This window comes from Pinus tabuliformis, chromosome 1_1, assembly GCF_031772625.1.
Source record: "Pinus tabuliformis cultivar Carrire ecotype Pingquan chromosome 1_1, CPIR1, whole genome shotgun sequence".
NCBI lineage: Eukaryota > Viridiplantae > Streptophyta > Pinopsida > Pinales > Pinaceae > Pinus > Pinus tabuliformis.
This window is the reverse complement of record NC_142297.1, coordinates 694,541,287-694,613,375: the sequence shown is the minus strand read 5'-3', so window position 1 is coordinate 694,613,375 and position 72,089 is coordinate 694,541,287. Positions and strand designations below refer to the sequence as shown.

Here is a 72,089-nt window from a genome sequence, read left to right as displayed (position 1 = left end):
TTCTTTCTCAGGTTTACCAATGGCAGGCTTGATGGGAGGTCTTATGGGAAGTGTAGAATGGATCAGGTTCTGAGCCAACTTTTGCAAAATTCTGGGAGTCAGTCAACTGTCTCATTTATAGAATTGCATAGAGTAGGTTGTCTGGAGGACAACCTCAAGCTCTGTGAAGTTTTGGGCAACAGTGAAAGGTCACTAAGATCGGGTTTGGTTAACGGAGGGTTGTCCGGTTGACAGATTTTCAGGAAAATTGACTAAGTGTGAAAGAAAGTGTACATGTTCATACATGACAATGTGATCACACACTTAGCATGAATCGACAATAAGACACCTCAAACTAACAAGAGAACATGTGCTAAGTGAGACTGACTAGACAAGCATGACAGTTGAAATATGTCTTTGAACGACCGTAACGATACTTGCGCGACAAAGTTTACAACTTTGTGTGTGAGTGTGATCAATGTTGAGAGAACGTAAACAACTCATACACACAAGGACAATAATTCAAAATTGCCAGAACAAAATCACAAGCATGACATAGCGATCAACATGCCAAAAGACTATTGATGATTGATCAAGCGAAGAGGGTGTGAAAACTCGACAAGAGCTCATGGGATGAGCCTGAGTGTTTGTGACCATCAAGGAGAAAAACCAAGGAAGGCTCCCAAATTTGGATGCAGGCCAAAATTTTGGAGGGCTTTACAGTCGCTGCAACATAAATGAAAACTGTTTTGCAGTACCAATTGAATACATGAAACTGCTTTCCAGTGCCAGATGAAAATAGGAGACTACCTTCCAGTATCGGATGGATAGTCTTCAAATTGGAATCCTGTAGGATTCTCCCTATATCTTAGCATGTTTTTCGGGTCAAGATGGAGTAGATGTTATTGATTACTGATTTTGCATGTGAATTTGTTCTGCTGGAAAAAATACAAACAACACACTGGTACAGGAACGTTGAGATTGTAGTGGAAGTGTCAAAAAATGAGGCAAAGTAAAGCTGATGATATGGAGGAGCTGGAGTTGATGAGTGCCAATCTGATATGCTAAAGGAAGCTGAAGAGAATGAAATGAAGATGTTGAAAACGGTCCCAACAACCACTCCGCCATGCTTGAGTTTTTGCATGTTCTTGTGCAAGCAAGGTAAGGTACTAAAGAAGTGAGGAGGATTTTTGAGATGAATCAGTAGAAGAGACCCTGAGAAAAAAAAGCAATGGAACTAATGAGATGAATATTGAACAAAAATAATTCATCTTAGATTTATTAAAATTATTCTAAATTAACCTCAAGCATAGAAGAAATTTCAAATCACTCATTACATAATATTTCATCAATCTTTAACAATTTTATGCTAAAAAGAGGAACCTTTTATAAATTTGAGGGGCTCTCCTTCTTTATAGGTAGGAGTATTTTTATGATGATAGAAAATGATGAACCAATGAAGAATTAGTTATTACTGACCAAATCCCAAAGTCTTATAGTCATCTAAGTATTACAGATAAGTTTTGCAGTTGAATTTTATAAGTTCTTTGTCATCATAGGTCCCACTTCGAAGATAATTAAATCTTAGATATAGTAGGAAAATATAATGATAGAGGACTCAAGGTTACCTTAAGGCCACTCTTCAAAAAAAAAATTGTGGAGTTGTTTTTTATCCTTGACTTCATTCACATGCTTCCTTTTTATTGTAACCCTATAGAGTAACCATCATACGTGTAGACCTATTAAACCTATTTTACACTGAAGGCTCTAGTCCCATGTTTCCTACCATTTTAGGTTTAACTTATGTATATTGATTTTTCAATTGGTAGATGGGGAAGCAGCTTCAGAAATCCCATTAAAGGCATAGGATGATACCTTTCTGAGTGACTTAGATTGCCTGTAGACGCATAAGGTACTTATAGGAACTCAAAGGAGATAGCCTGAATGAGCCATTGTTAATTTGATATGGATGAGGATAACCAAATAATAACCAAAAGACACCTAAAGTCCTACTAATCATAGTTTTCATGTATTCTTTCACTTTGAAAGTAGTGTTCCAATATGAACAAAGACTTCATTAACTCTCTTGCAAGGCTTAATAAAAATGCTTAGAGATCATGCTTTGATGTTATGGTTATAGTATTCAAGTTTTTTTTCATCGGTATCACTGTATGGACCTATTTACTTAGTTTTAATCCCCTTTGTATACATTGGTAACTATATTTTGAGTGATCGTTTTGTATTGATAGTCAAAAATCTATATGAATAAGAAAAATGAAATTCAAAATAGAAATAGAAACTATGAATAGTTTGGAATTATCCTTCAATTCAATTTTTATGAAAATGATTTCCTATATCATCTTTGTGAAATAGCAATCTTAAAACAGAGAAATCATGAATGCATCATTTTTAATAAATTAATGAAAAAGGAAATATGTGATTAAATACTTCCTTAAGTGTTCCATTCCATTGATGAAGATGGGTTTGCCACTTTTAACAACATTCTTCCAATATTTAAGCATCCCAAATGAACAACACCCTTGGATCCTGCTTTTTCTTGCAAAATAGCAAATTAACTTACCAGGGTTCTCGATACTTGGTTAGATGAAACATGGTACTAAACAATTGGTATGCAATACTAGATGATGTTGTTATATAATCATTTCCAACTTTCCCTACAATTCCAAACATAATGGTCATAGTTTTCTTTATTGAAAAGAAAAACAAGAAGTGAATCAAACTGAAAAGAAACAATAACTGGGAAAGCAAAGTAGTTGAACCAAATCAAACTATTTGGCAATCCTTATTCAAATAATATGCAGTTGAAAGAGACCCTAACAAAAATATGCAATGGGAACATAGATATCACATTTTCAACTAAGTACTTTTTAGTTATTAACATCCCTACTTATTGAAAACAAATGAGAAATATGTTTCACTCTATGTTATAACTAAACTAACTACTATATGCAACATTTATTTATTTATTTATTACCCTACTCTACTTGAGAAAAAGAAATTCCTCTCCTCAAGTATAGGAGTATTTCCAATGTAACCATGTGCGTAATAGGTGTAAAAATGCATTCATACTCAAGTTTAAAATATAATATTCAATGCATACCTGAGTATGAAGAACCAATTGTCTTAATGATGATGTCAAGAAGTAAGGAAGAATGAAGGAGTGGTATGGCCTTATAGTTGCTTGAAACAAATTTTCAATAAAATGAAAATGCTCTCGGTTTACCTCATTATTTGGGTCATTTAGCATATCCTCCTTTACCTCGTCACGCAGATCTTCTGGCATTAGATAATTATCCTCTTCTCTGCTTTGAGGATCTGTAGAAGGCATGTCGAAAATTCTTCAATCTCAGGTTCTAATGGTTACTCTCCATTGGATGTGGTCCATGATTCTTTAGTTTCTTCCAAAATTTTGTAAGGGTGGATATCTTCCCATGATTCATGGATTTGTTGTTCTTCTATCACTTCTAGAGAGGCAAATAAGTTCTTAGCTTCTGTCAAGATTTTTTTCTTCTTGAGAAGGAGATATCCCGGCTGCTGCTAGAATTTGAGAGAGTTCTTCCAAAATCTTGATCATCCATGAATATTGATTTGTTGGTTGCTAATACCTATCATGCACATGGATTAGTGTATGGATTTCTTATTAAAAATCCTAAGTAAATAAGAAGAAAACACACTTATAAGAAATGCAAGCAAACCAATCATGTACTTGAAGCCCCACTGTGCTACGAAGACCCTGTTGTCACCAAGTTATCTGTTCACACAAGTTAGGCTTCTATTCTTTTCATGAATCAATCTAAAGGAAAACATACTTGCAAAGAAAAATAAAAAATGAAGCTTTAGATCCTCCCTTTAATTCTATGCATATGAAAAAGAAACTAGAGAGTCAATTAGAGACAACCAGAATTTGGAGCAACCCCACCATAGTGGATGCATGGATCTTCACACATGTCTTACCGCTTTCTCTCCACCCTTACTTAGGTCATCCCCAAAACCAATAAAAAACCATAAATAAAAAACAAATCATTACCTATTACCTTTTATAGCTCCCCGACAACAACGCAAAAAATGTTGGGACAATTATATGAATGATATATTGCCACAAATTAAATTGTCAACTAGAGAGTCGTAATCAGTAAAGATGATGCACTATATGTGTCGATAACAGGTGAGTTCCTATGTCTGATGAGTATATTCTAAATAAGAAGCATTCAAAACCAATATTCCATTCTTACAATTTTCAATCTATCCTCCTCACACAACTTAAAGATTAGAAATAAAAATTCATAAATAAAATCTCAACAAGCATGTGATATAAAGGTTTTTTCCCAAGAAATAAGTTTGTCCATTTACAGGCTCATGAAATAGAAATATGGATTCAACTTTGTTTTCCTGTAGCGATTGGCTAAAATCAATTTACTGCAATCAAGCAAAGCAATCATTCCTAATTTAACTAGTTCTGAAGAAAGCTATACATTCGTATATCGGAAATGTTAGGTACAAAAAGAGTCTTCACTTAATAGAACATGTAGGTGAATGGTGAGATCTCTTATCTTAACATATCCTGTTCTTCAAAAGAGGAATTGACAATTAAACATACAACCTAAGAAATCAAACAGATTACTTGCATAGAACATAATTGTAATCACACCAAATGTTTTGAAGTTAAACCATAAAACCAACATATATTCACAAGAACTATAATAAAAACTTGCCTTGATGGCTTCGGTGGGCCCTTGTCGAGCTACCAAGGAAAGCTAAAGAAACTTACAAAACTAAAGAATCTATTAACACATCAAATTCATCAATCGCTGCTCATACCATTGATTTTAGAAAAAGTTTAAAAAGCTTAATTGTTCAGTTAGATTTCCAACATAATAGTACTAAAGGTCTGCATCTTTGTTTCTTTTACTAACTTCTGTCTCCCTTTCTAACTAACTCCTATCATCTACGAGCCTTCTCTTATAGAGGAATGGTTGTTACATACAAATTTTAAGAGATATGATCAAATCATCATGAAAATATTACACATCATTTTCCTTTACGTATTTGGTTTCATCCTCATGACACGCAATGCATGAGGATAAATCGTATTTGGAGTTTCCATAAAAAGGTAAGGCTTTGACCATCAATTCCCTTGGTCTCATCGAAGGAAGCTCACTCAAACCATCAAAGCTAAAGAGTCGGATTTGGTACCGGATGAACATAGTTAGTCCAGGACCGAAGCATGTATCAGATGAGCACCAGCACTAGATGAATGTAGGTACCGGACAAGCACAGTTGGTACCGTAGGAGCACAGGTACCAGATGATCGCATGATTGGTACCATATGAACATAGGATTGGTCTCAAATGAGTAGGAAAAGGATCTTAATATCTATTTGAGTCAATCCAAATAATTAGAGAGTATAAAGAATCACTTATTTCATTCCTACTAACAAGAAATCATAAAAACCATGCTTTAAAATATAAATTACCTTATATATACACAAGGAGGCTAAAAGTCACGTTTTTGAAGAAGGTAGGAAAATGGTGAGTAGATTTCGACGTAAAGTTGGTCAAAAATAGAGGACACTATGGGGTATGAAAGGCATAAAAAAGGAGACTCAATAGTTGAGGATATAAAAAAGGAAGCCTTTAGAAATTTCATAAATCAATTCAACGAAATAGAAGGAGTTCATATGGAAGAAAAATTGGACATGGTCAATTTATTCCCACATAAGGTCAACGAAGAGAATGTAGTCATGATGGATGAGCCTATCATGATCGAGGAGCTGTATCTAACTCTTAAGGTAATGGCCAAGGACAAAAGTCAAGGGCTAGATGGATGACATGCTGATATATTCCTATTCTTTTTCGAGCTGGTCAGAATGGTGGAAGCTTATTTTTCCGATAGGAAAATCTAGGTAGATCAACCCCGAAGGGAATCTTTTGAAGCTCGTCAGCTAGACTAGCAGGGCCTAACCCCAAGGGAGTTGAGGAGAATTGACCCTGTGACCTCCCGATCAGCGAGGTACTTAACAACGTGGAATCGACTAGTTGAGCTAACCCTTGGGGCTAGAATGGTGGAAGCTATTAGAATTTCTAGGCATTTTCCAGGTGCCATAAACTCTAATTTTCTTACATTAATTCCCAAAATGCCTAACTGTCTTTTGTTTCAAGAATATAGACCCATATATTTATGTAATTCAATTTATAAAATGATATCAAATCTCCTTGCAAACATAATCAAATAGATAATATATCTTGACATTACGTTGGAGAAATTTGGCTTTTCGTTTAACAAGAGAATTCAGGATGTTGTAGAAATTACCCAAGAGTGCATGCACTCAATCAAAACTAGAAAATTAAAATCATGGCTGATGAAAATTGACCTCAACCGCGGAAACGATTGCATGGACTGGGAGTTTCTCATCATGATCTTATATAAAATTGGATTTGCACACATACACGTTCAATTGATTAAGGCTTTCTTCTCCACTGCTTTTATGGTGGTTCTTACCAATAATGAACCGACACATTTCTTCATGATCCATCAGGGGCTTCATCAAGGTTGTGTGTTGTCACCCCTTCTCTTTATACTAGTTATGGATGCTTTCACTAGAGGAATAAAAGCCAAGATGGATGTTGGTTTAATAATTGGTTGTAAGGTTGCTAGAAATTGCATAATGTCTCACATATTGTTTGTGGATGATGTCCTCTATGTGGGGGAATAAAAATACGTGGAATGGGCATCATTCCACAAGGTTTTTGACAATTTTGGAAAATCTTCAGGTCTATGTATCAACAAAAGAAAGACTAAGATAATCACAGATGATTTTTACTCAGAGAAAATTCAAGAAATAACTTCGTTATTTGGAGTGAAAACCTACCCCATGTATGTTGGCTTCTAGTATTTGGGATGCAATATAAAACCAAACAAGCACAAAAATCAAGATTGGGAATGGTTGTTAACAAAATTCGAAAAAAAACTGACCTGTTAGGACCATAAGTGTCTTTCACTTGGCGGTAGGGTTATTATGAATAAGGTTATATTGCAAGGCATTCCAGGTTTTCAGATGCACCTTTTTCATATCCCAAATGCTATCATCCACAAGGCTGACACTCTCATCTCAAAATTTTTGTGGTATGGCATCGGTCCCATTAACAAGATTCATCTAATATGACTAAATGTGATCACTAGGCATGTAAAATTTGAAGGATGGGGCATACTTGATGCCAAAAGGTTTAATGTATCTCTCTTGGCAACAAACTTGTGGCGGGTGTTCAATGTAGGTGGCTTTTGGCAAAGAATTATGTTTGGAAAATATATCCATCAACACGGCCCGGAGGAATGGGTTGTTGAAAGGGCACCTTTGAATACTTTCTCATCTATCATATGGCGAAACCTCATACAAGCAATCCCATGGTTCTATAGTAACCTTCTTTGGTTGATTGGAAATGGACAAAATATATATATTGGGAAGGGCATAATTAAGGGACTAACATGTTGTCATATGCTCTCTACCCCTATGTTCTATTTTCTAAATCTGTAGGGGATAAATACCGTTTCCAGTATGTGGATGGGGAGTCATTTACCATTTTCGTCCATTTCCTAGACATATGCATGGTAAATCAACATACCACAACACTTAGAAGGGGAGTGGGAAGCCTACCGAAAACTCCTTTGTCAAGTGGTCATCACACTTTCTTAGTGTAGGGATCAATTTGTTTGGGGTGGACACAACATGAACGAGAGGATATGTACCAAGGAAGCATATGCTTTCATCTCATCAAACATTCAACCTTTACCTCTTGCTGATTGTTCATCATGGATGTGGGGATGGGACATCCCTTTGAAGTTGAAATGTTTTGTTTGGTTAACTATCCACAATCACATATTAACATGGGATAGACTGATGAGGTTGGGATTTATAGAACCAGACATATGCATTCTCTATAAATCAAGTTTGGAGGACTGCACTCACTTATTTCTAAATTGTCCCTTTGCTACAACTGTTTGGGAAGAGGTACCCCTACTATTAGGGGTCAATGTCACCTGAGATGTATCTTCTATCACTACTTGTCTCATTTCTTGGGCTCATTGTGCCATAACTTTTCGGGCAATCCCATTATATATTATATGGGGGATTTGGCGTGCCAGAAATGATTTAATATTTGATGGCAAAGTTCTAGATGTAAAGGTTGTCGCCCTGAAGATTGTTGCATACTTTCAAGAAATCAAACCTTGGCTTCCCAAAGTAAATTCATGTTCTATTACTTTTGTTGATTTGGAAGGCATCTTCCCCATACGTTACTTTGATGTGGCATCCTCAAGGGGTCGATGCAACTATGGAGTATTTCTACACTTTGAACCCTCTTCACTATATCACTTTTGTTGGTTTGGCGGATTTGGGGACAACTGAAAGGACAAAATGATTGCATTATGGGATGCTGTTTAATGAACAAAATGATCACATTATGGGGTGCTCTTCAATGTATTTCATGTCTCGACATAGAGAGGATCAAGACCATTTGGGCTTCTCTCACTTTGATTCAATGGATACATGGTAGGAAAGTGTTGGAGGTCCCTTCTCTAAGCAATTGGATGCAACAAACTAAGGACTTAAAGGCCTCCTTTTTTGATGTTTCCTTTCAACATGTTTATTAGGAACAAAATCTTGATGCAATGCTCTCTCCAAGCATGGTTTGGCCCTCTCTCTTAGGCACATGTCATCTAAATTTTGTGTTGATGGTAAGGTCTGTGGCTAGGGATTTTTTGAGGTTTGATTAATGGACTCTGTGGTTACTTTTTTCCTCCTCCTAGAGGAATTTTGTTTTGTTTTGTTTTGTTTGTTTGTTTGTTTTTTTTTTTTTTTTTTTTTTCCTCTGATATGCATCATTGTCTGCTAATGACACTTTCCTCTTTTTACATTTATTTCTCAATGGTAGGCTCTTATTGCTACATTGATTCCATATATGTGTGGTCATTGTTCAGATTCTGGTAATATTCTTGTACTACACGCCCTCAGCAGCCAAGTAGTATGAACAAGAAGAAACAAATCTATGTAAATCTAAAACAAGCATTATTTAATGAAGACATGTTCTAGTTTTTTGCTTTTGAAAGGTTAAAATGACGTTTTAGCCCCAAAAACAATAAAATTTTTGGTATGATTAAAAAAAAAAATTGACAGAAATTTTAGAAAAACTAAGTTATAAATGGTGCGTTAAGGTTCTTGATAGTAATAAATCCATTTTTACCATTAAAAAAAACAACGATCCAAGCGCTCTTAAAATCAAATATCTTTGAAAAATCTATAACAAAATTCTAATGACACTTTCGCCATCCTAGCAAAATTGTGCCTACACCTTCTCCCAATAGTACCATTCCCAATGGGTAAAATTAAATAATCATGGGGCAATTACTCGATAAGATTTACAAATTAAGGAAAATTTTAATATATTCACGTAAATAAAAATTTGTTTATGATACCGTGATAGATAGGCTTTAAAATTGACCTCTGTATACATGTTTTGACCTTTTAGAATCATCAAATACAAATCATTTCTAAACATATATGTTATTATTAACTTGTAAATAATTTCTAAAAATATCATAACTGGCATATAATAAAATCACACGATATATATATATATCATAGTACCCATGGTCGACGTCTCTCAAAAAGCACAATCGTTGAACAATTAATGGCCAGATTATCCAACACGTGTTCTTGGATCTTTATTGTGTCCCACTGTCCATATCCATCTTGTCTCGGCGGAAGATCCAATTTTCAATATCATTAAGGCACTTAAGGCACACATAAATATAGTTAAACCGACAGAACTCTCCAATGAAATATTCAACGCATTAATTTTCAACGCATTAATTGAGGAAACATTGACATTGATGCGTTATGGAGTTCAACATTGGAATTTGGAATTAACTCTAATGTTTTCTGAATTCAATAAAAGAGAAATTATAAAAATTCACCATAAGGAATTAAGGGAAGCACCAACTTCATCTAACATTCTTGAAAAGGGACGGATGTATTCTCAAAGATTAATAAAAATTATGGTTTGTGTTAATGGAAATTTTTATTTCCAATTCTATAGAAAAGTTAATGCGTTTTGATATGCGCTTTTAATAGTCAGATATAACGCGCACGCGGTGATGATTAGAGAAAAAAAAATAACGGCGTGTTATATCGGGCTATCAAGGGTGCATGTCAAGGCGCATCAACTTTTCTATAGAGTTGGAAATAGGAGTTTCCGTGTGTTGATGCCTCCTCATATTGTATAACTTTTTAATTTTTTTTCCATCTGATATCGATTTCATGCAAAGTTCGTCCCTTTTTTTTTCATAATCTCAAATTCTAAGTGGTGGAGGATTCGGCAAGATTATGCAGTGAAAGCTTATCATGGAGTTTTTTTTTCTTTTTTTCCCATTGGAAAAAACGTAATTTTCATTGAGATATAAAAATTACATGTTGTATATGCATGAGCATATGCTATATGAGGCTATGCCTGTCATTTTCAAAACAGAGAAGGAATTTTTTTTTTCCATGCAGTGAGGCATTCAGCTCTAGAGTAATCATTATGTTGTTTTTATAAAAAATATTGGCCTAGAGAGGCTACCAGTTTTATAATATTTCCAAAAGTTTCCTGAAGTAGCTAGACAATAAATAGATTAAATGAATATTTACATGCGGAAGACTGTGAAAAAACAAAAATCTAAGCTCCCTGAGAGCTTGTTGTATCATCTATATCCATAAAGGGCCTATGATAGTACTGGTAGAAATTCCCTTCTCTGTGTTCCTGAATCAGCCAAGTGCTGGGTGGCCTGTGTGCAACTTCTTTGGATAATCTGTCAACATCTGCATTTCGCTCCCTGAAAATGTGTTGACATGTAAATGAGTCAAAAGCAGTAATAAGACGATGGGCCTCATCCAGAATATGAAACAAAGAGAAAGCTGAGCATCTGGACTTTTTATTAATCCAATCACAAACAATTTTTGAGTCACCAAAGAGCTGAAGGTCTCAGCAATGAGTTTGTAAAGCATGTTGGATGAGGAATTTTGCAGAGGACAGTTCCGCAAAATTGTTTGTACCACCCCCTAACCCCATTTGAATGTGGAGGGAATGTGAGTCAGAGAGGTTTAAAATGGCTCCTCCCCCACATCCATCCTCTTGGGCAAACCCATCAAAATAAGCCCATGGCTTTGAGTGGTCTATGGATTCCGGAGTGATGGTTCTGGATTGAGTTACATCTTCGTCTTCAGGGATGAGGGAGTAATCATAGATGATTCGAGAAGAGATGGAAGGCCATTGCGGCAGAATTTTGGAAGATGAGATTATTTCGGGCTATCCATAGTCCCCAACAAATCAAAAGAGGCAGGTTCCTGAGTTTTTTTGGGTTGGCACTTGTCCACCATAATGACCAGGCTTCCATTACCGAAGCACCTTGCCACCTTGTCGTGAAGGGGATCACTGTTGAGATTGAAAGCCAAAGATCTCGGGCTGCCTTACATTCAATAAAGAGATGATTTGCAGATTCATTGTTGCATTTACATAGATGGCACCAGAAGGGGCCATGATGAGCTCGCTTAATCAGATTATCTCCTGTGGGGATTTTGTTCTTTAGAATGGTCCACATAAGAAGTTTGCTCCTGGGGGGGATTTTAACTTCCATAGATGCTTCCACCAAGGTTCTAGATCCTGTGGGCGACACTCCTTAGCTAGTACCAGATATACCTCCTTTGGTATGTATCTTCCTACTTTTGAGAGTGCCCAGACAACTTCATCTTCCTCTTCCCTGATATTGATCTGAACCTCAGAGAGACCCCGGATGTAGTCATTCCAATGATGAGTCCATTGATGGGGAATGTTTAGTTCTCAAGCTGTTTTCCAAGCTTGCTGAAAAGGGGTGGAGAATTCTGTATCAACTATTTGACTTATATATGAAATATCGCTGTCCTTAAGGAAGGATCGAAGGTCATCTAGCAACCTGTGAAGGTTTTCGCATCCAATCCAAGGGTCTTGGCCAATTCTTACTCTCATTCCTGACTGGATTTTCCATGTGATGCCTTCCCTGATGATGTTAAGAGATTTAAGTACCGCCTTCCATATAATGGAGACCCCTGGGTGTAATCTTGGCGGTTGAAATATCCAGTCCATCAGATGTGCAGGGGTGATGTATTTTGAGCATGCCACCCTGGTCCATAAACTGTTCGATGAGAGTAATTGCCATCCCAGTTTTGCCACCAAGGCTGAGGAGAAATCTTCTAGCTTCTTTATGCCCCATCCGCCCCATTTCTTGGGTAAAGATATGGCCTCCCACTTTACCCATGCAAAGATTCTTCCTGTTTGTTTCCCTTTCCAGAGAAATCTGCAGCATAAGGCCTGTATTCTGGCTAAAATACCCCTGGGGATCCAAGCCAGTGACATCCAGTAAACCGGGGTGGCTTCTAGGACAACTTTTATAAGCGTGAGTCTGCTTGCCTTGGAAAGGTATTTGTGGTACCAAATGTTTAATCTCTTTTCCAATTTGGAAATTAGCCAGGTCCAGTCTGCAATTTTGTACCCCAGAGGCTTCAGCTTGTAGCCAAGATATTTAAGTCCCTCTTCTAGCCTGAGCAAGGTATATTGGAATCGTTGTAGTGCATAGTGGATTTCATGGGGGGAGCATCCATTCTTTGTGAGGGTCGACTTATTGCAATTAACAGTCATACCTGTAGCTTTTTGGAATAGGGTGAAAATGTTCCTCAAGATGGTTAGGTCTCCAATGCTTCCATTGAGAAAAATGAGCACATCGTCCACAAAAAGAAGATGAGTCAAGATGCAATCTACTGTGATTTTTATTCCTTTTAGTCTACTTCTTCTATGCTCATATTTTATCTGCCTGCTAAGGCCTTCCATTATCAGAAGGAACAATAGAGGAGATAAGGGGCATCCTTGTATGAGTCCTCTTTCAGAGTAAAAAAAGGGGGAGGCAGCGCCGTTGATAAGCACACTGAAAGGAATGTTAATGATACAACACATGATCCATTTAATGAACTCAAAAGGGAAACCCAGGTGGGTTAGGAGCATTCTAATATAAAGCCAATTTTCTCTATCAAAGGCTTTTGAGAGATCTACCTTTAGGATCATACCTTTAATTTTCTTGGAGTGCAGAGAATGAAGCACCTCCTGTGCGGTTCCTACTGCTTCATGAATTTGTCGCTCTTGTAAGAAGGCAAATTGCTCCGGCGAAATGAACTTGGATAAGATGGGCCGCATCCTGTTTGCTATGATCTTGGCTATAATCTTATAGATGCAATTACACAACGAAATGGGCCTGTAGTCATCAAAAGTGGAGGGGTTGTCGGATTTTGGAATGAGAGCGATGAAGGTGGAGGTGAAGGATTCAGGGAGCTTTCCACAGGATCTGGAGTGTTCTATGACATTTAGGAGATCCTCTCCTAGAGTATCAAAAAAAGCTGAATAAAACTCGATCGCCCAACCATCTGGTCCTGGGCTCTTGTCCTTCTTAAAACCTTTGATCGTGGCTTCTAATTCCCCAATTGTGATTTCCCTTGTCAGTTCCATGCCAGCCTCCTGGTCCACATATCGAGGGAAAAGCTGGGCTACTTGCATAATTTCAGCTAGATTAGCATCAGGGGGGGCTTGTAGATCTGCTTAAAATGAGAGTTTGCAAGAGTGGCCAACTGTGGGAAGGTATTAACATAATGACCATGCTCGTTCAAGAGTTGCCAGATGGTGTTGATGTTTTTCCTACCATTTGCAAACTTATGATAAAATTTTGTGTTATCATCTCCCTCTAGAAGCCAGGTCGCCCTGCTCCTCAGCCTCCATGCTTCTTCACGTTCCATTAGAATTTTTCTTCTGGTGGTGTAGAGCTTCGAGAGTCTAATTTTCTGATCATTCATTCTGTAGGCTCATACCAGGTCATTTTCTATCTCAGCTATTTCCTTCTCAACTTTTAGGAGGGTTTGATCATCTTTTAAGCGCTTGTTGTGAGCCCAGATTTTGGATAGTTTCTTCAGCTCCCTAAGGTTTTGGGCAAAGCCCTCTATTATGCTGCCACACTCATTCGGGGGGTGAGCCTTCCAGAACTCCTTGATCATCTGATTGTAAGAGGGGTCTTTGAGCCAGGATGAGCTGAACTTGAATGGACCCTTGGGCTTTCGAGGACCTCCTCTGATTTCCATGAAGATAGGGAGGTGATCAGAGACCCCTCCTGAGCCTACCCATTGTCTGTGGAGGAGGCCCAAAGTTAAGAGCCCTTCCTTAATAGGAAAACGATCTAGTCTTCGCGCAAGGCAATCCTCTCCAGCTCTGTTGTTCCTCTAGGTAGGCATGAGCTTGGCAGAGGGAATGTCTAGAAGGTTATGGGACTCCATCAAATTCTCAAAATAGGCAGATAAGGGGTCCTGCTGAGCATGATACCCCCAAGATTCAGAGAGTCCTAAGGAGAAGTTTAAATCCCCACCCAGAATAAGATAATCTGTCTGGAGAACAATAGAGCCAAGAAGATGGTCCCAGAAAGCAGGTCTTTGTTGGCAAGGCCCATAGACATTAAGAATTCGAAACTCCAATCCCAACTCCGATGAGAATAGGTCAGCTCCTAAGTGTCTGTGGCCTCCCCAACAGTTGCAGAGATTTAAAGTGCGGGTATTGAAGCCCAGAGCAAGACCTCTTGATCTTCCATTAGCATCTAATCCAAAGAATCTCCATCCAGTGAACATGGCCTCAAGGAGGTGAGTGATGGTGTCAGCAGGTCCCAGAGTCTCTTGGAGGAGGATGATATCAACAGGGGAGGCATGAAACAGTCTGCGAAGGGCTAGTTTCTTATCGGGCCTAGCCAGCCCTCTACAGTTAAAGGAGGCTATCTTCATGAGGGGGAGTCAGATGAGGGGTTCAACGCTCTAAGTACCCCATGAATGGTAGATTGCTTTCCCAAGGCAATTTCGCCTCCAGCTCGAAATTGTGCCTTTGAGAGTGAGGAGGGTCGACCCCACGGGAGTTGGGAGGAAAGGGGGTCAAAGAGGGATCCAAACCGATGAGATCCTGAGAGATTGATTTCTATTTTGCCTTGGATCTGGTCTGGTATCGAGGGGAGGGGGGACCAGCTACAGGTTTCAGAGCGCTTTCGGAGGGGAGGGGAAGGGAGGAAGGGGAGGCCCCAGAGGAGGAGGGATTAGGAGGTGGGGGGGACGACCAGGGGGGAGAGGGGGAACAACTAGAGGGGAAGGGTTACCAGAAACCTTCAAAGAATTTTCTATCGGAGATTTAAATAATTCATCAATAGCATGAACGCAAGAGGGAGAAGGAGAGATTTGTTGCTTACCCGAAGAAACCACCGACCCAGCAGCCACTCTTGCCCTGGTGAGAGGAGGGGAGGGAGGCCGAAGCGGAGGTCTGCTGCGTTTCTTCGGGGTCCCCTGCGAGAGAGACATGTCCGTTTGTGGAGGTTCACTTTGATTCCCTTCATCTAATTTGTGGAGCTGCTTCCCCTGATTCTAGTCTGTCTTAGGGGGAATTGTCCTCCCAGCTTCCCCTCTATCCGAGTTCTTGTTGTTCTTGTTGAGGGGGCAATCCTTAAATAGATGCCCAACCTTGTGGCACCTCCTGCATCTGAAAGGAACTGCTTCGTAGTCTAGGTTCTGCTTGCGGGAGGAATTCCTCCATTGAATTGTAATATATTCCTGTAGTCTGCCATTAGTATCAATGTGAACTAGAATTCGAGCATACGCCATTTTCCCTATCGAGAGGTAGGACTTGTCATATTCCAAATAAGTGCCCAGAGAGTTCCCGATATGCCTAAAGATGTCTTTAGACCAGAATTGGAGGGGCAGACCAGGCAATCTAACCCAGAGAGGGCTGGCACCTAGTTGTTCTCTTTCTGGGTCAAAGAGTGGTGTCCATCGCCGAAGGAGGACTGGGGCTTGTTCGATGTGCCAAACCGCTGAAAGGACCTAGTTGGTATGCTCTGCCCTGGCAAACCGAAGTGCAAACCATCCTTTTATGAAAGTCTGAACCACCGGAGGTTTGGCTAGATGGTCGCTCCAAACCTCTGTGGCCCACTGTTTTAGTCTAGAAGCGTTGTAGAAATGGCCTTTGACTCTTCCAACAAGTACCCGCTCGGCTGTATCCATGGCCTCACTCCATTGGAAATCCTCGCCTAGCCTTAGGAAGACCTCCAAATCTTTTGGTCTAAGGATCCTCTGCTTTTTTAATTTTTGGGTTCCTTCATCTAGGGAGGGGTTCTGAAGGGATTCACGGGAAGGGTTTGACTTAGGAGCAGGGTCGCCCAGGGGAGGGTTTGAGGGGAAAACCCCGGTGATGGTGGGAGGCTTCAGTGAAATTACCAGAAAGGGGGGTCGATGAGACCGGCATAGGCAGCCCTAGGGCGGAGGTGGCGAGATCGTTGTTGGACGTTGTAGAGAGGATGCGGGAGCTAATGGAGGAGGGGAGAGATGAAAAATCCTCTGTAGATATGCCCAAACTTGGATCGAGGGATTGATCTACGAATTTTAGGGTAGAAGGGGACAAGGGCTGGGATGTGAGGTCAAGGATGGAAGGAGAGGCCTCAGAGAAAGTAGCAACTGAGCACGAGGGCCCTGAGATCGAGGGAAGCGAGGCTACAATGTCGGTGAGTTCACAACCATAGTGAAAACTGCTTGCCGGGTTAACCTGAGGAGAAGTCCAGATGGAGGTGCCCGCTAGAGGGTCTTCCGAGTAGTCGACTAGGTCCTCCATAACTGTCTCTATATTCCTGCGCTAGCTACCTTCAGAAACCCTAGGTCTCCTGTCGCTGTAGTGACCAGGTGCCAGGCGGGGGTTTGTTGAGGAGTAGGGTAAGGGAAGCAACCCAAGCAGTAGATAGTAAAAAAAGATGGAAACTGCGATAGAGTAATGGGCGCGATGGTAAAAAAACGGGCCGGCGTATGGGAGGGCGGAGGGTACTGCAATAGTGTCAGGCTGCTGCAGGGGAGACATAGGCTGTGAAGAACGGACGAAACCCTAGCCCCATTCGTCGCTTCTCCATCGTCCCTCAAGGACCATCGTTGGAGCCTGGAGCTTACTTGTGTGGTAATAATTCTTATTTCTATGGTTTGCTATTTTCTCAGTATTGTAAAGAGAATATATGATATTGCAGAGACTACAAAAGATAAAAACTCGAGTCGCAAGTTCGCAACTGCTCAAGGTAAGCTCCTCTCATGTACTTTCTTTCTATTATTTTTTTTTATCTGCTACGTTACCACATTTTTTTTTAATACCAGTTTCAATTTTTTTTTTAGTATACATGTTTCAACTATATTATAAATAGTTGTACGCTATCCACTTAATATGATATAGCAGTTCCAAGAGCGATGCAGTTTATAGATAAAACATGTGTATTAGAAGGAATGGTTATATTCTCCTTAAAATGTTATAGGTTATACTTTTTCTTCCTTGAACTAAAATTCAAATTAGTGACAGAATAGCATAATCCATACGATTTCTTGTGCATAGGAGAATATATGCTTATTCATTCCAATAACATTAAACTTTCTCAATCCTATTCCATACTCTCAATTAAATCTACTCTCCACAATTTTCCCATCACTCGTGAGTCTACCCCATGATTCACCATGACAACCTAACCACCAAATACATTTTCACTTGAATCTACTCTCCACAATTTTCCCATCACTCGTGAGTCTACCCCATGATTCACCATGACAACCTAACCACCAAATACATTTTCACTTGAAAATTAAATAGATCCACTTACCACAACAAAAATTTGGAAAAAATAACAAAACAATTTGTTACCATAGATACTTAAACATAAAATGAGGGTGAAATTGAATCAACAGAGTATAGAGAGACCATTGTAAAAAAAAATTAAAACTATTTAAGGAAAACATGAACATGTGTTCACAAATTTAAACATGAAAACTTAAAAGTAAAAGATTTTAGTAATAAAAAAATCCATGTAATCTCGCGTTTCATCTATTTATTAAATAGAAAAAGAAAGATAAATTAAAAACCCTAGAAAGCTATTAAGTTTAAATATGAATTAAAGAAAAGATAAAAAAAATAAAAAAATGAAAATTTTGTTAAATGCAAGATTTTCATAATTAAATAATAACTAAAATATAAAAAAATTTAATATGAAAAATATAAAAAAAAGGATTTAAATTAATTAAATATTTAAAAAATTATAAAATTTAATATAATATTTAAAATTATAAAAAATAAAGTGAGTATATAGATCTAAACTATAATTATATTAATTAATAAAACTTTTATTTTCAGTTTTAAATTTATTTAAAAAATAAATTATTTTAATATAAAAATATATACAATTATTATTCAAAACTTTGTAAATAATATTAATTGAATTTGCTTACACGAATTTTTATTTATTTATTAACTTATTAATATTAATTATTAACCTATTAATCCAAAAATTAAATATAAATTTAAAATATTAATAAAATTTAATTTATAGAAATCTATTAATTCAAAAATTAAATATAAATTTAAAATATGAATAAACTTTAATTTATAAAAGCTTAAAACTGTATCACTTTTTACACAATCATGTGAAGGCATCTTTCCATTCATATATTTTAAAAATTATTAATCTGGATATTTAGGATTACGTTTGAAAATTAATTTTTCAATTTGGGAAATCATTCTTCAGAATATTTATTTTAAAAATTTTGTTTAGTATTAAAGATTAATTTTGAAAAGATAATTTTCAATTTTGGGAAATCATTATTCAAATGTTTTAAATTAATTTTCTGTATTCAAAATTAGTTTTTAAAAGAATAATTTTTATTTTGATGTTTTATTTTAATAAATATTTATTTATATTTTTTAATATATACTAATGTAATTTATGAGGTTTTGGATAGAGTACTTTGTTAAAACATTTCTTGATGTGAAGTCACTGGTTCAATTCCCCATCATGATAAAAGTGATATATTAGACATGATAAAGATGTAGTCCTACCAAACTTACATATAGAAACTATTTTAAAATTAAAATAATATACGCACCAAAAAAAACCTCAACACCTACCTATAATCCTCTATTCTCCAATGTTTTCTTAACTTCCAAAACAACATTGACTCCTGTTTTGTCAATAGTTGTCACAGCTACAACAACATAACATGTTGAATTATGTACTTTATATCTGCCTCCATTAGAACTGGAATTTTTTGTCAGAATAAGTATGAAAGCAAAGGGTGGATTAATAAATGAGTACCTTACCAGTCACGTCCAATATGACATACTGCAAAGTATCTTCATTTTCATTCTCTATTTTTTCCTCCAAAATAGATCTATATGAGGGAAATTTACAGATGGTGTAAAAGAACTGGCAGTATCTACTACTTGTGGATCAATATACATGGATGATGCTTTGCAAGCTAAATCAATTCTTCTGCGATCTATTGTAGATCTTCTAGGAAAGGATACTACAACAGATGATGGTCCTTCTTGTATATCAGCAGAAGTAATCTTTTGCAATGTTGGAGGTTTTGGGTTATCAACAACCCAATGTTCTGGGAAACTTAGGTCCTCCCATTTAATAATCTGATGTTCTATCTTTTGATTCTGGGTATCTGTTAGAACAACCACACTAGATTTGGATTCTTTGCTGGGAGCATGGAGAACTGTAGGATAGAGCGTATTTGTGTGTCTAAAACAACCATGAGTTTGAATGGCAATATTATTTCTCTTTTTCTTCATATCAAACCCTATTGTTTGAATATGTAGTTGTAAAATATCCTTGATGTGCTCATCAAATGTATATATAGAAAAGTTGGGATAACAATCAAAGTATATTGGTCCATTTGATAATGGAGCAACCATTCCTCCTATCAATGAATCTGAATACTTGTTATGTGTCAGATCTCTGACTGTGACAAGAACAAAAGTATTCAGTCCTCTATGGACTAAGGGATTGATCCCTACCCTTATGCACCCTAGATGCAAATATTTGGTTCCCAGTCTTTTGGCTTCAGCCTGAAGTTTCTTAGTGTCAAGAAGAGAAAGTGTTTGTACAAAATTTGAGTTCTCTTGTATTTGACTAATACTTTCTTTGATATATATTCTAGTTACAACTTTAAGATGAAACATAGATAAGTCAGCATATACTTATGACGAGGATATACTAGGCAGACACCACTTAGGTGCAAGTTGACTTTCAAAATATTCAAGTTCTGCGAAATTTATAACCCTTTTAGATGATGAAGAAAACATATCTCTTAATGGGTTTTCTTGAGCTTGTTCTTCAGCTTCAAGCTCTCTAAAAGAGTCTGACCTTCTAGAATTATCATTTTAGAGACTTATAGATTTTGAGTACTAACCGTAATGAACCAGACGTTACAAGCTCTGATACCAAGTTGCTGCAGGGGCTTCATGAAGCTTGCTCTCATTGAGTCTCTTCTCTGTGATTAATACACAAACCTTTACATGAACCTGTACACGAACCTTTGGACTTTCACACTCTAGCGTCCTTCACACGGCCTCCTGCCTTTAATAGACTCGTGTTCCTCAGACCTCGGTGAACCAAGTGAACCTTTTGTCTCACAGATACTACCTCAACAGACAGTTTTAACACATGAAAAAAAATGTACTCAAGCGGAATGTATCATGCTTAGAAAATGGATACTCATATAATTATGCAGAAGCATTTTTACAAATTTTGAGAGAATTTTTGAAGCTCCTTTCCAGAGATAGACTGTTTAGGCATTTATTAGATGTTGCGATTTGAAGGCTTCCTGGCCTTTCACAGACTCTGTCTTAGAACTAGAATTCTTCCCAGAACATACAGACTTCAAAGACCTAAGAATCTGGCCACTTTAGGTTCTCACCAGAGCTCTCACTCTGATGTGTAGGCTTCTCAGATTTGATTCTAAAGAGATGGAAGCAAGAACTTCCTCCTCATACTAGAAAACTCAAAAACATAACCAAAATCACACTCACACTCCGAAAGCCCAGAATGAGCCTTACTCCTTCCTTATATAAGAAAATGAGGGGACAAACATTTGATAGCCAGGCAAACAGATTCAGTATTATCTTTCATCGGTCGAAGAGATGTGGCTCAAAGCTCACCAAAAGTCAGAGAAGTGCTTCGAGTCTCGTGATTGAAGGATCTCCGTACTAAGTTACACTGTGGAAGATTTGAACAAATCCCACGGAAAACAATGTACTGTAAATAACTTTTACATAGTGGATACTTTTAAATAGAAAATCCCACAAGAAAATTGGTCGCATTCAGTCTTCTGACTAGACATCATTATTACACTATTGAAGCTTTAAGGACAAGCCCACGAGAACCATTAGTCCCCCAGGGGTGTGGCCCCTGGAAATCTTAACTGAGAATTTCTACAAGAATCCCAAGCCTTTGAATAAATTCTTCGTACAATCATAGGCTTTCTTAAGATGATTTGTTGTTTAATCTTAGTCATGACTAGCCATTCATGGTGTCTTTTCATAAAATAACCAAGAATTTGATTGTCTTGATAATTATTGACATCTCCAACAGTTTTACATGGAGAATGCCAACATTCAGTTAAAAATCCACAAGTGTCACATTCATATTGAAAGTCACGCTGGAAGAAAAGAGGATCCATAGCAGTCTTTTTGAGGTCGAAATCGTTCCACCATTGTTAAAGCCATTCATCTTGCCATTGTCTTTGTGTGGTCCCTGTGGCCCCAAATTTCACTCTTGTGTAGTTAGTTTCGTTTTTTCGATCTACATTCATGATGTCCCACCACAACTTTTTGTAGTCTGAAAAGTTGTAAATGGTATCTGGGAAGATAATGCTTGGATTACCCTGTGGCCACATTTCTCACATGTCATACCATCTCGACCATTTGGTCCAATTTATGGGAAGATATTTGAGGAAGATTCTCCTCTGGTTGCTTCCTTCTATCCAGATCACAGTGATATCTATATTTTTAGCTTAGGGATTCTTCAGCCAAATGTGCGGCCATCATACTCCTTTGATACACCATGTTGTGTATCCATTTGCTACCTTTGGGGTAGACTTTCCTTTCAGGTACTAAGTGCTAAATATTTGAATGAGGTTGCAAATTTGCATCGAGCACTTTTGTGTTTCTTAGCTGCCATGTTGGTTTCCATTTGGAACAATATTCTTCCCAGTTTTGTGTTTCAGAAATACTTCTTAGAGTCTCTGTATGTTGGGAAGGGTCCCATTCTGTTACTATCACCATGGCAGTGTCTTTTTGATTTAAATATTCTCTGCTTAGGAAGTCAGGCAGACAATTATTTTCGCCTTTGATGTGTTCGACTTCAAAGTCGAAATTTGCAAATAGAGCCTGCCACCTTGCGAACTTAGCTTCTCCTGCTTTCTTTATAGCTTTACTAAGGACTTTCTTTAGTGCAAAGGCATCTGTTCTTAAGAGAAACTTTTTGTGTATCAGGTGGATATCAAATTTATCAATGCAGTTCCATGCTGCTTTGACCTCTTTTTCTATAGTAGAATAGTTTTTCTTAGGTGGGCTCCAAGTCCCTGAGACAAACTGAACTATTTGTTCTTTTCCTTCTTTCTTTTGCTTCAATATTCCTCCCCGCCCTTCATTGTTGGCATCTGTTTCAACAATTTTGAAAGAATCTTCACCAACAATATGAAGAATAGGAAGAGTTTTTACCTTCATTTTAGTTCTTCTGACAGCTTCAGTGTGGGCCTAAGACCAAGGTTCTGGATATTTTTGTAGTCTTCTATTGAGTAATAATCTATCTTTGGCGCAATCTTTGTAAAAGCTGCTTACATAGTTTAAACATCCCAAGAATCTCTGTAATTGAGTTTTGTCAGTGATAATATCTGGAAATTTATCATCAAATTCCAGAGCATGTTTTTGTAGAGTGATCTGTCCATTTTTAATTGTATGGCCAAGAAGCTTGATACTTGCCTGAAATAATTCAATCTTTTTCTTGCTAAGAACCAATCCATTGGTTTTGACAAGTTGTACAAATTTCTGGATATGTTTAAAGTGATCATGGATGTTTTTAGAAAATATAAGTATATCATCAATCTATACTAGTAACCAATCAAAATATGGCTTGAAAATATTATCCATAACCTTCTGGAATTTGGAGGGGGCATGCTTTAGTCCAAAATGCATGTAGTTCCATTTATAGTGTCTTGTTGGGACACTGAAAGTAGTCTTAAATTTATCATCTTCATTAATTTCCCCCTGCCAAAATCCTAATTTCATATCAAATTTAGAAAATACTTTAGCCCCTACTATTCTTGCTAAAAGATTTCCTTTATGAGGAATGGGGTAAGTATCATCTGAGAGGACAATATTTAGAGGTTTATAGTTTATGGCTAGTCTTGGGATACCTCTTAACTGTCCTGAATGTTTATTAACATAAAAACCATAGTAGTTCCAAGGACTGCTGGATTCTCTAATTAATATTCTTTCTAATAGGCTTTGTATCTCTTTTTGACAAAGATCTCTATATTCTTTGTTCATAGGGATTGCTTTGCTCTTGCAGGGTTTCCCTTCATACTTATCTTTGTAGGGCAATTTTACACAGAGTTTTTTCTATGCCAAAACATATTTGGTTCTTCAGCACAACATTCTTTTTCTATCTGTGATCTCAGAGTTGAGATCCTTTGTTTAATTATAGGAGTATGAAGATAGTCTCCTATCTTTATGGTGGTCTTTAGCTCCTTGAGCTCTTCAATTTTATTTTTTGCCTTTTCGATCTGCTACATTTCTTGTACCATAGTAGACACTCTAGGAGTAGAGACAAAGGGTAACTTGATTGTTTGTAATTTTCCATCTGAGCTTGGTACAGATATAAAATAACTAGCCTTGCCATTTTTCAATTTGGCTGATCCATGTGGCTCCATAGCTGCTAAAAATACATTCCCCAAAATACAGTCAACAGGAATGTCTGCAACAACAAATTTTAATTTGATGCAATGCTCTTTAAAGCAAATAGAGGCCTGAGGGACTTCATACAATAGATCTTTATTTCCTAACCCAATCACTTGTCTAAAGGATTTCACCTAGTACTTTGTAGGTACTATTTTTGAATTCATAATATTGACATCTGCCTCGGAGTCAATAAGTGTTCTTAGGGAAAACATTTCACCATTTATACAGATATCTAGCATAACATGATGTTGCTGATACTGGATAGACATTACTCTCATGTCGGTGAATCCTATAGTATCATCCTTTTTTCCTTCAAATATTTCAATATTTGGGTTAGTGTAGTATTCATCATATGCATCCTCAGTTTTCTTCCCTTTTTCTAACTCAGAGACCTGTGCTTTTAGAGAGACAATCTCTTTTTTGAGATGATGAATCTCTTGGCTGACTTCTCCTAATGTGAGGGCTCTGGTCTTAGAGTTCTGTTGGCTTCTTTGGAAAGATCTTGTATTTCTTTCAAATGAGGCATCAATGAATAATTCCTTTGGTTCAGTTTTAGAGGCAGTCTTGCTACTACTCCCTTGATTTTTGTGCATTGTGCTTAGAAAAGTTTCTAGTAACTTTTCCTTCATTTCTCCTTCTCCCAATGTTCTGATCTGGGCAAGTAGCTTTGTTTTTTCATCGTCCATGGTTTGTGCCATGAGAACCTTCTCCTTTGGCTGAGAAACATGGTCTTCATCAGATGAGATTTCTGATTTAGTGCTTAATTCACACTGACAGTTTTCTGAATCAGTGCAGTCACATTCATTCACAACCTCAGTAGCTAGAAAATTCAACGTAATTAATTTCAAGTTTACTGTTCTCAAGACTAGTATCATTAATGTTCACTCTTAGAAGCCTATAAAGCAAACTCAGGCCAACCTTTCTTTTAAGTAGGTCGAGTTGGCAAAGTAAATAGGGGCATTGATTCCAAGAATGAGAAATGTAATGATTATGGTGGCTTCGCTATATTGTTCTAACACCAGGGATGTATGACTAAATTTTCTACTTTATAAACACTCACCTCCACCTTTCACACTAAATGGCATATGTTGATTCAAAACCTTGATTAAACAGTTATTGAAAGTATGCAAGGGCATAGAACCCTGAAATCCATGCCAATGCCTCTGTTAGAAAGACCTTGAAATCCTAAAGTTTGGACACACAACAAAATGCTCTATTTACTACCACTAAAGGTGAAGAATTGAAATGGTTTTTGCATAATATTGAATGAAAATTATATATCATTACATAAAATGAGATTTCAATCCTTAAACTCATCGTTGTATCAATTTTGGTGAAATCAGATAAAACTGTTGACTGGTGTCAAAGCATGATTGAAGAAATCTACCCCCTATTATAAAAGATGAATTCTAAGATATGGGTTATGAAGGAAGCATGCAATATGATGACTTACAATAGCTTCAAAGCCCCTCCATTTTTAGTTTACCACTTTAATTTAACCCCAATTTTTAAAGGTTTTATCTATTTCATAATTTAGAAATTCAAGCAGATTTTTAAAAGCCATGAGATTGACACATTTTCTATAGATATTTTAGTAAATTATTAAGTTTGTGCACTATTAATTTTTTAATATATTTTTAATTGATGAAGTGAAATTCATATATATATCTAATTAATTTATTTTTATTATATATGTACTATATATTAAAAAATGTTTAAAAAAATTAAATTTTCTATTAAAAAGTTCTTTGATGGTCTACTACATCTCAAGTTTCATCACTTGATAAAGGTGATAGTAATTTTGATCTGAATGAAGATTTAGATATCTTGGGGCATAATGAAGAATTTGGTATCTTGGGGCATAATGAAGAATGTCAAGGGGGCGAACTTAGTACCCAAAAGAAAAATAAAATGAAAGCGAAAAGAGAGTTTAATGAGCAATGGAAAATTAAGTATAAGTGGTTGAGAGAGGAAAAACATGAAGAAAAAATAGTTATGAAATACATATATTGTGAAACACATAAGACATGGGTCATGGGGAATTGACACTAGTTTCTCTACTTCGCAACATGATTCTATAGTTGTTCATTCTAGTTCAAGCATGCATAAACTTTCACAAACAAAGTGGATATGTGGAAATGAGAAGTGACGTCTATTACAGAACAAATTGCATGCATTGATGATAGGAGCAAAGAAAGAGTTATCACTACTATGAAATTAGTGTATTGGATGGTGCAAGAGGATCTACTGCTCTCAAAATATGAATCTATTTGTTTGTTTGCAATGTTTTTACAAACACCAAATATGCTAAAGAATAAAGATTATACATACTATATAAATTACATGGTTGCAAAAGAATTAATTTTTGTTATATCTCAATATCTTGAAGAGCTACAAATTTCAAAAATGCTAGATAACCCTTTCTTTCATTGATGCTAGATGAAAGTACAAATTGTATCTTAGAGAAACATCTTGTGTTTTATGCCATATTTTTAAACTCAAAAAGACTGGGGCCTCCAATTTCACAACTTTTTAAGCTCATAAATGTTTGTGATGGAAGAGGGAAAACAACTTATGATGCAATCAAACATTTAATGGAATCAATAGGTATTTGAAAAGAAATATTGATAGGAGTTTCCATAGATGGAATTTATAAATTGCAAGAGACAAAGATTACTCATAACCGGTGAATTAGAAACCAAGTAAACTTTGTAAGAAAGTAAACAAAACTAGACATATTGTGATAAATAAAGTGACAAAATATATCAAATATGAAGTTCAAATAACTTTAAGGGACCGAATATCTATGTTGCAATATGTCTAATTAAGCTAGAAGAAATAGGCATATGAGTGCCAAGACGATTACATAAAATAATTATGACACAATCGTAGAAGTGGGACACAAAGCCTCTTTGAGAACAAAACAAGTTAAATAACATATTCATGACTCAGTACATTAAGCAAATAATTGTACATGGGTTCCCACCTAGACAAAGTGGCGTTGTTAATATTAAAATTCAAGACTACAACTGGGGTTAATAGAATCGTTTGTCTCCCTTATCCATTCTAAATTATGGAACTATAAAGTTTATAACATAAAACTACTCTAAACCTGTTAGGGTTTTTCAAAAAATGTAGGGTTCTCTACATAAATTAGAAAATGTGATATAGATCACACTTGAAATGAAACAGAAAGGCATTGGTCACTTTCTTGACATTCAATCCAAGCAAAAATGGACGAGGCCTAAATATGAAGAGATTACCTATAGCGCAACGCCAAGAGTGAATTAAAACACCAACCCATGTATAAATTATGAAGATTTAAAGAAAAATATTAGGCGAACAATAAGAACAAAAGAGCACCCACCTGGTATATATAGTTCCCCTAAGAAGAAACCCCACCAGGAACATGAACCTGAGAACATAAAACTCTATAATGAGTAGTCAGCTTAGGAGAAGAAAATAATGGAATGGCAACAAAAAAACCCTAGTCGACTAGGTGGAAGGGGATACATGTGTAAGGGTTTCGAGTAACAGTGTAAATCGTTGAAGACGAAGTCGAGAAGTGTACACACCTGCAACTATAACGATCGTAACTGAGGGGATCAATCTAAATAGAAATATACAAAATACAAAGACACATAAAATAACTCAAGAAAACCCACAGCTACATGGTCTCAAAGAGCTTACTAGACAACTTTGAAAAGTTATGCTTTGCTTGAAGGACCTCAGACTGTGGAATACCATGGTATAGGTTTGAATGGGTCATCTTCTTGGTCATGAAACCCTCATTGGTATCAATTAGAAAGAAACTACATTGATAGGCATGCGAATGAGACCAGACAATGAGAGTGGGGTGGGTTAGTTGCTCTCTAACCTCTCTGAACAATTAACACAGCCCATTGACTGCAGGTCTGGTGAGTCGTCGATTGGTGACAGATCTCGGAGTGGAAATCGCCAATTGGATGGAACATATACATCATCTAGAGGGTCCGAGTACCAGCTCGTTAGCAATACCAAGGTGCATTAAACATGGTTTAATGATACACTCACCATAATCCTAAACCATAGCTTGAGTTTATATAAAGTACACAAATTATGGCTTGATATTTAAAACAATAGATTGACCATCGGGTCATATGGTACGCCTAAGGTACAAGGTATTCAATGTAAAACACATGAACTCAATGCATGTTAACTCAGGTATTGTAATAGAAAAATCTAAATTTTTGCTTGTGGTATGTAGCATTAAAAATTAAATTAATTTTTATTTTTTTATGTGACATTTAAATACTGAAGTCTAAGTTAATTGTTGAAGATGTCCTTAGAGGTATGTGACAACCACCATCACTTTTCTCCTTCAACTTTTGGAAACAAATATCATGTAAATCACCATATATTTTTAAATGGTGGAAAAAATTATCATAACTCAGTGGTCAAACGTCTAGAGAATCTAGTCATTCCAAGCATTATTGATATTTCCATGTCCTCTTGTTTCAATTAATTTATGGTTTTTCTACTTCACTTGAAATTTACCAATATTGTGTATATCTTGGTCAATGGACTTTTTTATTATTATAGGTAGTTAATAGTTTTCCTACTTCACTTTGAATTACTAGTATTGTGGCATATCTTGGTTTCTATACTTTTTTGTATGTAGTTAATATATGTGAATACAATGATTCCAGGAACTATTAATATTTCCATGTATTATTGGTGGTTTAAATTAACTTATGGTTTTTCTACTTCACTTGGAATTTATCAGTACTGTGGCATATCATAGTCAACATATATTTTTTCTCTTTTTATGTAACTAGCAATTGCACCAAGAGGTGCAAAGGAATGCCGAAAGGAGGAGTCGAGAATGTGGAAGGAAACTATCTCCTTGTGCTACATGTTAGGGTGCATCATGAATGTCACCTTATGGGGTGCATAATGCCACATTGAATGGGAAAAAATTATAACCTCCAAACCTCAGGAACCACACCAGTCCTTGTAATCAAAAGAGGTTGTGTTAATGGATATGATCTCTACTTGAGTCTTACGTTCTATAGCATCCATGGATGTTATAGATGATACCACATCCAACAAAATTCCATGGATTTTGGGAGTCGACAAGTGGTTTTCCATCTGTATCTCATGAGACCAAGTTATGAAATTGAATAAATAAATAAGGATGACGACTTTTTTGTGCTTTTAAAGATAGAATAAAGTTTGATAGTCAATCTAACTATTGCGACAACACTCTGGACCAATTTATTTCTCAATGGCCATGATTTGATTCTTTTCCCAAAGATTGGATTCAGACCTGAATCATCATAGGCCAGGAGGAGTTTGGTAAAGAGGAAATTAAAAGACCGATATAGTGCAAGTGGGAGAAATGCCTCAACTCCAATCCAAAACAAAGGGGAGAGAGACTTATAACCTAAAAATATATACTTTCAAGTTCCAACCATTTTACCATAACAAAGCACCAACTGTATCAGGGGAAGAGTGGCTCACTTGTTCAAATTGGCTTCGCCGATTCTTTTTTTCCATCTCATTGGATATCAAAACGAAATGTTTGTGATGAGAATACAATATGGTTTCCAAGTTTGAGAAATAAATAGTAAGAACCAAACCTGAGTTGAGAACTATGATAACCAAAAGTTGTCGTGGAAAGTTGATCCATCATCGCGGCCCTCTTGGTTTAAAGTGTTGTACAAGTTATCTATCCACCTAGTAGAATCACCTTCATAACAAGGAAAAATAGGGGCATCCTTGTTTGACCCCAACAATACTCCTTATGAAACCAGGTATCCTGTGGGAGTCGCTCACCAAATGGAAATAGCCTAGATATCATAGTTCAATAGAAACAAGAACTAGATGGCATGAATGTGCATTTCATGGTTATTAATTTGAAGATGCAAGATTAGAAGTCATCCATAGTTCAACTCTTAGTTAAGAATCTCTCCCTCCACAAAAGATCTCCAAGTGAAATGATGAACTAGATGCCCTTTAAGGTCAACTGGAAACTCTTTAGGACCAAATTAACAACCTCAAAGCACGAATCTTGGGACTGAAGAGGTTGTTGGGTCCCATCAAGATGAGAGGGTGGACCTTAATAAACTAGCCACATAATAATCTTTTATCGCCTATGTCTTATACTACCCCATAAATATCATTTCATGTAAGGTCAATTTTGTTGAGTATACTGCTACCAAAATAGCAAACAATTGATATAGTGAGGTGTTACTTTAGCACTAATCGGGCAGTTTGGATTCTACGAAGCAAAAGATATTGTAAATTTCCCATGTGATAGCAGGACAAAAAATTTAATCACATCTTAATCCAATTCTGTGAAAAAATATTATTCTTATTAGTAATTATAAAAAAAAAAAAATGTAAGTTAAACTTATATATTTAAAAAATAAACATGTAATAATATTAATAATAGAGATTTTTAATTTGCAAATAGGCTTTGTAGCGTACAATGGCCCAATATCATATGCCCAAAAAACATCAACACATTTTATATGCCATTGTTAACACCACACTTTTGTTATTAATGATTTTAATTAAAATAGTAAAAAGGGCATCACTGCTTTAGACTTAAAACTCAGGTTTTAATCTTTGATTACTACTAATGATATTATGGAAGATCCAATGGAGGGCAAATCTTGCTATCCACCTAATAATTGTTGATAATTATATTAAAATTTTAGAACATGTCTATCATATTAAATGAACTTAGTCAATAATATATGTAAGGCATTGCTTAATTAGGGAAGAATGACTGAGAAAGAAAATAGATGACACAGAGGTCTCTGTGGTTCATCTGAGTATTAAATTCAGAATTTGGGATTGCCTTGGAATGTTCCAAGTTATTTTATATATCAACACAATTTACATGTGATACTTGGACGCAATGGTATTTTTAGCTTTTGTATATATTGTGTCATATCATCACTGTAATAATATTGAAAAGAATAAACATCTATTGTGCAAATCTCATTTTTGCAATTATATGTATTTTCAGCTTTTGTATATATCGTGTCATATTATTAAAAAAAATACACATTTATAGTCCAAATCTTTAAATGAAAATGGTATATTTTGGAGTGTTTTTTGGAATGAGGTAATTTTTTTATTATTAAATTTTAGTTTGTATTATTTAAATTGAATTTTTAAATATAAATTAAGATCTTTCACAGTTCAAACCTAATATTCCAATAATTAGAAAACAAAGTTAACAAGAAAATAAGTTAAAAAAACCTGCCAAACTTAAAATATTTATGTCATTGTAATAGGACTCACTTCACTAATAAGATTATACTCGAAAGACTTGCATAGCTCACCCACAAAGTACAAGGTACATGCACCCAATTCATTATTTGGGTCTAGGACTCACTTCACTAATAAGATTATACAGGGAAAGACTTGCATGGCTCGACCACAAAGTACAAGGTACATAAATTAAATTAATATGAAAATTCCAATACAACTAACTTATACCATGCTCGATTCTGCATTTGTAGTTATTGCACTCAAGGATTCGAATAGACTATCTGCAACTTTACTCGGCAAGCTATCGGTTTCTTTATCAGACTCATCAACCAAATCCACGAATTCATATGCCTGAAAGTATGATTTTAAATAGCTTTCCCCCCTCAGTGGAAGACAGTCAGATGTTTGAAGGGTTCTAGTTGCTGGCATCAGTCCAGACGCAATTCCTTAATCACTAGAGCCAAAGTGTCAGCTAGAGTGCAAAAGAATGAGCAAAGTTAGCTTGCAGTAAACGATATGAAAAAGCGCGTCCAAACATGCCCAATTGAAGTACCTCTAGATTAGTTGTTGAACATTATGCAATGAGATTGGTAAGATCTTTATTTGGTATAAGAGAGCGGTCTGGAATGCAAATTTGTGTTTGAGACCTTGTAATGAATAATCCTTAGGTCTATGGAGTCATTTTACGCAAGGCACAAAATGAAGTAGGAATTTTGTTCATGGCTGAATCAGGAATTCCTTCCAGCGTCTCAATATGTTCAACTAGCCAAGGATGTATAACTTGGGTCACAAGTCTTTGTCCGGGGAAGGCTTCCATTCGTTAACTAAAGAAGGAATTCCTTCCAGCGTCTCAATATGTTCAACTAGCCAAGGATGTATAACTTGGGTCACAAGTCTTTGTCCGGGGAAGGCTTCCATTCGTTAACTAAAGAAAGAGGGTTTTCATTGCCAGAGAGATTTTCATTTAGAAAAGGAGTCCCCAGGACTGGTCTGTGATACACTCCGTACTCACGTTTCTCTTTACGTATCATGCGAAATTACCATCGTCGCAGTAGGATGCGGTGAGCGTGGATCGAACACGCGACCTTCAGATCTTCAGTCTGACGCTCTCCCAACTGAGCTATCCCCGCGCGATGAAAATCACTTATTTTAAAACTTTTGGTGTCATTGTGGTCACGAAATTGTTGCAATCAATAATTCGAAGAACTTTTGCGATTTTGCCTGTAATACCATACGGATGGCTATTCAGATTTTTCTCCGTCACATGATATGAATTTTGCAGATGAAACATGAGAGGGCATAATTGAACCAAGTTACTGCTACTCTTATATATGGCCTCTATTTTCTATTAGGTTAGGGTTACTTGTGGATTGACTGCTGCACTCAGATTAAATAAAATAGAGTAGTTTAAAGATGTTATAAATCTTAGCCAGATTAATGGAAAGCCGTTAATGTTCTGTATCCCAGGGATTTCAATGGTTTTTATGATGCTGAATCGATTTTTACTGTCAAAAAAGTTATTCAAACACTACAACAATGAAATTTTTTGGAAATTTTCTTGCCATATTTTAACCAGAAATTTGAAATCAATGAGAAATTGTGATCTAACCAGGCCAAATAAAAACGACATTTATATCATTAAATTTAAAAGAAAAATGAAAATATCAAATATCAAATGCTATATCTCCTACAAATTCTCAAATAACAAATTCTCAAATAACGAATAATATAGTATATATACGTTTATATTTTTATATTTATTTAATATGACTATAAAATAACTGCAGTAGGGAAAAAAAGTAAAGTAAAAGAGGGTATAATGTGATTAATATAGGTTGATTAGAGTGACAGCAATGAGTCTGAGCTGCATCTCCTCTTAATTAATTGTGTCATCCACTTTTCTGTTTACGAGGATCCTCTTCATATCCCCACAAGCATTTCAAGTGATTTTTAAATGCATATCCTCTCTTTCTTAACTGTGTCTGAACAAACTTAATGCGACATGTAATGCGAAGCAAGCTCTGAATTGGGTTTCAAATAACGACATAGAATTTCCATGGAATAATCGATAAATTTCATGGATGTTAATTTTCTTTACTATAATAAATAAATGAATTGTTTTTATTGAGATTTTTTAAAGTTTTTTTGGATTTTTCTGGTTAAATTTCTTTAAAATCAGTCATAAATTTATTGAAATCACAAGTTTGATGAGTAATCAGTCATAATTTTTTTCAAAAGTGTTGATTTCATATATACAATCAAAAAACCAGTTTAAATAATACAAATCAAAATTTCACCTCAAATTTATTAATTAATTCCAATACCAAAAAAAATTCACCTCGATTTTTTCACAAATTCCAACACCAAAAAATCTAAAAAATCACACTAAAAACAACTGTATAAATAAATAACTAATGAATTGGTTTCAATATAATACTCCGCCGCTCAACCCCTACGGCTCCCGGGAAGCACATTATTTCACATGTTTTGAAATGGATTTTCATGAAATCATCCCCACTTTATGCACCTCATAAGAAAATTGATTGTTATTCATTTTATTGTAAGTTCCGTTTCATGAAAAAATGCCTTTAGCACGGTTAGAAAATCAGCATTAGGTTGAGGCTGAAGCAGTTGGGGATGTAGCTCAAACGGTAGGGCGCTCGCTTTGCATGCGAGAGGCAAGGGGTTCGATACCCCGCATCTCCATGTTTTAAATTACAAACATGGTTGATTTTACGGCGAATAACGCAGAATTTTTGGTTTACATAGCTTGCAATAGTTATCAATTCATTCCTAACAAAACTCATCCACGATCACACTAAAAAATCACTGTATAAATAAAAAATCACTGTATAAATAAAAAATCACTCATTCCAAAAAATCTAAAAAATCACACTAAAAACAACTGTATAAATAAATAACTAATAAGTAACTAGTCTAGTCAATTGGTTTAAAAACAACTCTATAAATAAATAACTAATGAATTGGTTTCAATATAATACTCCGCCGCTCACTAATAAGTAACTAGTCTAGTCAATTGGTTTAAAAACAACTCTATAAATAAATAACTAATGAATTGGTTTCAATATAATACTCCGCCGCTCAACCCCTACGGCTCCCGGGAAGCACATTATTTCACATGTTTTGAAATGGATTTTCATGAAATCATCCCCACTTTATGCACCTCATAAGAAAATTGATTGTTATTCATTTTATTGTAAGTTCCGTTTCATGAAAAAATACCTTTCGCACAGTTAGAAAATCTGCATTAGGTTGAAGCTGAAACAGTTGGGGATGTAGCTCAAACGGTAGAGCGCTCGCTTTGCATGCGAGAGGCACGGGGTTCGATACCCCGCATCTCCATGTTTTAAATTACAGATATGGTTGACTTTACGGCGAATAACGCTCTTTGCCAATGATATGCGTTATTAATTGTTGAGACAACACTTGGAGAATTTTTGGTTTAAATAGGTTGCAATAGTCATCAATTCATTCCAGGTTTTAAATTACAAATATGGTTGATTTTACGGCGAATAACGCTCTTTGTCAATGATATGCGTTATTAATTGTTGAGACCACACTTGGGAGAATTTTTGGTTTGCAATAGTCATCCGTTCATTGCTCACAAACTCATCCACGATCACATGTGTTTAGCATGAGCTTTTAGTTCACCGAGGAGGATCAGTCTCCATCTTCATTATTAACAAGAATGCAAAGTGTCAAACTCATTTTTATAGTTAAGATAATTAGTATTAAAGTCCTTTCAAATCTGTAGGGATCCGTGGCGCAATGGTAGCGCGTCTGACTCCAGATCAGAAGGTTACGTATTCGACTCACGTCGGGTTCAATCTTTAACTTCTGAAACAATGTCGATTCATGGCGGGTTCAATCGAACTGTTACTTTCACTTTTATCAAGTCAATCAATGCATACATGTTTCAATCATGCTGTGTGTTCTTTAAGCTCTGTCAATAAAAACTGGTGTGTTAAAATTAAGTTTTATCAGTCAAATCAATGCACACATATTTCAATCATGCTGTGTGTTCTTTAAGCTCTATCAATAAAAACTGGTGTGTTAAAATTATGAAGACGCTTATTCTTAGTCTTCGTTGAATGTAATTCTTTGATCACAAACAAGTTATAAAAAGAAGTAATGTTTCAACAATGAAAGTACAAACAATTTATAAAATGAAGTAATGTTTCAACAATGAAAGTGATTCATTCAATGAATAGGGAAGTTATTTATATATCTATGACAAAATTGTTTAAACTATACAATTTGGTTATTTGAAACCAACAAAGTCCAGAAGGTCATATTGGAAGAGACTATGACAAAATTGTTTAAACTATACAATTTGGTTACTCGAAACCAACGAAGTCAAGAAAGTCATATTGGAAGACAATAACAGAAAGATGATTATCACAAACAAGTTATAAAAAGAAGTAATGTTTGAACAATGAAAATGATTCATTCAATGAAGAGGGAAGATATTTATATAACTATAACAAAATTGTTTAAACTATACAACTTGGTCACTCGAAACCAACAAAGTCAAGAAGGCAACATTGGAAGACAATTACGAAAAGATGATTATCACAAACAACTTATAAAAGGAAGACTTAATGTTCCAACAATGATAGTGATTCATTCAATGAAGAGGGAAGATATTTATATAACTATGAGAAAATTGTTTAAACTATACAACTTGGTCACTCAAAACCAACAAAGTCAAGAAAGCCACATTGGAAGACAATAACGAAAAGATGATTATCACAAAAAACTTATAGAAGGAAGTAATGTTTCAACAATGAAAGTGATTCATTCAGTGAAGACCAAATATATTTATATAACTATGAGAAAATTGTTTAAACTATACAACTTGGTCACTCGAAACCAACAAAGTCAAGAAGGACACATTGGAAGACAATAACAAAAAGATGATTATCACAAACAACTTATAAAAGGAAGTAATGTTGCAACAATGAAAGTGATTCATTCAATGAAGAGCGAATATATTTATATAACTATGAGAAAATGGTTTAAACTATACAACTTGGTCACTCGAAACCAACAAAGTCAAGAAGGCCAAATTGGAAGACAATAACGAAAATATGATTATAAAAAACAACTTATAAAAGTAAGTAATGTTTCATCAATGAAAGTGATTCATTCAACGAAGAGTGAATATATTTATATAAGTATGAGAAAATTGTCTAAACTATACAACCTCGTCACTCGAAACCAACAAAGTCAAGAAGGCAACATTGGAAGACAATTACGAAAAGATGATTATCACAAACAACTTATAAAAGGAAGTAATGTTTTAACAATGAAAGTGATTCATTCAATGAAGAAATATGAGAAAATTGTTTAAACTATACAACTTGGTCACTCGAAACCAACAAAATCAAGAAGGCGACATTGGAAGACAATAACGAAAAGATGATTATCACAAACAACTTATAAAAGGAATTAATGTTTCAACAATGAAAGTGATTCATTCAATGAAGAGAGAATATATTTATATAAGTATGAGAAAATTGTTTAAACTATACAACTTGGTCACTCGAAACCAACAAAGTCAAGAAGACCACATTGGAAGACAATAACGAAAAGATGATTATCACAAACAACTTATAAAAGGAAGTAATGTTTCATCAATGAAAGTGATTCATTCAATGAAGAGCGAATATATTTATATAACTATGAGAAAATTGTTTAAACCATACAACTTGGTCACTCGAAACTCTTGGCTTGTTGGGGCCTGACCCAGGTTCGGAGTTAATTAGCCAAACAAATCCCGGTACTACTAACCGTTTCGGCAACAGTCCCCGGAGCGAGGACTAAGGTATCACTCGAAGTAGTATGGGAGGGTGCTAGAACCAGGTTTCCACACCCTTGAGATGTCTGAGAAGTTCGACTGGTCCTTTTTCTGTTCCTACGCGTACGTGGCTTCGTGCGCCTTCTATTCCTCGCGACCTGATACCCTGCCTTCGTGTAGCCCTAACCAAGGGCCGTGCCGTGCTTTGCGCTATTACCCGAGATCTTATTTATCTTCCAGTATTATTTAAACACCTTTGCTTACTTAGATGTCTTAATTTATACTCAACAATACAAAAAATTCATATAGGTTCGCACAGTAAATAAACAATATATTTGCAAATTATATCCAATCATGCATTAAACCAGGAAAAGATACATAGAATTATAGCAAAAATTCTCATTATTAATTCTCCAATGGTTACAAACTCGACCTGCTCCTCGCACTTAGCTGCAGGGGTCTGCGTACTCAGCTACAGACTACTAAGCCTCTATGCACTTACCTGCAGAGCCTTCTCCTACTCTATGGCTCACAGACACACTTTACACTTCGACTCAATCACTTAGACTTCTTATTCATCCATTCCCTTCGTTCTTACTTAGTTTTCTTTTACACTTAGAGCCTTGCTCTATTTATACAATCCCATGGTCCGCGGACCATGGGTAGGTCTATCCAGCCGACATTACATTACAAAACTAGGGTGAACAACCTTGTGACTCTATCATACTTTCGTGCCCCGCGCCCGCAATTCGCGGAGCTTTTACAACAATATTTGGTCAAAACTTGGGCTTTAAGCCCCAAAACATGCCTTGGGGGGATTCCATGCCCAACAGGCCCCCAACACAAACATCGTGACTCGCCCTCAAGGTACTCTGTTGGTGCGGAGATCTTTGCGCGCAGTCCCTCTAACTGTTCTCGAACTGTGGCAAGGTCAGCAACACATTGAGCTGTTTCTTGCTGGATCTGCTGCATACGTTGTTCCGAGACCTCTGTGTCAAAACTACTTCTCTGCGTCTGTGCCAGTATCCCTTTCATTCATTTATATTCCTGCACCTTTGTCTGGATCCTTGGAGCGTGAAGACTGTGCTTCTGTCCACTAGTGAGATAGCCGGGACCCGTGTAGGGCTTCAAGCAACTGCCATTCACTTTGCCTGGGAAAGGCCCTCCATTTAGTTTGACTAGCTTTACCGCGCCTCCATCTGTGACCTCCTTAACAACATATGGTCCCAGCCAATGCATTCTAAATTTTCCTAGGAATTTATCATGTTCAAGCGTCTAGGCTTCACCACGACCTCAAAGTCATATTCATGGAACAATAGGAGCCATCTGCATATGCGCGCCCCCAACACATGTTTATTGACCAAGTATTTCTGCGTGAAATGGTTTGTATACATCCTGAAATGTTCTCCTAGCAAATAGTGCCGATATTTTTGGAGCGCGTACACCATAGCCAACCCCTCACGCTCGGTTGTGGAATAGTTTTTTTTTCTGCTTTGGACAACTTATGACTTGCAAACGTGATAGGGTGATCGAAGCCCTCTCCACCCTATTGTGTGAGCACCTCTCCCAACGCTATGCATGATGCGTCAACATGGACACGAAACTCCACATCCCATTTTGGGAAGACCAGGATTGGGGTGGAGGCCAATTTCTCTTTTAGGACATCCAAGCTCTTCATGCAGTGATCATTCTAGTAGCATGTGACATCGTTTTTCAATAGTTTCTCCATTGGCGCGGTGATTTGAGCATAACTTTTGATGAACTTCTTGTAGTACCCCCGTATGTTCCAAGGTAGTGCGCATATGTTTAAAACTTCGAGGTGCTTCCAAATTTAGAATTACTGCAATCTTTGCGAGGTCTACCATTAATCCCTGTTTGCACACCACATGTCCTAATAGGTTCCCAAAGGGAACGAGGAACATACGCTTTTTAATGTTCAACGCGATTTGGTTTCGTTGGCAAGTATCCAACATCAAGCGTAAGCTCATTACATGGTGCTTAACTAATCCAAATACATTCCCATCATTCAGGTAGACCTCCAGGAATTTGTGGATATATTATTTGAATGCGGAAACAATTATGCACAAAATGATGGCTGGCGCGTTTTTTAACCCAAATGGCATGACGTTGTATTGAAAGCAGCCCCACTCCATCACAAATGTGGTCTTTCTCCTGCCTTCCGGTGCGATTTTGGTCTGATGGTACCCTGAGAACCCATCAGTGAAAGAATATACTTCTTGCTCGGCGACATTTTCCAATAATTCATCAGTGAATGGGGTTAGGAATGGGTCGTGCACACAGGCGTCACTCAATTTCCTGAGGTCCACGCATATTCTTATCTCACCCTTCTACTTCTTCTCTTGTACTACCATAGGGCTTACCCAATCGGATTCTTCCACCGACTTAATAATTCCAGCTGCGAGCATTTTGTCCAATTCTACGCGGACCTTTTCCTTGTATTTTGGATTCAAGCAATAAGGCTTTTGTTTAACCGACTTCGCATCGGGTTTTATGGTGATCTTCATCATCCCTAAATCACCAACAATCCCCTTTAAGTTTGTGATCTTGGTCGGGAATAAGTCTTGGTACTCACGGAGTAACTTAGCGACCTTATCCACCATGGCATCATCCCAATAGTCACCGAGCATTGCATACTTCGGATCGACCTCCATACCAATGTTCACCTGCTTCGTTTTTACTAGTGCTGTAATTTCAGGGTCTTCAATCAATGGTCCTTGAACCTCACAATTTGTGAGGTCGTTGAGCAAAGCCACGACATATAGCACTCAGCGTTATTTGTCAGGTCCCTCAGGTCCGCATATACTTCAACCTGGCCGAAGATAAAGACGACGACCAAAACAAGGTTGATAAAAAATTTCACGTGTTGATTTTGATGGGTTGGAAGTATGAAAATAGAACGAAAAATTTGACTCAGTTAGATCAATGTTTGCCTGAGTTTGAACTCAATTTACAAGTATTGTTTGTATGTAACTAATACATATAAATTTACCAATATTATAACATAACATTTTATATAATGAAATTTTACATTAACTTTTACTATTAATTTAATTTCCAATATCCCAAGTCAATAATAATTACCTGTCTGTCGTTAATAAAGATGGCACATCCAATTGTTATGCAACAAAGATCATCCAAAACCGTATTCACTTACAAATCCAGAAGTGTAATCACTTATAAAAGCTGAGAAGAGGTGACCCTGGATCTTGAGGTCTGCGGTGTGACTCTCCGAACGTTTTAGCGCTGAAAGCAATAAAAAAAATGGCATCATTTAGAAAAATGAGTCCCAAAGGTCTGGTCTGTGATACAATCCGTACTCACGTTTCTCTTTACATATCTTATGAAATTACCATCTTCGCAACCATATGGGGTTGTGACCTACGATGCGGTGAGCGTGGATCGAACACGCGACCTTCAGATCTTCAGTCTGACGCTCTCCCAACTGAGCTATCCCCGCGCGATGAAAGTCACTTATTTTGAAGCAGTGGTGTCATCGTGGTCACAAAATTGTTGTAATCAATAATTCGAAGAACTTTTGTGATTTTGCCTGTAATACCATACGGATGCCTATTCAGATTTTCCTCCGTCACATGATATGAATTTTGCAGATGAAACATGAGAGGGCATAATTGAAGCAAGTTACTGATACTCTTATATATGGCCTCTATTTTCTATTAGGCTAGGGTTACTTGTGGATTGACTGCTGCAATCAGATTAAATTAAATAGAGTAGCTTAAAGATGTTATAAATTTTAGCCAGATTAATGGAAAGCCGTTAATGTTCTGTATCCCAGGGATTTCAATGGTTTTTATGATGCTGAATCGATTTTTACTTTCAAAAAAGTTATTCAAACACTACAACAATGAAAATTTTTGGAAATTTTCTTGCCATATTTTAACCAGAAATTTGAAATCAATGAGAAATTGTGATCTAACCAGGGCAAATAAAAACGACATTTATATCATTAAATTTCATGTAAAAGAAAAATGAAAATATCAAATATCAAATGCTATATCTCCTACAAATTCTCAAATAAGTGTTAATAAATAGAAACTCAGATAAGTGTTAACAAATGACCTTGTAGTTACTCAGATTATGTATGTGAGGTACTGAATTCTTTCTCACAATTATTTATTGGTCTTGTAGCTAACTTCTAGTTGGTTTATATAGGAATACGCCTGAAAATAAGGGTTTCAAGGAGATTGAGTATCTTTTCAGTTTTTTGCTTCAACCTCGCAAGTAAAATGCAGCTACAAATTGCTAATTTATGCAACACATTTTGGTTGTGGTTTTTCCCACTAAAAACTGGTTTGGTGTCTACAAACCCTGGCTCAGGTTTAATCCATCGTGGCCCCTCATACAGGTATGCTCGATGCTACCATACCCTTGCTTGTGTGTGTTTTGTTTTTAAAAAGATAATTCAAAATTTAAGTTGACAGGGGTTCTTCCTTTATGTTGTAGGTATTCCCTTGCCTTTATCCAAGTGCATTGAGACCAATTACTAGTTCGATTCTTGAGACTAATAACCAGATACCACTTTTGGCCACGTTCTCTTTTCCTCTGGGTTAACATGGCACATTACAGTGGTCTATGAAAAGTCTTTACTGGGTTTATCTTCTATGGTTCCCAACCCAAATTCAAGTGTTGCCTCAATCGAGGGCTGGAATAGGGGTATAATGTTTATTTATCACAACTACTTTTCATAGCCGAATTGTTTTAGGCTATATCAAGTTCTGGTCTAAATATGAAATCATAACCCACAACTCTGAGCTTTTCTTGATTATTAAGGAAATTGTTTTCGTTATGTAAATCTTGTTCCAAGACAAGGTGTTTCATACTGTAAATTCTTGCTTTATGAGCGACGTTAAGACTATTGTTAGTATACTAATGGGTTTTGTGTTTGGGAAATTTTTGAGACCGACATTAATGACTCCTCTAAAGTATGAAAGGGATTGCCATATTAACATTGATATGTTAATGAATTGTTCTGATTTTCGTTGTATTATTGCTTCATAAATTTATTAGTTATTATTGTTTTTATTTTTCGTAGACATGTATATTTCTAGTTTCTATACCTTCAGTTCCTTCCGTGATTTACCATAGTGAATGATAGCAATTGTTTTTCCTTGTATGTAGGACTATTTACTTTGTTCCTACATCATTTAATTTGCATATGACTGGTTATCTTGTACGTTGCCTCGGGTTGTAGGTTGAGGTCCTTCTAGGACCACCTCCTAGCCCACAAGGGTGCCATAATTTAGATAGTGGATTGCTCTACTATGGTTTCCTCCTGGAGTAGACTAACCCTATCCCAATTTAATTATGTTAATCCATTTATCCATATTTCCTTTGTTTCATTTTTATTAAGGTTTACTATGTCTTTTCAACAACAAGAGTATCTATTTTTGAGTGATTAATTACGAAGGAAAACACAACAAACACTGAACTCTTTCCAACATGAATATGTAAAGATTAATCACACTAGTTTACCATTCATAGCTTAGAATTCACACAGGTAAGAATTCATTTGAATAAAAACAGTGCAATGATGTACTTATCTGTTACCAATTCCTATGAAGTCAGGTAACTCTACCAGTATATGCTCTCCTCCCTACCGACGAGACCAAAAATTACATCTGAGCCTCCCCCTGAGCCCCTAAACTTCCACAATTTCATGACAAATTTTCTTTAGTAAAGCATTCAGATATGAAGACCACCCGAGTCCAATCTGAAAGCTCCAGATTTTTTTCTGTAAGGTAAATAACTCCAGTGGTTCAAGCTAGCTCAAGAGTTACACACCTAGAGTAGCTCCAGGTTACTTTATTCTACCATCTAAGTCTTCTCCAATTGCCTTTTTCCTTCTTCTTTCAAATCAGAAGAAAAGAACCAAGAAGAAACTCCTTTCCATTCACTGATATTTTTATCTCCAAAATGAGGACCATACTCATAACTGCCATAACTACTTGGAAGTTAGGTTTCTTACCAATCATGAGCTCCTTGGAGAGTTCCATCCTAGTCAAAATTATTCTTATTTCATTTTTCTTATTCAAAAAGATATATAAGAACATTCACCTCATCATATGTGTTTTCCAGAATTTATATAAATAAGTTTTTCCAATTATCAAGTTTACCTATGGTAAAAATGTAAACACAAATTAGCAACAAATGTTAATGTTAACTGGAGGTGTTACATATTCCCCTCTTGGTTACAAACAACGTGCCCAGAGTTTATTCATGTCCTTGAAACAAATTCAGATATGCTTGTTGCATCACATTTTCATCTTCCTAAGTAGCCTCCTCCAGGTTAAAGTGTCTCCACTACACTTTAACTTGGATGATAGCTTACTTCTGCAACGTTACTTCTTTCTGACCTAAGATACATAATGGTTCTACCGATAACTCTCCGTCTGGTTCTACCTACATTCCAGTAGGACACAATCTTAATTTTTCTTTAAGGAAGATTGATTTCTAGATTAACATGTGTATTATAACAACTAACATACATTTACCTACACTTCCTTCCAATTTATAATATGGTTGGGATCATATATATATATATATGGTTGGGATCTTTGATTACTACTAATAATATTATGGAAGATCCAATGGAGGGTAAATCTTGCTATCCACCTAATAATTGTTGATAATTATATTAAAATTTTAGAACATGTCTATCATATTAAATGAAATTAGTCAATAATACATGTAAGGCATTGTTTAATTAGGGAAGAATGACTGAGAAAGAAAATGGATGACACAAATTTTGTAGGTGATCTCAGAAGTCTCTGTGGTTCGTCTGAGTATTAAATTCAAAATTTGGGATTGCCTTGGAATGTTCCAAGTTATTTTATATATCAACACAATTTACATGTGATACTTGGACGCAATGGTATTTTTAGCTTTTGTATATATTGTATCATATCGTTACTGTAATAATATTGAAAAGAATAAACATCTATTATGCAAATCTCACTTTTGCAATTGTATTTTCAACTGAGAAGAGGTGACCCTGGATCTTGAGGTCTGCGGTGTGACTCTCCCAACGTTTTAGCGCTGAAAACAATAAAAAAATCTTGGCATCATTTAAGAAAATAGTCACAAGGTCTGGTCTGTGATACTATCAGTAGTCACGTTCCTCTTTACGTATCATACGAAATTACCATATGCGGTTGTGACCTACGATGCGGTGAGCGTGGATCGAACACGCGACCTTCAGATCTTCAGTCTGACGCTCTCCCAACTGAGCTATCCCCGCGCGATGAAAATCACTTATTTTGAAGCAGTGGTGTCATCGTGGTCACAAAATTGTTGTAATCAATAATTCGAACAACTTTTGTGATTTTGCCTGTAATACCATACGGATGCCTATTCAGATTTTCCTCCGTCACATGATATGAATTTTGCAGATGAAACATGAGAGGGCATAATTGAAGCAAGTTACTGCTACTCTTATATATGGCCTCTATTTTCTATTAGGCTAGGGTTACTTGTGGATTGACTGCTGCACACAGATTAAATAAAATAGAGTAGCTTAAAGATGTTATAAATTTTAGCCAGATTAATGGAAAGCCGTTAATGTTCTGTATCCCAGGGATTTCAATGGTTTTTATGATGCTGAATCGATTTTTACTTTCAAAAAAGTTATTCAAACACTACAACAATGAAATTTTTTGGAAATTTTCTAACCAGAAATTTGAAATCAATGAGAAATTGTGATCTAACCGGGCCAAATAAAAACGACATTTATATCATTAAATTTCATGTAAAAGAAAAATGAAAATATCAAATATCAAATGCTATAGCTCCTACAAATTCTCAAATAACAAATAATATAGTATATATAACTCGTCAATTGGTTTAAAAACAACTCTATAAATAAATAACTAATGAATTGGTTTCAATATAATACTCCGCCGCTCAACCCCTACGGCTCCCGGGAAGAACATTATTTCACATGTTTTGAAATGGATTTTCATGAAATCATCCCAAACTTTATGCACCTCGTAAGAAAATTGATTGTTATTCATTTTATTGTAAGTTCCGTTTCATGAAAAAATGCCTTTAGCACGGTTAGAAAACCTGCATTAGGTTGAGGCTGAAGCAGGTGGGGATGTAGCTCAAACGGTAGAGCGCTCGCTTTGCATGCGAGAGGCACGGGGTTCGATACCCCGCATCTCCAAATTTTAAATTACAAATATGGCTGACTATACGGCGAATAACGCTCTATGCCAATGATATGCGTTATTAATTGTTGAGACCACGCTTGGGAGAAGTTTTGGTTTACATAGCTTGCAATAGTCATCAATTCATTACATGTTTTAAATTACAAATATGGCTGACTTTACGGCGAATAACGCTCTTTGCCAATGATATGCGTTATTAATTGTTGAGACCACGCTTGGGAGAAGTTTTGGTTTACATAGCTTGCAATAGTCATCAATTCATTACATGTTTTAAATTACAAATATGGCTGACTTTACGGCGAATAACGCTCTTTGCCAATGATATGCGTTATTAATTGTTGAGACCACACTTGGGATAATTTTTGGTTTACATAGCTTGCAATAGTCATCAATTCATTGCTAACAAAACTCATCCACCATCACATGTGTTTAGCATGAGCTTTTAGTTCACCGAGGAGGATCAGTCTCCACCTTCATTATTAATAATAATGCAAAGTGTCAAACTCATTTTTATAGGTATGATAAATAATATCAAAGTGCTTTTAAATCAGTAAGGATCCGTGGCGCAATGGTAGCGCCTCTGACTCCAGATCAGAAGGTTGCGTGTTCGATTCACGTCGGGTTCAATCTTTCACATATGAAACAATGTCGATTCAGGGCGGGTTCAATCGAACTGTTACTCTCAATTTTATCAGTCAAGTCAAATCAATGCATACATATTTCAATCATTTTGTGTTCTTTAAGCTCTATCAATAAAAACTGGTGTTTTATCAAATCAATGCATACATATTTCAATCATGCTGTGTTCTTTAAGCTCTATCAATAAAAACTGGTGTGTTAAAATTAAGTTTTATCAGTCAAATCAATGCACAGATGTTTCAATCATGCTGTGTGTTCTTTAAGCTCTATCAATAAAAACTGGTGTGTTAAAATTATGAAGACGCTTAGTCTTAGTCTTCGTTGCATGTAAGTCTTTGATCACAAACAAAAGTTATAAAAAGAAGTAATGTTTCAACCATGAAAGTAATGTTTCAACAATGAAAGTACAAACAATTTATAAAATGAAGTAATGTTTCAACAATGAAAGTGATTCATTCAATGAATAGGGAAGTTATTTATATAACTATGGCAAAATTGTTCAAACTATACAATTTGGTTACTTGAACCCAACAAAGTCAAGAAGGTCATATTGGAAGACAATAACGGAAAGATGATTATCACAAACAAGTTATAAAAAGAAGTAATGTTTGAACAATGAAAGTGATTCATTCAATGAAGAGGGAAAGGGAAGATATTTATATAACTTTAAACTATACAACTTGGTCACTCGAAACCAACAAAGTCAAGAAGGCAACATTAGAAGACAATTACGAAAAGATGATTATCACAAACAACTTATAAAAGGAAGACTTAATGTTTCAACAATGATAGTGATTCATTCAATGAAGAGGGAAGATATTTATATAACTATGAGAAAATTGGTTAAACTATACAACTTGGTCACTCGAAACCAACAAAGTCAAGAAGGCCACATTGGAAGACAATAACGGAAAGATGATTATCACAAAAAACTTATAAAAGGAAGTAATGTTTCAACAATGAAACCGATTCATTCAATGAAGAATGAATATATTTATATAACTATGAGAAAATTATTTAAACTATACAACTTGGTCACTCGAAACCAACAAAGTCAAGAAGGCCACATTGGAAGAGAATAACAAAAAGATGATTATCACAAAACACTTATAAAAGGAAGTAATGTTTCAACAATGAAAGTGATTCATTCGATGAAGAGCGAACATATTTATATAACTATGTCATAATTGTTTAAACTATACAACTTGGTCACTCGAAACCAACAAAGTCAAGAAGGCAACATTGGAAGACAATTACGAAAAGATGATTATCACAAACAACTTATAAAAGGAAGTAATGTTTTAACAATGAAAGTGATTCATTCAATGAAGAAATATGAGAAAATTGTTTAAACTATACAACTTGGTCACTTGAAACCAACAAAGTCAAGAAGGCGACATTGGAAGACAATAACGAAAAGATGATTATCACAAACAACTTATAAAAGGAATTAATGTTTCAACAATGAAAGTGATTCATTCAATGAAGAGCGAATATATTTATATAACTATGAGAAAATTGTTTAAACTATACAACTTGGTCACTCGAAACCAACAAAGTCAAGAAGGACACATTGGAAGACAATAACGAAAAGATGATTATCACAAACAACTTATGAAAGGAAGTAATGTTGCAACAATGAAAGTGGTTCATTCAATGAAGAGCGAATATATTTATATAACTATGAGAAAATTGTTTAAACTATACAACTTGGTCACTCGAAACCATCAAAGTTAAGAAGACCACATTGGAAGACAATAACGAAAAGATGATTCTCACAAACAACTTATAAAAGGAAGTAATGTTTCATCAATGAAAGTGATTCATTCAATGAAGAGTGAATATATTTATATAACTATGAGAAAATTATTTAAACCACACAACTTGGTCACTCGAAACTGTTGGCTTGTTGGGGCCTGACCCAGGTTCGGAGTTAATTAGCCAAACAAATCCCGGTACTACTGACCCTTTCGGCAACAGTCCCCGGAGCGGGGACGAAGGTATCACTCGAAGTAGTATGGGAGGGTGATAGAACCAAGTTTCCACACCCTTGAGATGTCTGAGAGGTTCGACTGGTCCTTTGTCTATTCCTACGTGTAGGTGGCTTCGTGCACCTTCCGTTCCTCACGACCTGATACCCTGCCTTCGTGTAGCCCTAACCAAGGGCCGTGCCGCGCTTTGCGCTATTACTCGAGTTCTTATTTATCTTCCAGTATTATTTAAACACCTTTGCCTACTTAGATGTCTTAAGTTATACTGAACAATACAAAACATTCATACATGTTCGCACAGTAAATAAACAATATATTTGCAAATTATATCCAATCATGCATTAAACGAGGAAAAGATACATAGAATTATAGCAAAACTTCTCTTTATTAATTCTCCAATAGTTACAAACTCGACCTGCTCCTCGCACTTAGCTGCAGGGGTCTGCGCACTCAGCTGCGGACTACTAAGCCTCTACGCACTTACCTGCAGAGCCTTCTCCTACTCTATGACTCACAGACACACTTTACACTTCGACTCAATCACTTAGACTTCTCATTCTTCCATTCCATTCGTTCTCACTTAGTTTTCTTTTACACTTAGAGCCTTGCTCTATTTATACAATCCCATGGTCCACAGACCATTGGTAGGTCTATCCAGCCAACATTACATTACAAAACTAGGGCGAACAACCCTTTGACTCTATCATACTTTCGCGCCCCACGCCCGCAATTCACGGAGCTTTTACAACAATATTTGGTCAAAACTTTGGCTTTAAGCCCCAAAACATGCCTTGAGGGGATTCGATGCCCAACGGGCCCCCAACACAAACATCGTGACTCGCCCTCAAGGTACTCTGTTGGTGCGGAGATCTTTGCGCACAGTCCCTCCAACTGTTCTCGAATTGTGGCAAGGTCAGCAACACACTGAGCTGTTTCTTGCTGGATCTGATGCATACGTTGTTCCGAGACCTCTGTGTCAAAACTACTTCTCTGTGTATGTGCCGGTATCCCCTGCATTCATTTATATTCCTGCTCCTTTGTCTGGATCCTTGGAGTGCGAAGACTATGCTTCTGTCGACTAGTGAGATAGCTGGGACCCATGTAGGGCTTCAAGCAACGGCCATTCACTTTGCCTGGGAAAGGCTCTCCATTTAGTTTGACTAGCTGTACTGCGCCTCCATCTCTGACCTCCTTAACAACGTATGGTCCCAGCCAATGCATTCTAAATTTTCCTAGGAATTTATCAAATTTACTATCATACAACAGCACTAAATCATTCATCTTGAAGGTGCACCACTTAATATGGTGATCATGCCAGGCTTTCTCACACTGCTTTTGCACCTGCTAATGAAAGCCAGCCAGGAACTGCTCCTCCTTAAGTTCTTCCAACTGCTCAAGCCTCTCTTCTAGGGCTTCGCAGTCCGTCATACCTGTGAGCGCTGCTGTGCGTAGACTTGGTACAATATATTCCATTGCCATGACAACTTCCACGCCATACACCAAGTGGAAATGTGTCTATCTCGTCATTTTCTTACATGTTGTCCTATAAGCCCATAGTACTGCAGGTACACGCAGGTCCCAATCCCTCTGCTATGCATTGCACACTTTGGTTAGCGCATTCCCCAGTATTTTGTTGAATGCTTCTACTATCCCATTGGCTTGTGGGTGATACAATGTGCTTTTCTGATGATACATCTGGAACTCTTCTAGTAGTGCGCTGATGGTTTCGTTCAGGAAATGTGTACCATGATCACTCATTAAGATTTTCGGACAGTCAAATCGAGTCAACACATTTTCAAACAAAGACTTCGCAGCCATGGCGGCTATGTAGTCTTTGACTGGCTGTGCTTCCGCCCAATGAGTTAGGTACTCTGTCGCGGTAATAATGTATCACACGCCTATTTTTCCCTAAGCTTTGATAGGTCCTACAAAGTCGATTGCCCATTTTTTGAAGGGTTGCAGCGTCATTTGTGGATTCAAAGTCATCTTGTCCCTCTGCGATGGTTTGCATTTCCTTTGACATATATCATAGGCCTTACAGTTTGCTTTTGAATCCTAGTGAAGGGTTGGCCACCACAACCCTGCGCAAAGAATCTTTTGCGCGGTCGCTCGTCCTGCATAGTGTCCTCATGCAGTGCCCCCATGTGGTTTCGTGAGGATCTGACTCTGTTCAAATTCAGGTACATACCTTTGCAGTATCTCATCATTTCCCATCTTATATAGGTGCCCCGCGATGACAGAAAAATCAGCCACGCACACCACCAGTTCATTCTTTTGCTGGATAGAGTATTCCTTAGGCACAATCCTTGTTGTTAGAAAGTGGATTATATCTTCAAATTGTCCATCCATTATGTGCACAAAAAAGAGCTTTGCATCAGGTAATCCTTCCTCCAAACTAGTAGGTTCCTCTCCTGTTTCAATACGCGACAAGTGATCCGGTCCCACGTTCAGGCGTCTAGGCTTCACCACGACCTCAAAGTCATATTCATGGAACAATAAGAGCCATCTAGATATGCGCCACCCCAACACATGTTTATTGACCAAGTATTTCTGCGTGAAATGGTTTGTATACATCCTGAAATGTCCTCCTAGAAAATAGTGCTGATATTTTTGGAGCACGTACACCATAGCCAACCCCTTGCGCTCGATTGTGGAATAGTTTTTTTTCTGCTTCCGACAACCTACGACTTGCAAACGTGATAGGGTGATCGAAGCCCTCTCCACCCTATTGTGTGAGCACCTCTCCCAGCGCTATGCATGACGCGTCAACATGGACACGAAACTCCACATCCCATTTTGGGAAGACCAGGATTGGGGTAGAGGCCAATTTCTCTTTTAGGACATCCAAGCTCTTCATGCATTCATCATTTCGGTAGAATGTGACATCTTTTTTCAATAGCTTCTCCATTGGCATGGTGATTTGAGCATAACTTTTGATGAACTTCTTGTAATGTTCCAAGGTAGTGCGCATCTGTTTAACACTTCGCGGTGCTTCCAAATTCATAATTACTACAATCTTTGCGGGGTCTACCATTAGTCCCTGTTTGCACACCACATGTCCTAACAGGTTCCCAAAGGGAATGAGGAACGTACGCTTTTTAATGTTCAACGTGATTTGGTTTCATCAGCAAGTATCCAACATCAAGCATAAGCTCGTTACATGGTGCTTAACTAATCCAAATAGAGTCCCATCATTCATGTAGACCTCTAGGAATTTGTGGATATATTATTTGAATGCGGCAAAAACTATACGCAAAATGATGGCTAGTGCATTTTTTAACCCAAACGACATGACGATGTATTGAAAGCAGCCCCACTCCGTCACGAAGGTGGTTTTTCTCTTGCCTTCCGGTGCGATTTTGATTTGATGGTACCTTGAGAACCCATCAGTGAAAGAATATACTTCTTGCTCGGTGACATTTTCCAATACTTCATTTGTGAATGGGGTTAGGAATGGGTCGTGCACACAGGCGTCACTCAATTTCCTGAGGTCCACGCATATTCTTATATCACCCTTCTACTTCTTCTCTTGTACTACCATAGGGCTTACCCAGTCGGATTCTTCCACTGACTCAATAATTTCAGCTGCGAGCATTTTGTCCAATTCTATGCAGACCTTTTCCTTGTATTTTGGATTCAAGCAATAAGGCATTTTTTTAACTGACTTCACATCGGGTTTTATGGTGATCTTCATCATCCCTAAATCGCCAAAGATCCCCTTTAAGTTCGTGATCTTGGTCGGGAATAAGTCTTGGTACTCATGGAGTAACTCAGCAACCTTATCCACATTGGCATCATCCTAGTAGTCACCGAGTGTTGCATACTTTAGTTCGGCCTCCGTACCAATGTTTACCTGCTTCGTTTTTACCAGTGTTGTAATTTCAGGGTCTTCAATCAATGGTCCTTGAACGTCACGATAGCCTTCATTTTCTGGAATGTTAACTTTTCGCGGATCTTTGTCATCTTCTTCAATGTTTATGTTGTAACACTCTAGCGTGCAGCTCAGCTGGGTCACCCATTCAGGCTGAAGCACTTCCATTGGCTCTTGGGGTATTTTAAAGATAGTTGCTTTTACTGCTTGTAGTGCATCATCAACAGTATCCCACCAACGATCCTCAAACGTGAAGGTTAATAGGAATCCTTCACGCAAGATATCCCATTCGTTCGTGCCATGGCAGAGCTCTGTTTCTATATACCAATTCATGGGTATAATATCCAAGGTATGACAGAACAGGTGCACCCACTCAGGTTGTGGCTCTTCCCCATAGACCTTTGTCCATTTCGCGAGGTGTGCACATGGATCACCCCGTCCATCATCCTTGTCTTTTAACCATGTCTGAGGCTCCCCAAACCGTATGCGCATCATCCTTCTGCATTCGTGCCAGTCTTCAAAACTTTGTTGGTGTGTACCCCACCATATTGCGAGCGTATCGCGCAGTGCGAATTTCAGAGTGTCGAAACGTTGTTGTTCTGACATTCTTTTTCAAATTTGTTCAGGAACTCCTCCACTTCACCTAACCCGTCATACGTAGGCAGATCCCTTATCTCTGTTGCTACACAGCGCAATGATCTTGTCATCATGTTACAGTTGAGCATGGTTACCTCGTGTAACCAGTTCTGCCATCATTTTATCTCCTTGTTAGAATCTAATGTGCAGGAGCTTTCACGCTCCCACGAGATTCCGCCATCCGCGGTTGGATTTACCCAATCTTTCTCCCACGTGGTTATCTTGTAGATGGAGTCCAGATCACCGTCACTGTCGTATTCACGCACTGGCTCTGTGTAGCGCGATACTTCTATAGGGTTTAAAGGTACCACTACGCGTAGTGACTTTTTCTCAAAGATCATCTTGCGCTTCTTTAGATTTATTACTACATTCATGTCAATGGCCCAATCTATTCCCAATAGCACGGGGTAGGGATTGTGGTCATCAATAATCTCTATCACTTCGAAATCCATTAGCGCGCTTTATCCTTCGATGTCTATTGTGATTCCATGCAATCTCCCCATAGGTAGGATATTTTGTTGGTTCGCCATTCACATTTAGATAGGAGACCATTGTAATGCAGGCTTGCCCATGCGCTCCCATGTCTGCTTTGACGTTCATGTCTGATCCTAGATCTAGAATCACTTGATCCATATCGTATTCCCTGATCTGTGCGGTCAATCTCATATCCCTTCTCATTCGTTTTGTGTGATTGCCGAGCTTCTGGACTATGCGTGGTTCTCCTAGCACGGTCCTAGCACATTTAGTTATGAGTTCTTGCAGCCCTTTTAACGCGTTGCTATCGTGCAACAGCTTCATGCATGTCTCCAAGAATGTAGTGAGCATCGATGGGTCTAGGTCCAGCTCTAGTCTATCTTTACTTCCTGATGTGGAGGCATCATCAAAGCTCTTCTTAGCTTCCATGAAGGTCTCCTTAGCGCACTCCAAATCAAATTCTAGTTCCTTTGTTGGAGCCTTGTGAACCCAAGTACTTTCTTCAGGCTGCTTACCTTTGTCATGCCCTATCATAATACCACTCCGGAGCACGATATTTACATTAGGGTCTTCCTCGCATGGCTCAAACCTCATCATTTGTAGGTTCTGAGTCGGGGGAGGCTGGAGTGCTCCTTTATCGCGCAACCTTGCTATCAATGTGGGACAATCCTCCATCTCATGATCAAACTGCGTACAATATAAGCATGATGGTCTCGTTGGATTTGTACAATCACGGGCATAATGCCCTAGCCCTCCACAATTGTAACATATCAGCTGTCCGCGACCTCTTCCTGGTCCCATTCCACCTCGGCCTCGTCCGCGCCCCTGAAATCCAGTGTGCGCCATTCCTGTGTTTTGATAGAGGGATCGTGTTTCGACCTGAACTCTGTAGGTAGGAGTCTGATCCATCATTATCTCATAACTTCTACAGGTGCGCTCATCATGGCCCACTGATCTACAGAAATTATAGAACAACTGTTGTGAATTCCGCGTATACTTTTGTAATAGATGGTAGTTATCTGTAGCATGCTTTCCTCCTATATGACAAATCACGCACCATAGTGCAAGCACCGCACTTGATCCTGCTTGTGCTTCTGGTCTTAGAGGCATTGGCCCTCCTCCCGCAAGGTAATTCACGAACAACAAGCAGTGGTCCTTGTCGTGACCTTAGCCCTTGCATTTTACGCACCATACCTCATCACTCATCTCTGGGCAGGTTGTCCTGTCTTGCTTCAAACTCTGCATCTCGAGGCACAAGTTTTTCAGTTGCACATGAATCTACTGAACTCCGAGGCTAGGATCTTGTATCGGAGTCTCGTGCAATCTCATCGCGACCTCCAAAGCCTCAGCCTGAGTGGTTAGCCTTTGTTGCGACAACGCGTTCTGTAGATGCAGTGTTAACGAGGCTACAAACAATTCGTGGTGTTTCCCATATGTTAAGGTCATGTTCTCTTCACTAATTTTGCATTTCAGTCTTTGATCCAACTCCCACGGGATTTCGCTTAGTAGCATTGTGATTTCCTTGAATCCAATGATTGACTGTGCCTCCGATTTTGGCCGGTTAAATTCCTTGTTTAGTGCAGTTTGGATATCTGCTATCCCCGCATTCATATTGTCATTAGAATGCTTAATGTACCAGGTCAGTGCGCGATCCTACAGAGTGTTGACCAATGTCACCTTCCTTAGATTGTTGTCCGTGACACCCTTTGCTTCCCATACAACTTTTACCATGAACCAAAATTGGTCTGGATCTTCATTCCCTACTCCCTTGAACATTGATAGCTTTATCGTGCTGGCCATACTGCTTTGCGGTGGTGGCGGAGGTGGGATGGGCGAAGTCGGGGGTGAAGACGGTGAAATGGGTGGTGGTGTGGGTGGGGGTGGTATGTGCGTAATTCTCTGATTTATCAGATTGATCGCACTTCTTAGCGAGACCTTCGTGAGCTCTTCTTCACTTCCTTGCGGAGGTGAAATCAAGGGTCTAGTCCCTAGTTTTGTGCTACCTTCATTTCTATAGATTCTCCCACTTTGCGCAGCCCCAAACATCAATTTATTCCCATAACCCGCTTTTCACACAGTAGCATTTTAATCCAAGTATTCAAATATTTAACGTACTTACCTTGCAATCCCTTGAGGAAGCATCGTTTTGCCTCGCTATAGCTGACTGTAGTATCTACCGTGAATTTGGTGATGAATCCTCCTATGATTCAATCAAGCCAGTGATGGATAGTGTGCACAATCTGATATTCTGATGCTTCCAGTCTGCACACCAATTCTGGAGTCCACACAATAGGTTTTTCGAGTTTATACCTCCCTTGGCTATCTGCTAGCTTCGCGATCCACTCATACAACTCAGTAGGGAAGGATGCAATGAAAATTTCATGGATCTTCGTATACAAGTAGTAGTCTAACCACTCTTCCTTTGATAGTCGCAGGTTCCTATTTTCCTACGCCACGAACTCGTGAATATTTCTGTCCAACAACTCTTCAATTCCTTTCTTTGTCAGATTCGAGTGATATGACATTATAAATCTGTATGTAGATCCCGGTCTTGGCAATGGAACCATTTGTTGGCTTGTTGGGGCCTAACCCAGGTTCAGAGTTAATTAGCCAAACAAATCCTAGTACTACTGGCCCTTTCGGAAACAGTCTGCGGAGCGCGGATTGAGGTCTCACCTGAAGTAGTATGGAAGGGTGCTAGAACTAGGTTTCTGCACCCTTGAGATGTCTGAGAGGTTCGACTAGTCCTTTGTCTATTCCTACACGCAGGTGCCTTCGTGTACCTTCCGTTCCTTGCAACCTGATACCCTGCCTTCGCGCAGCCCTAACCAGGGGTTGTGCCACGCTCTGCGCTATTACCCGAGATCTTATTTATCTTCCAGTATTATTTAAACACCTTTGCTTACTTATATGTCTTAAGTTATACTTAACAATACAAAAAATTCATACAGGTTTGTGCAGTAAATAAACAATATATTTGCAAATTATATGCAATCATGCATTAAACCAGGAAAAGATACATAGAATTATAGCAAAACTTCTCTTTATTGATTCTCCAATGGTTATAGACTCGACCTGCCATGCACACTCAGCTGCAGGGGTCCGCGCACTCAGCTGCAGACTACTAGGCCTCTGCGCACTCAGCTGCAGAGCCTTCTCCTTCTCTACTACCCACAAACATACTTTACACTTCGACTCAATCACTTAGACTTCTCATTCTTCCATTCCCTTCATTCTTCCTTAGTTTTCTTTTACACTTAGAGCCTTGCTCTATTTATACAATCCCATGGTCCACAGACCATGGGTAGCTCTATCCAGTGGACATTACATTACAAAACTAGGGCAGACAACCTTGTGAATCTATCATACTTTCGTGCCCCGCGCTCGCAATTCGCGGAGCTTTTACAACAAGGTTTGGTCAAAACTTGGGCTTTAAGCCCAAAAACATGCCTTGGGGGGATTCCATGCTCAACAGAAACCAACAAAGTCAAGAAGACAACTGTTGGTAGGGGATGCTGGAACCAAGTTCCCAGACCCAGAGATGAGTGTGATGTCGTTTTATGCCCTAAACCTGCCTTCACACAAATTGATAAGCCTTTAAGGCTTATCGATATAACTTCCTTTAACTAACCTCTAGACCTTTGTGAAGGTCTACGACTATCTTTTGTAGACCCTAAACAAGTGAATCAACCACATATATGCCTTTGTGATTATTCCTAATTCCGTATTTACCTATGTCGACTGAAGTGTTCGATAACTTTAACACACAACAAGATATTCTTCACGTAAACAATTATTATTACTTGCATTCATATGACAATATAAATCATGTAAAATCACACATTAATACAGTATTAATTCATACCCCCATCATTCATAATAACATAATAGCGCATTCATTCATAACAGAAGGAAATAGATAAACGTGAATTTCTAGAATAATTTCTTTATTAATACTTCAGTTCTTCTCATAGACTCAAGACTTCCCTACGCACTAAACTGCAGACTCTACTCTAGGCCTTTGTGCACACAGCTACAAAGCCCCTCTTCTACTCTAAGACCTCTTCGCTCTTTTTTCTACTGACCCATTACATTCATCTTCATCCTCCATTATCTTCCTTAGACTCTCTAAGACTCTCCTACTTATACAATCCCATGGTCCGCAGACCATGGGTAGGTATATACAAGCTGACACAACTTACATATAAGAAGGGTAAAACCCTTTATGACACATTACTATTTATGCACTCTATGACCACAACTTGCAGAGACTTTACATTCTTTACAACATAACTTGGGCTTTTTGCCCCAAAATTGTCCCTACGAGACCATGTCCCAACAAGCCCCCAACAAAAGTATCATGACTCGCCCCCGAGTCACTCTGTTGGCGCAAATATTTTACTGCAAAGACTGTTTAGTCAATTTAATGTCTTAAATTGCTCTACATAAATTATCAATCCGGGTATCGTAAACTGATGAAGTGTGGTGCACTATATGTGCTTAGTTAACCTTTCTCTTACTTCGTTGTTTTATAGTTTATGTTCAACTCTTCCTAACCTTCTGCTTTCAACATATAGTACTATGTTAAGCACGATTAGAAATAAGTCCAAAAAGTAATCAAGCTCTAAGGTGACAAGTAAGAAAAACCACTTTAAAGACCAGTTATAATGTTCAACTCTTCCTAACTCCCTGCTTCAACATATAGTACTATGTTAAACACGATTAAGAAGTAGTTAGAAATAAGTCTAGAAAGTAATCAAACTTTAAACTTGCAAAGAAAGAGCTTGAAAGAAATAACTTGAAATGAAACTGAAAGCAAAGAACTTGAAATGACTTGAAAGTAAATGACCACATTCTAATGGCATTAGTCTCTATTCATATTGCGGCAAATAAAAGAAAATAAGAAAATCACTTCAAGGACTGATGATAATGGTTATCTCTTCCTAACTCCCTGCTTCTACCACATAGTACTGCGTAAAACACGATTAGGAAGTAGCTAAAGACAAATCCAAGAATTGATAAAAACTCTAAGTGGCGAATTATAACACTACTATGCTTTGTCCATCATACTGCTTCTTGCATATGTGATTATGGGCAAATAAGAGGAAAAAGTATTAGTGCTACAAGCCAAAGCTACTTAAAAACAAGTTGCAATCAATTAGTGTTCTGTTCTCTGAAAGATAAATTATTCATGATAAAGAGAACATAAATTTGTTAGCATCCAACTTGTAAAACTAAGCTAAGAACTAATCTAGAAAATAGAGCAAAAAGGGCAGCACTATGAATAAGACAACTGCAACTACCATTAGATATTAAAGCAAATACAACACACACAATCCCAGGAGAAAATAAAATGCAATAATTCAAACTGTACAAGGCAAGGGCCCCCTTCTACCTATGAAATCAAAGCAAAATTAAACACACTTGCATAAATTAAAATTGCATGAATGAAAATCTAATCTACCTTACATTCTACAAAGCAATATTTACAAAATGAAATCTAATCTACTTACATCCTAATATGCTCCATGACATCTACTTCACATCTCCTTCCATGTTGAGAACATCAAAGCTTTATTCAATTTCTTCAAAAGTGCAAAGTACAACAAAGCTCTCCAAAGCTTTCAAAAGCCATGGGACTAACAAACTAAAAGGACTAAGAAAAGACTAAAGGAAAGACTAAAGAGAGACTAACTAATGAAGGAGAGAGACCTCCTATTTATACAAAAAGATGAGAGCCATCTCATTAATGATAATCCATGAATCTCTCCCTCTACCTCTAGAGTCCTAATCAAAATAGGAACTGATAAGACACATGTCTTTTAGAGTTACAATACAATTAGGAGATGTGACACATATCCTCATGATCCCATGATTCTTTCCAACCAAATTCGAATTTGGCCTTAGAGTGCCACATAAGGGTCTTCTAGAAGTCTCCTTTCAACCTACACATGTCAACAAACTCAACCCATTTGTTAGGTATAAGCATATGCACATTATTTTCTAATGTTTAACCACAAATTCACTTAAAAGGCTTAGAAATAATAAATATTAGAAAAACATAAAGGTAGCCCAATGATAATGAAAGTGGGATGAATGTGGTGACATAGTAGTGAAATGGAGGTGAAATAGAGGTGATATAATGGACATAATAGTGAAAGTGTAATGCAAATGAATGACATTTTCAAGACTCAACAAAGACCTCCCAAATCTACTTGTGCTACTACTACCTCAGCCGCACTCTGCATGGTTGCTTGTTTGATATGCTCCATCAACTACTCTATTGATGGTCCTCCACTGTCTTCCTTGATCTTCTACTACATTCTCTGTAGGCTTGCTAACTTTTCCTCAATGGTGGTAGATATAACATAGGCCTCATCCAGCCAAGGCCCCAATCTAGCCTTGAGGACTGCCTTTTTCCTTTGCGCTGCCTCCACCTGTTCAAGCAACTGTTTTGCCAATTGTTGTGCGATAGCAATGGTACTCATCGTCACTCTCGCTTCATCATATCATTGCTGCAATTTACGAGCTTCTGTGTTTAACCTCTATAGGTTAGGATCTTCCTTCAGTTCCGTGACTACCTCAATGGATTTCTCTAAAAGTGCGGTGAAGTCCACCACTGTGGCATCCACTGCTGCAACTCCATCCTTCATAGTGGCTTCGCAATGTTCTCTGACCTCTGGCAGAGTTGAAGGTTGTGAATTCAACTCTAACTATGTAATCTTCAGGTTCAGTTCAAACTGAACCTTTGCCACACTTTTCTTCGCATCGCGCACACCTGCAGCCAACTTCCTGATCTTTGCGTCCACCGACACTTCCTCTGAGATATGCAGTTCAGAGACTGTTCTGCATGCCTCGGCCACCATGACTGCAGTGTGTTCGTTTTGCGCCTGAACTTTCTTCCATGCTTTCAACACTACTATTTTCCCCATGAACATTTGTTTGTTGTTGACTTTGAGCTCGCTGATCATGCTCAGCGCGCGCTACTCCTTGGCCTTAACTTCTGCTGCCACACCTGCTTGTAGTGTGTGAAGGAACTCACTGGGGAGCACGTCCAGGTTGAGGTCAATATTCTTCAAGGATCTGACAATAGCCTTGTCAGCAGCCGCCTCTACACTCAAGGCTCCATCAGGCAGCGTGATTTCCTGGAAATCCATTGATTGAACCATCTCGGCTTCTTGAGAGGTCCCTGACGCCAAACTGTTTGATGCAGTGTTGCTCTATCCTATAGCTACCTAGAGTCTAGTCATTTGGATCTACAGCTCGTGTACACTAGCTTGAATGGTGCTTAGTGCCTTCTTTTGCTGCTGCTCAAACTCCTGCAGCAGCTCTACTGTTGTATCCCGTACCTTATCTCCAATATCATCAAAGTTGCCCTCTGTCAAGGTAATTGGATCTAGTAATGACTTGGTGGCTTTTGACTTCTTCCATTGTCCTTTCTTTTCCTGCTCCCTGTACCACTTCACTCAGAAGGGAGTGCTCTCCTGCTGATCTCCGCTGCCTTGCTCTGACCACTCTTCTTCCTCCGTTTGGGGAAAGGAGACTTCTGACGTCTTTTGGAGCCGCGCTCTTCCTGCTCTCCTTGTTCCTTCGTGGCGAGCTCTGCTTCTACCCGAGCCTTCTCTTACACCTCTTTCTTCCTCTTCTTAGCCAACTGTTGAACCCTATGTTTGGCCACTTACTTTTTATTTTTCTTTGCGGACTTGCTAGTCCCAGTGGCCACATCAAATTTAGAATGCCACTCTATTGGCTAGTGCTTGATGAACTCTATAAACATCATATGTAGCCAGGTAGGGTAAGTCGAACCATTTCTACTCGGGGTCCTTTCGCGCTTGGATATAGACATGGTGGAAGTTCGATTTGAACTCCATGTACTTAAAGTTTCTCGAACACGGTTGGTGACAACCATGACTTTTGGTTGATGGCCATGCAAATTCTTGCCTACATCAACACCCAAAAGACTTTTCTCTCTGTGACCCACGCAACATCTTTGGTGGCCCAGAGGGATGCAAAATTCGCCGCTTCTGGTAAATCCTTCTCCACAAGAGGGAACTAGCTATCCTCTGACAAATCCCACGTGACCAACACGATTGAGAGCAACAACCACGAAGAGTGAAAGGTCTTACTATCGTTCTGTGTCTCTCTGCAGTTCACGAGGAACTCACTACATTGGTAGCATGCCTAGTTGAATTGTACGCCCTCCATGCACTGAGATGTCAATGAAACCACTAGTGTCGGCACCTCATCTGTGTGGTACTTCCGCATAACTTTGCCAGCCAGAATCTGTGAGGAAATCTTGACTATGGGGTTAGTAATGCTGGTAAATGAATACACGCACAACGTTTTGGCAAGTTTAAACTTTACCTACATCTTCTAAACGAGGTCACGCTTGCTCGTCATTCCACCAAACGCCTTAGCCGGATTCAGTCCTGAATGGGGTAATAATGTGATCCGATGGATCAACATATATGTGATATGGATCATCTCATTTAACTGCAAGCACCCGTCATGCACCAGGCACAACAACTGCTTAATGATAATCAGGTTGATATTTGACTGATGATAGTACAACACCCATAATAGGTTTAGAAACCTTGACTTGTTGACTCCACGAATCCATTCCACCAACTCCAACACGGTGACACCAGAGTCCTTGTAGAAAACCCTCTACATGAAGGTGTCAGTAGCAAGATGGGGGAACCACTCATGGTCCACCAAATCCCAGTCTTCAAGCTTCAAGTGCGGGACCCGCGCCAAGCATGGACCTTCAAAGATGATATTCTCTGGTAATAGGGGTGTGTTGAGGGAGAACTATCCGACATCTGGGTCCTTCGAGACCTTGACCTTGTCCTTACGTGGAGGGTTATATTGTGGTAGCTTAGAAATAGGGTCCAACCCCTCAATGTCGATATCTTCTGCACCCTCCTCAGCCTACAGATCTAAAACCTTCCCCTTCTCCTTTGCACTCGTCTTTTCCTTCCTCTGCGCCTGGGTAGCTGCATGTTTTCTCGTTGACTCGCGCACTGGCATCGACTTCTTTTGCTTATCCTTCTTCGGCTTGGGGACCTCTCTCATCAGCGTAGGCTTCAACTTAGGAAACCTCAGCGCTGTAGGCATTGTTGCTGGAACCTCCATACTCATCACTTCGAGAGTAGCTCCCTTAGAGGCAATAGCTCCCCCAGTACTAATAGTTTCTGCTGGACCTGGTCCTAACATGATATCGTGAATAAGATTTCTGTTTGACACGAGATACTGATAAAACATGGGGCTTGTGAGTAAATCCTCAAAGAACTCACAGTTCATGCGTAATAGACAACAGAACTCAGAATTTCTCAGAATTCAAAGTGTTTTTTGTTGGATGGCCACATGTAATTTATAGGAAAATTCAAATTCAAATTCAACCGTTCCCCCCAAAATACGTCCATAAATGCGAGATTGGCAGTAAATTTCCAAAGATTTCACTCTTAATTTTAGCCTTAAATGCCACCCCCCCTCCCCCACCCCCCCCCACTCCTTTTAACTGTCTCCTAACAGTCAAATCGTGAACAATGACGGTAACTGTCACTTTTTGGCTACGCAGCATGGTCTCCACCCCTATAGCTAGCTCCCTTCACACTCCTAATATTGTGACATCCTCCTGTCTCGCGTAGACCTCTTATCATGTAGCTCTACAACCTTAGCAATGTAGTTTATAGTGATTTTCCTCCTTATAGCTACTTGGAGCGCTAATAATGTGCTACCATCATGTAGTCATCAAGCCAGATCCTAGTGTATGGCTTCAATCGACTTCCATTTACCTTTCCCAGAAATGGATCTCCATTCAATTTCACAAGCTAAACTGCTCCACCGTCAGTAATCTCTTTGATCACATATGGCCCCATCCAGTGCATTTGAAATTTTCCTAGAAATGTATCAAACTTATTGTCATACGATAAAACTAAATCATTTACCTTGAAGGTGTGCAGTTTGATGTGCCGATCGTGCCATGCCTTTTCGCGTTCCTTCTGAACTTGCTGATGGAATCCAACCAAAAATCTATCCTCCTCGAGCTCTGCTATCTACGCAAGCTGTTCTTCTAAGGCTCTGCGGTCCACCATCCCTATGAATGTCGCTATGCGTAGACTAGGCATGATATACTCCATAGGCATGACAACCTCTACACCATAGTCCAAACAAAAAGATGTCTGACCAGTAAGCTTTTTATAGGTAGTTCTCTAAGCCCACACCACAGCTGGTACACGCATGTCCCAATCATTCCTCTGCTCATTGCAAACCTTTTTCAGTGCATTCTCCAATATCTTATTAAACGCCTCAACCATCCCATTGACCTGAGGATGATATGACATGCTCTTCTGATGATAAACTTGGAATTATTTTGTTAGCGTGTTGATCGTTTCATTAAGGAAATGCATATCGCGATCAGTCATTAAAATCTTCAAGCAATCGAACCTGGTCAACACATATTCAAATAAGAACTTCATTGGTGTTTCCCTTATGTAGTCCTTCACGCGCTGTGCCTCCGCCCATCTGGTCAAATACTCGGTCGCGGTGATCATATACCGCACACCCATCTTCTTTCCCGGAGTCTGAATCGGTCATACAAAATCAATTGGCCATTTCTCAAATGGCTGTAATAATACATGAGAATTCAAAGGCATCTCATCCTTTTCGATGACCTACTCGTTCTGTGACATGCATTGCACGCCCTACAAAATGCTTTGGAATCCTTATGCAGCGTCGGCCACCACAACTCGACGCGTAAAATCTTCTGCGTTGTTGCTTTTCCTGCATAATGGCCTCCCATAACTTCTCCATGAGCTTCAACAATGATACTATTTCGTTGAAAATCAAGCACATAGTGTCGTAGTATCTTGTTTGATCCCATATTATACAAGTGACCTATAATAATAGAAAAATCTGTTGCGCGCACCACCAATTCCTTCTTGTATTAACTCATGAATCCTTCTGGAGCTGTTCCCATAGTCAGGAAGTGGATAATGTTTGCAAAATGATTATCTGCTATGCGCATCACAAATAGTTTTATGTCAGGAAGTCCTTCCTCCAAATTGGTAGGCTCCTCCCCTATTTCAATGCACGACAGATAGTCAAGCCCTACATTCAATCGCCTTGGCTTCACAATTACTTCAAAACCATACTCCTGAAACAACAACAACCACCTGCATATCCCCCCCCCCCCCAACACAGGCTTGTTGACTAGGTACTTTACTGCAGAATGGTTTGTATACGTATTAAAATGTCCTCCTAGCAAGTAATGTCAGAACTTCTGGAGCACGTACACCATAACCAACCCTTCGTGCTCTGTTTTTGAATAATTATTTTCAGCCTTAGACAACTTCATGCTTGCAAACGTGATAGGGTGATCCAATTCTACTTCACTGTCCTGTGTTAGCACTACTCCCAGTGCAATGCATGATGCATCCACATGCACATGAAACTCCTTCTTCCAATCCAGGAAGACTAGGATCGATGCGGTGACCATCTTCTCCTTTAATACATCTAAACACCGCTGACATTCTTCATCCCAACATAATGTAGCATCCTTCTTCAATAGTTTTTCCATCGGTGCGGTAATCTGATCATAACTCTTGATGAACTTTCGATAGTATCCAGTATAACCCGTCATTGCATGCAGCTATTTAATAGTCCTTGGCACCTCCAAATTAATGATAACTGTGAAATTAGAAGGGTCCACCATTAATCCTTGTCTGCACACTACACGACCCAACAAGATTCCTAAGGGGACGAAAAATAAGCACTTTTGCAAGTTTAGCTTGATTTGATACCTTCGACATGTATCCAGCATCAAGCACAAACTAGCTACATGGCGTTTTACCAGTCCAAACACTATCTAATCATCAAAATATACCTCCAAAAACTTGTGAATGAACTCTATGAACACCACAATGACTAAGTGCGAGAAGATTTCTAGTGCACTCTTATGTCCAAAAGGCATTACCGTATACTGAAAGCATCCCCACTCAGTCATGAAGGAAGTATTACTCCTGTCTTCTAGTGCGGTGTTTATCTGATGGTATCCAGAGAACCCATCAATGAATGAATAGGCCTCATGCTTGCCAACATTATCCAGTACTTCATCTGTAAGCAAATTTGGAAAAGGATCATGAACGCAAGCATCGTTCAACTTCCTGAGATCTACGCAAGTTCTTATTTCATCCTTCTGCTTCTTTTCCTGAACTACCTTTGGAATCACCCAATCAAATTCCTCCATTGGTTCAATAATACCCGTTGCAAAAATCTTGTCCAACTCTAAGAAGACCTTTTCCTTGTACTTGGGATTAAGGGGATATGGCCTCTATTTAACAGGCTTCGCGTTTGGTTTCAAAGTTATTTTTATCACTCCCAAGTCGCCTATGATGCCTTTTAAGTCTGAAAACTTTGTGGGAAAGAGATCCTGGTATTCGCGGAGAAACACAGTGACCTTATCCATTGTAGCATCATTCCAGTAGTCCCCTATCTTCGCAAACTTTGGCTTTGCCTATGTGCCAATGTTCACTTGTATGGTTTTCAGTGGCGCTGTGATATTGGGATCCTCTATCTATGCTCCCTCAACTTCGCGGTGACCTTCTGCCTTTGGGATATTAATTTTCCTTGGATCCTTGTCTTCTTCTTTAGCAGTCACATTGTAGCACTCCAGCGCATGGCGCAGTTGGGTGCTCCAATCTGGTTGAATCAAATCCAAGGGAGCCTGCAGTGTTCTTAAGATCGCTGCCTTGACCTCCCGCAACACTTCGTGAATGCATTCAAATCCATCCTCAAAGTTGAATGTCATAAAAAATCCCTGTCCCAAAACATCCCACTCTTCAGTGCCGTGGCGGAGCTTTGTTTTTAGGTACCAATTCATTGGTATTACATCTAAAGTGTGATGGAACAAATGCACCCACTCCGGTTGCGGCTCTGCTCCATAAGTTTCAGTCCATTTTGCTAAGTGATCGCGTGGATCACTCCTCCCATCAAATATCTATGTTAGTTGCACTTTTGGGTGACCAAACTGCAACCTCATCATTCTTCAGTATTCACACCATTCATCAAAACTGTCTTTATGCGTACTCCACCATCTTGCGGGTGTAGTGCATAGCGCTAAATCTAGTGCTTGGAAGTGATGCTTCTCAGGCACTTCCCTTTAAAATGCATCCAAAAATCTATCTACATCAGTTACACCATCATAATAAGGAAAACTTCTTACCTCTGATGATACACAGTGCAACGATTTAGTCATCATGTTACAACGCAGCTCAGATACTTCGTGCAACCTATTCTGCTAGTGTTCCAACTCCTCCGCTAAATCTGATGTACATGAACTTTCGCGTTCCCATGTAATGCGACCATATACTTTAAGATTCACCCAATCTTGGTCTCGCACTGTTATTTCATAGATCTGGTCGAAATCATCGTCACTTTCATAATTGTGGACCGGTTCAGTGTAGCGCAGTCCTTCTGCAAGGTCCAAAGATACTACTACACGGAGTGATTTCTTCTCAAACAACATCGTCCTCTTCTTCAAATTGATCACCCCATTTATATCAATAGCCCAATCGATTCCTAGGAGCGCGGGGTAGGGATTGTTGTCATCAACAATCTCTATCACTTTGAAATCAGCCAACGCGCTCACGCCTTCAATATCTGCTGTCACTCCCTGGAATTTTCCCATGGGGATAGTCTTCTGTTGATTTTCCATCCTCAATTGATTTTGATGCCACTGCAGCACGGGTCTCCCCATCCTTTCCCATGTCTATTTAGACAATACGTTCACATCTGACACCAAATCCAGAATAACTTGATCCATTTCATACTCCCCTATTTGCGCAGTGAGCCTCATCTCATGCCCTATTCTTGCCTTATGCTTACCAATTTTTCTGACTACACAAGGTCCTTCAAGAGAATTTTCTTTACCGGCACACTTATTTATCAACTCCTATAATCCTTTCAGGACCTTTCTATCGTGAAACAACTTCATGCATGTCTCAAAGAACGTAGTAAGCATGGAGGCATCCATTTATTCAGATAGTTTATCCTGACTTCCTAAGGTAGAGGCCTCAATGAATCTTTTCTTTGCTTCCATGAATGTTTCTTTCACGCACTCCAAATCAAATCCAACCTCCTTTTATGGATCATTGCGGACCCACTCACTTTCTTTAGGCTACTTTCCTTTATCCTTTCCAGTCATCATTCCACTCCACAACACGATATTCACATTAGGATATTCTTCACGGGGTATAGCCCTCATCATCTACAGGTTTTGGGTAGGTTGCTGAGGCTGCGCCCTTTTCTCCTGCATTTTAGCTATCAATACAGGGTAGTCTTCTATCGCATGGTCAAAGTGAGTACAGTATCGACATGATAGGCACATCAGGCTCGTACACTCCCATGCATATTGTCCTGGTGCTCCACAATTGTAGCAAATAACTTGTCCCCGACCTCTCGTAGGTCTTCCTCTGCCTCGGCCTCGTCCATGCCCCTGATATCCTCTGTGCACTCACCCAACGCCTTGATTTGGTAGTCGAGTTTCTGTTTTCATCTGATACACGGGTGTTATCTCCATCATTAACTCATAGCTACGACAGTTACACTCATCATGACCCATCGATTTACAAAAGTTGTGGAAGAGCTGTTGTGGTGTCTGTACAAATTTCTGCAGCAAGTGACAATTGTTTGTCACATGTTTTTAGCTATCTGACAGATAGCGCACCACAACGCGTGCCCTGTACTTGGTCGTGCTTGAGCTTCCAGCCTTAGAGGCATTGGCCCTCCTCCTGCAACATAATTCGTGAACATAAGGCAATGATCTTTATCATGCCCCTGACTTTTATACTTCAGGAACCAAACTTCTTCGCACACCTCTAACTGAACCACTCTATCCTTCTACAGACTTTGGAACTATGGGCAAAGATTATGCAACTCTGCGTGAATCTGCTGTACTCCCAAAGCAACGTCTTGAATCGGCATTTCATGTAGTCTCATTGCAATTTCTAGGGCTTTCGCTTGGGTCCCAATCTTTTGCTATGATAAAGCAACACTTAAGTGAGGCAAGAGCAAAGCTACAAACCATTCGTGGTGATGCCCATCCATAAGATTCATGTTAGCTTCGTGGATCTGGCATTTCAATATCTGATACGGTTCCCAAGTTGTTTTGTTAGGCCTCATCCTGATTTCCTTTAATCCAACAATTGATTGCGATTCAGACTTGGGCCTACTGAATTTCTTATTCAACACAGTCTGAATGTTTGCCAATGGAGCCGTCAGGTTATAAGTGCAGTACTTAATGTACCACATTAGTGCACGATCTCGTAAAGCAGTAACCAACATTGCTTTCTTCATCTGATCATCTGTAATATTCTAGGCTATCCACACAACCTTCGCAATGAACCAAAACTGGTTCGAGTCCTCATTTCCCAAGCCCTTGAAAACGAGAAACTTCATCGTATTTGACATATTGAACGGTGGAGGAGGTGGTGGCGGTGTGGGAAAAGGTGTATATTGCGGAGGTGAAGATGGAGGTGGTGTGGGTGGATGGGTTATTTTGCAGGAACTCTTGCCTTATTAACTAGAAAGTGCTCTGCGGTGAAGCCTGTGCTACTCCTTCGTTTTCAGTTAGAGGAGGGTCAATCAACGGGCTATATTCATGGCATGTTCTCCCCCTATCCCTTAATGAGTTTCCACTTTGCATAGCTCCAAACATTAAGGTAATGGCATAACCCGCTTTTCACACAAGAGAATTTTAATGCAAGTATTCAAAGATCTTAAATACTTACCTTGCAGTCCCTTGAATAAGCTTTGTTCTGCTTCGCTGTAGCTGACTGAGGTATTCTATCAAAAATCCTCTTATGACACCATCAAGCTAATGATCGACAACGCGCATGATCTTATCTTCAGAGGCTTCCAATATTCGCACTAGCTCCGTGGTCCACACTATTGGACTGTCAAGCTTCCACCTTCCTTGCCCGACTCCAATTTAGCGATCCACTCATATGATCGGGAAGGAACATAAGAAAATTTCATATATCTCTGTGTACAAATACCTTTCCAACTATTGTTCTTTTGTCAGGCACAAATTTATGTTTTCTTGCGCTGCGAATTCATGGATATTTCTATCCAACCACTCCTCAATTTATTTTTTTGTTGGATTCCAGTGATGTGACATCACACATCTCTTTATGTAGATAGTGGTCCTGGAAACAAAACCATTTGTTGGCTTAGTGGATCCTGACCCAGGTTCAGAGTTAGTTTTTCAAAACAAATCCCTACACTACTGGCGCTTTCGACATCAATACGTGGAGCGCAGACTGAAGTCTAACCTGAAGCAATATGGGGGGATGTTGGAACCAAGTTTCCACACCCAGAGATGAGCGTGATGTCATTTTATGCCCTAAACCTGCCTTCATGCAGATCGATAAGCCTTTAAGGCTTATCGAAATAATTTCCTTTAACTAACCTCTAGACCTTCATGAAGGTCTACGACTGTCTTTTGCGTTCTCTAAATAGGTGAATCAACCACTTAAGTGACTCTGTGATTATTCCTAATTCCATATTTACCTAGATAGACTGAAGTGTTCGATAACTTTGACATGCATCAATATATTCTTCGCGTAAAAAATTATTATTACTTGTGTTCATATGACAATATAAATCATGTAAAATCGCGCATCAATACAGTATTAATTCATAAACCCATCATTCATCATAACATAATAGCACATTCATTCATAACAGAAGGAAATAGATAAACACAAGAATTTATGGAATAATATCTTTATTAATATTTCAGTTCTTCTTATAGATTCAAGACTTCCTTGCACACTCAGCTACAGGGCTCTGCGCACTCAGCTGCGAACTCTACTCTAGGCCTCTGCGCACTCAGTTACAGAGCCTCTCTTCTACTCTAAGACCTCTTCGCTCTTTCTTCTACTGACCCCCATTCATCTTCATCCTTCGTTATATTCCTTAGACTCTCTAAGACTCTCCTACTTATATAATCCCATGGTTTGCGGACCATGGGTAGGTCTATACAAGCCAACACAACTTAGATAGAAGAAGGGTAAAACCCTTTATGACGCTTTACTATCTACGTGCTCCGCGACCACAACTTGCGGAGAATTTACGTTCTTTACAACAAAACTTGGTCTTTTTGCCCCAAAACTTGGGCTTTTGCCCCAAAATTGTCCCTAGGGGACCCTGTCCCAACAACCACATTGGAAGACAATAACTAAAAGATGATTATCACAAATAACTTATAAAAGGAAGTAATTTTTCAACAATGAAAGTGATTCATTCCATGAAGAGAGAATATATTATATAACTATGAGAAAATTGTTTAAACTATACAACTTGGTCACTCGAAACCAACAAAGTCAAGAAGGCCACATTGGAAGACAATAATGAAAAGATGATCATCACAAACAACTTATAAAAGGAAGTAATGTTTCAACAATGAAAGTGATTCATTCAATCAAGAGCGAATATATTTATATAACTATGTGAAAATTGTTTAAACTATACAACTTGGTTAGTAGAAACCAACAAAGTCAAGAAGGCCACATTGGAAGACAATAACGAAAAAATGATTATCACAGACAACTTATAAAAGGAAGTAACGTTTCAACCTTGAAAGTGATTCATTCAATGAAGAGCGAATATATTTATATAACTATATGTAAGTAGAGTAAATGGAAAAATTGAAAGGGGATGCACGTATATATGTACATAATTATGCATTTGCAAAATATAGCGAGTGATAAGAAGCAAAAATAAGAACTAAAAAAATATAAATATGTTAAGAACATATATGTCACTAATATATGTGGATTAGAAGGTGAATCAAAGTCTAGGGAATTATAACAGAAATTGATATAAGATTATTGGTATAGAATTCAATTGCTTTTGAAGTACATGTAGGAAGTTAAATAATGTATATCCTCATTATTTTCCATGAAGAAATACATCATTAAAAACCATACACTATTAAAAAGGCGAAAATATAGATGAATTAAACCTACAATTTACCTAGCAAAGTCTAATGACAAAGACAATTATCCTTCCCCCAAAAATACTCTTTAATCCTTTGGTTTTAAATAGATGTCATAATGAATTGATGATGCATATCAACTACCTCTTGATAAGTATGGAAAATGGGGAACCTTCAAATTGTTGTAAGGAAATAAGTAGGATATGTCAAGGTTGCCCATTGCCCCATGTTCCTTTTTATCATATTGATCGGCACCTTGGAATGTCTCATCGAATATGCTACATGTAGAAATATCAGTATAAGTATATCAATATTTGACACTTTAATCTAGCCACCTACTTTTGGTTTATAAAGTATATCAATTTCTGAAAAATTTAATCTAGTAGTCACCGCTATTTTATTCATGGTTAACACTCTCCTCTTTTCAAGAAAAAATGTTAGAGGAGCCACATAACTCATAAACGTACTTTCTAAATTTGAAATATAGTTACATGACATATTTCTCAATATGAAACTAAGAATTAATCGTAAAATTTATAAGATGTTACGTTTTAAGGAAAAATCACTTCCAACCATAATAAGGATTCCTTTTAATAGAAATTTGTCATAACAAAAATGACAATGGAAGATTAGCCTATTTTAAAGTTAATGGAAGAATAATGGATTTTAAATGTATTATCAAGTTAAGTCCTTCCCCTTAATCGAAATAATTATCTCATAATAATTGTTAGGGTAAACTTGAATCAGTGAAAGAGTCAAAAATATTAGGTCCATAGTGAAGGTCTCAGACATGTGATTTTGGTGGCCTATGACATTAGAGCCCATGGATTACATGTGATAAATCCTTTAAAAAGCTTGAGGATTCTCTATTGTAATGTTCCCGGGTTGAGTGGAGGGATTACTTGGTCAAACTTGTAGGTTGGTCAACTTATGTGCTTTTAAGTCATTACATGAGTGCTTTTAAGCCATAAGATAATAATAAACCTATTAATAGGTTGGTTTTCTCCCAATTTAGTTTTTCCAAGTATTTCATGGTGTGCATGATTTATGTGTTTTGTTGTTATGTATGTGAATTTTATCATTATTTCTCTCATATTGTTTTTATTTCTAACAAATGGTATCAAAGCAATTTTGGCTCCAAGGGGTTGATTTTGTGACTAATGGATTTTTCTCAGGCCTATGGTAGACAATGTTACAGTAGGAGATCTGTCAAATTGATTCTTGTGATAAAAATAAATGCTAAGTAATTCAAAGACAGAGATCAAGAAATTAAATAGGCAGAGTTTTGAGCT

At 37.9% G+C, this 72,089-nt stretch overlaps 6 non-coding genes across 6 annotated transcripts; 3 read left to right on the top strand and 3 right to left on the bottom strand.

Moving 5' to 3' along the window:
• Nucleotides 1-32,217: 32,217 nt before the first annotated feature.
• On the bottom strand, nucleotides 32,218-32,290 carry TRNAF-GAA (transfer RNA phenylalanine (anticodon GAA)). Its single transcript has one exon. It is a non-coding gene; the product is annotated as a tRNA-Phe (tRNA).
• Nucleotides 32,291-34,450: 2,160 nt separating this feature from the next.
• On the top strand, nucleotides 34,451-34,523 carry TRNAA-UGC (transfer RNA alanine (anticodon UGC)). The gene has a single exon. It is a non-coding gene; the product is annotated as a tRNA-Ala (tRNA).
• A 5,863-nt stretch (nucleotides 34,524-40,386) lies between these two features.
• TRNAF-GAA (transfer RNA phenylalanine (anticodon GAA)) lies at nucleotides 40,387-40,459 on the bottom strand. The gene has a single exon. It is a non-coding gene; the product is annotated as a tRNA-Phe (tRNA).
• A 3,725-nt stretch (nucleotides 40,460-44,184) lies between these two features.
• Nucleotides 44,185-44,257, bottom strand: TRNAF-GAA (transfer RNA phenylalanine (anticodon GAA)). Its single transcript has one exon. It is a non-coding gene; the product is annotated as a tRNA-Phe (tRNA).
• Nucleotides 44,258-45,108: 851 nt separating this feature from the next.
• On the top strand, nucleotides 45,109-45,181 carry TRNAA-UGC (transfer RNA alanine (anticodon UGC)). The gene has a single exon. It is a non-coding gene; the product is annotated as a tRNA-Ala (tRNA).
• Nucleotides 45,182-45,739: 558 nt separating this feature from the next.
• TRNAW-CCA (transfer RNA tryptophan (anticodon CCA)) lies at nucleotides 45,740-45,811 on the top strand. Its single transcript has one exon. It is a non-coding gene; the product is annotated as a tRNA-Trp (tRNA).
• The last annotated feature ends 26,278 nt before the right edge of the window (nucleotides 45,812-72,089 follow it).